Consider the following 72089-nt stretch of genomic DNA (forward strand, 5'->3'; position numbering starts at 1 on the left):
AATAATAATAATAATGATAACAGCTACTAGTAATAAAAAGTGAGACGGAGTTTAAATGAAAAGAAACATAAATGAGTAAAAAAGGAGACGATACTTTCTTTGGCAGTTTTGAGTAACTTTAAGAAATCTCGATGGCTGGGGTACTTAGGTCCAGATTGCTTTTCACGCTTTCTTTCGGATCCACGAGGTTCCTGAAGGAAATCTGCGATGTACTGGGCTACTTCCTGTTTTATCATCCATCTGATAGGTTCAGAACTGGAGATGATGCCCCTTTCAGACTCTAGTTTTGCTCCGGGGATAAGATGGCGGCTTAATGGACCTACAGTATTTCCCTTCTGTGTGCTCTTATCCTAGTACCGTGCCACTTCGTTCCTCCATGGCTGGTCACATCTTTCCGACCTGGGTGTGACTTAGGTAGTCAGTACGCTCTCTTTAGCTGCTGTGAGAGAACTATATCTCTTGCACTGAAACAGCCAAGTTTAGCATCCAGATGCCGGTATTTTTTGAATTATGTATATATTCTGTATGGGGACAGTGATGTACTAAATGGTGAACAAGAGCAGCGGTTAGTACAGTGTGAACCGTTTGGCATTTTCCCCTCATTTAGCTTATCCATTGCAGATGTTTAAGAACCCGTGAGCCTGTATTCAGTGTAAATACATAAAACTGCAACCAATCACTTTTTTAAAAATAGATATTCATTAATTCTATGAACCGGTTTTCGAACATTTTCAGGCTCATCTTCAGATTGTGTACAGGAGGAAGCTACGTAGCTATTTCAAGTATAGTGCTGGGTGCTGGCTCTGTGACAAGAAGCTCGAACATGCTTCTTATCGTTACAGAGCCAGCACCCAGCATTATACTTGAAATAGCTACGTAGCTTCCTGTACACAATCTGAAGATGAGCCTGAAAATGTTCGAAAACCGTTTCATGGAATGAGTAAATAACTACTTCGAAAATGATTCGTTGGAATTTTCTGTATTTACATATTTTTTCCTGACCTTCGGGAAGAAGCAATAGGTCCGCCTTCCAATGGCAGGGGAGTCCCATTTCTCTTGTTACTACGCAATCCAAGGGCAAGTTGGCCGATTACGCAGGGAAGCTGCCTCCTCTACACGCGAGATACTTTGGATAATAAGCTAGCATACCACAGTGTGTGTCGTGCACTTCTTTAGGAACAGGCCGGCCGGAGTGGCCGAGCGGTTCTAGGCACTACAGTCTGGAACCGCGCGACCGCTACGGTCGCAGGTTCGAATCCTACCTCGGGCATGGATGTGTGTGATGTCCTTAGGTTAGTTAGGTTTAAGTAGTTCTAAGTTCTAGGCGACTGATGACCTCATTAGTTAAGTCCCATACTGCTCAGAGCCATTTGAACCATTTTTTTAGGAACACTAATATTGTGACTCAATCCAACCCTCACGTGTGAAAATTCTTTGGCCCAACGACGAAGGCTCTTTTTTCTGTAAAATGCACAATTTTGACGTAGTCCTCTCTTCTAAAACAATGCAGTTTAACCAACGTGTTTGGAGTTAGATTTGTACCTCTGAAGCATGACTGTAAGGATCTACAAAATTCACAATATCGCCACAACTTGGACTCCAAACTTGTTTCGTCAAAGGGCGCACAAACCGATGCACCAGACGGATGCTCCGACGATTCTGCATTTTTACCATCGCCACGGCAGCTTTGTGGGCACGTGCATTGTTCTGGTATGTGATTATTTTTCTTTCAGAAATGAGTCCATTCTTTCGCATTTTACCGCTCAACTGACCAAGATGTATATTTACAAGTGACTGTTTTACCCTCTGCAAGAATTTGTTGTGTCCCGGCCGCCAGTTATGTTCGTTATGCAAAAGACTGTGGTTCAACTGCTAAACAAAGGCAACAGCTTTTCTCGTAGTTCTACAGAACAGAGTAAAAAAAAAAAAAAAAAAAAAAAAAGCACAAGATTCCTGTTTGGCTGCTCTTATAACTGTTGATAATGTGGAACAAGGAAGGTCGCGCAAAGTAGTGCGTGAGGAGGGAGCAGGTGATGGCGATGGCATCTGTTCCCTGCCGAGTACCCCATTTGCGCACAACATTTCTTCTTATTATAATGTAAGAGTGAGTGCTGGTCCTACGACAGCAGAGTTACCTGCATGTAGAGAGGCATTCACGCGTTTTTACGCAGTCTCTCAAGTTCGACTTCGCTCTGTCCAAAAAATAGCATCTGATCTCAGACAACAGTTCTGCAAAGGATATGAGACGCAAGCACAATAACAGACCTCGTGCAGTTCCTCGGCCACACAGAGAGCTTGTTGGACGTCACATATCTTTATTTAAACTAAGGGTTTCTCATTACTCGTTCCGTAAGAATTTGTCCAAACTGTGACGAAAATGCACGAAGTTTTTGTGGTCGAATATTAAATTAATGTGCCCTACAAACAGTTGTGGGAAGTGTTCAGTACTTCTAATCATCATCATCAGTTATCTGCTATATTAGCAGGTCCTTTGCCTCTCCATTTTCTGCGGTCCATTGCTTCCTTTTTAAGACTGCTGTATGTTGTACCGTCCATCATGTCATCCAGTATCTGGAATCTCTTCCTTCCTCGCTTCCTTTTCCCTTCTACATAACCTTCTAAAACTGTTTTTATCAGTCCGTCATTCTTTCTTAATATATGCCCAATCCAATTTCTTTTTCTTCTCTTTATTACATCTAGTAACTGCCTTTTCTCTCCCACTCTTCTCAGTACCTCTTCATTTTTTACTCTGTCCATCCAACTTATTCCTTCCATCTTCCGCCATGTCCAGATCTCAAAAGCCTCCAGCCTTTCTCTGTCTTTTTTCCTCATAGTCCATGTTTCAGCGCCATATAGAAGAACACTCCATACAAGACATTTTATGAGTCTCTTTCTGAGTTCTCTGTCCATACCGCTGCAGAAGATTCTCCTTTTCTTATAAAACGCCTCTTTTGCCATTGCTATCCTTGTTTTAATTTCTGTGGTGCACTTCCAGTCGGTGTCTATCCTGCTTCCAAGATACTTAAAATTTTGCACCTGTTCTAGTTTTTCTCCATTCAGCACAATTTTTAGTTCCTTATTTCCTCCTATTGCCAATACTTTTGTTTTATTTGTGTTAATTTTCATTCCATATTTTTTTCCGTTAGTTGCAATGGTGTTTACCAAATCCTGTAATTCTTTTTCCCCTGTGGCTAGAAGGACCATGTCATCAGCAAATCTCAAGCACCCTACTCTTCTTCCTCCAATTTCTACTCCTTTGTCATCTAATGAGCATTGGTCAATCATATTTTCCAAGTACAGGTTGAAAAGAGTAGGTGATAAACAGCATCCTTGTCTTACTCCTTTCCCTAGTCTGATCCAGTTCGTACTTTCTCCTCTCACTTTAACTGAAACTTTTTGATTAAGGTACAATGAGTTTATAAGTCTTCTGGTTTTCCAGTCCACTCTCTTTTCCCTCATAATAGTCGCCAGCTTGTCCCAAACTACATTGTCAAATGCCTTTTCTAAATCGATGAAGCACATATATAGGTCTCTTCCTTTTTCAATAAACCTTTCTCCTAAGATTCGTAGGAGCCCTATTGCATCTCTGGTGCCCGTATTCCGTCTAAAGCCAAACTGCTCCTCGTCGAGATTCTCCTCTATTACTTTTTCAAGTCTTTTATTAATTATTCTTAACATCACTTTGGCTGCATGTGAAATGAGGCTGATTGTCCTGTGCTCGCTGCATTTCTTGGTTCCTTGTTTTTTCGGCAATGGAATCATTACTGTTGTCAAAAAGTCCTCAGGCCATTCACCACTGTCATATATTTTATTACATAACCTCAATATTTCTCTTATTCCATTATGGTTCAAGCATTTTAGTATTTCTCCCGGTATTGTATCTGTACCTACTGCTTTGCCATTTTTCATTGCAGCAATAGCAGACTTTACTTCTTCTATTATGATGGTCGGTCCTTTCTCTTCATCACTTACACTGTTGTGTGATTCAAGTTCCAGAGTTTCTGGTTTGCTATTTGTGTCATATAGCTCTTTTACATATTCTTCCCATCTCTGGAGGACATCGTCACGATCTTTATACACTACCTCTTCGTCTTTACTCAAAATTTCCATAGTAGCACTTCCTGCTCTGTTTTGTTCCCATGTCATAGTCTTTACTCTGTTGTATAGTAAGTCGTATCTTCCTTTCCTGTCCAGTTCTTCAATTTCATCACATTCCTCTTTTAGCCATTTTTTCCTAGCCTGCTCTGTTTCTCTTCGCAGTTCGTTATTTAACCTTCGGTATATCTTTCTTGCATCTTCAGTGTTCTTGTTTTTCAATTTTCTTCTCTCATCCATCTTGGAAATCATTTCTTGTGTGACCCATGGTTTTTTTGACCTTTTCCCTTTTACATATCCTATATTTTGCTGTCCTGCTTCTAATAGAGGTCTACCATTTGGATATCCTCGGTCTGACGCTTGTTCTACCGGTGACGCTTTAGGGAAGCGGATATCTGCTGCTACCGCCAGTTACAAATTCGAATTTATTGTTCAAAAAGAAGTTCACTTAAGGAAAGTGGAAGCTTTTTAGTAACTAAAAAGACGCCTCGAGCAGAATGCTCGGCAGGGATTACTGACAGTTTCGATTACGTGCTAAACTTCATTGTACCTCAGCTAACAACTAATGTAATATTTTACCCGAGACAGCTATGATTTTTTTTTTTTGTGTTTATTACCTTGCCAGTAGTGAAGCAGTAACGCTTACACATGGTGACGGAGTTGCCAAGAGCAGCAGAACGAAGTGACCTCTTTATTGTTTCATTACTTGAAAAGTAGCCAAAATCTGGAGAGAGATTTAATTTTTATTTCAGATGGAAGCGCTGGTAAGAACAAAAATTTTCTCAGAAGTATTTTCTGTATATGCTAGTGCACAGCCTCAAATTTTCAATAGAACAACTTATTCCTTTCTGATGAGACGTCATTCTTTTTCGTCCGGTGACCAAGATTTGTCCATAATTTCACGTAAGAAACAGAATCAGGTCATTGAAGTACCTGATGACTGGGACACAATCGTTAGCTCTTCTCGAAAACATCCAACATCTTACCGCATCTGAAAAGTAGACCAGACAATGATATTCAACATAAAAGGAGCTGCTGACCTTTACTTCAAACCATCTGTGAAAAAGAAAAGTTATACTGAAAGGGCTGAGGATGTGTAAAATTGAGGCAGCCACGAGCTACATTTTTGTGTGGGGCAGCTATACAGGACCTCGGCCCAAGTTTGCACTTCGAAACAACGTGCAACTTCCACATGAATTAACTTTCAGTCAGATTTACAAAAATGTACTCAAGATTAAGAAGCCGAAAGCTCAAGATCTCATGGTCCCTTTTTCCTTACTTGGTGAGTGACAGCCAAAAGTTTTTCGAGATACTGGTTACCTGTGGAGAGGAATAAGACGGATGTAACTTGGATATGATTCGAACTGACGACAGTAGTGGAGAGGACCAATTAACGTTTCTTTCATCAGTTCTGTGTATTTATAATGTAACTTCCTCCACTGTTCTATAAAAAACTGGTATATCATTATAATTAGTGCACTTACCGAGTCATCCGTTCATACTCCCACTTACATTTTCTGACAAAAACAGCCTTTGTCGATGAGAACTGTAATTTTAAAACATAAATAAATAAATCTTATCTGCTACGCTGAAAGGCAAGTTATATAGCGTCGTAATAATGTTTTAGACGATCCCAAGAAGTCACACAAAAATGTAACGACGGCAAGACTTTATATAACTATTTAGAGCGCTTTTTTGGCTCTCTTTAAAAATGCAAGATTTTGACAAGGTTCGTTTTTGTTACGAAGTCGTCTTTTTTATTGTTTCCACTTGAAAAAGTGACTTACTGAAATAAATACAGGTCCGAGAGATTACCAAAATCTGTATGTGTGCGCACGTGCTGCAATAATTACTGAAAAAATAAACGGTGCTTTTTTACAGTGGAATATTGTCGTTAAATACCGTAATGAGGCTGCTGTTTAGAAGCCAGGCGCTACATATTATGTAGCCAGCCTCAGCCAGACGTTACAGACTGTTGCCAGCCTAAGCCAAAAGACTGGTGAGCGGTGCACTATCGGTTTTCGGGTCGTATAATAATATCGGTGAGGCAACGTGTTTGCTGGACACGGTATAAAATGACGTATTCTCAGTGTGGTGTGTTTGCGGAGGTGTGGTCTTTTTTTCGCGGCGGACCGACGTCGGCCACGCAGAGCGCAGCGCGTTTATTATTTTGCCGCCACAGGCGCTGCGTGCTCCCGCGGTCGAGAGTTCGCGCACGCGCAGTGCGCCCCGCACCGTACCGGGCTCCGGCGCCTTGTTACGGGAATGAACTTCAGCCTGAGGCGCCGAACGCAGCAGCAGAACAGCAGCAGAACGCCGCTAATTGCTTGGCCCGCACCGCCCATCGATTGGTGAAGTCATTCCGCGCCCTGGTCGACCCCCCGGCCAAGCTTACCCCCGCCCCCCCTCCTTTCCACCCCCGTCCCTCCCAAACAATGCTTCAACTACGCGCTTGTTTGCTTCTCCCGACTAACCTTGCCGGAAATCCCAAAGAGCAATTAGAAATTTCCCACCTAGACCAATATTTGTACCCGGCGTTAAATTCGAAAAGGACTGAATTGAGTGTGTGAATACATGAAGAAAGAGAGAGAGAGAGAGAGAGAGACTGAGAACCTTTCATCTGATTTTTTTTTTAATTGTAGAACCTAGTACATTACATGATTACGCGCAATCCCTTTATAAGTTCTTCTCCCAGATTCAATACAAGAAACGTTCTCAACGAACGAGGTTGTAGTCAGTTTTTACCAGATGCGTCGGCCGACGTTGCATTATTATATATGTTAGACTCGCCTACACCATTCGCTACAATACGTAAAGATTCACGAATATAATTGAAACGAAGGTTACGATGAGTTCATTAAGAGGGCAAATCATTATGAGAAAGGTCACCCATCATCATCTGTTTTGATCATTTTATTTGATTTTTCTAAAATCGCACTGAAAGCGTTTTGCGATGATCTCGATTCGATTGTCTTTTTTATAGACTAGTTATTGTTATTTGTGAATATTGGGGTGCATGAAGTTTGATAACGGTTGCTGGAGTGCACATTTGTTTTGTTTTTTCATCGTTAGGATACTAGCGACTATCGTTTGATCACAACGATTTAAAACGAAAATTATTTCAAAATACCTTCCAAAAACAAATTAAAATTTCATCTCTTTTAATGAAATGATTCATTTGTTAATTTAGATCTTACAAACGGAGAAAAGGTATAATAAGATGGAAACACCTAAAGAGTTAAAATGACAGAGTAAAAAATAACCGAACAAGTAACAATGTATATATCTTGACAGGCACATTTCAAAATTTGCAAATCACGCTAGCTCAGAAGAATTTTACGAAGTGCTTTTAGTGGACAAACAAAGGATAATCGAAATGGTTCAAATGGCTCTGAGCACTATGGGACTTAACATCTATGGTCATCAGTCCCCTAGAACTTAGAACTACTTAAACCTAACTAACCTAAGGACAGCACACAACACCCAGCCATCACGAGGCAGAGAAAATCCCTGACCCCGCCGGGAATCGAACCCGGGAACCCGGGCGTGGGAAGCGAGAACGCTACCGCACGACCACGAGATGCGGGCGATAAGCGAAATCCCAAGTAGGATCTGCTACATCGAAGTTACGGTTCGTGACATCGCCAAAATGAGAAATCAAGGTTAAAAATATGTATGTATATGAAATAGAAACACCTTGGTGGCAACCGTCACTAATCACAGTGAAAAACAGTAGACAGTTCAGAGGCAAGCTATTTTTTTACTCTCCTGGAATGCCAGAAGTTCCAAGGACAAACGAAAAGCGTGGACAAAAAAATTAATAAATAATAATAATCATAAAGGAAAGTGGAAGAAATATTATAAGAGGCCCAAGTGTACGAATCTTTCTACGATGCAAACTCTTAGAATATCGATAGCAAAAGAAGACAATATGAACTGAACAGTTTTCGTTGTCGCAGAACAAGAACTCATCCAGTAGTTGTAAAACACACACACACACACACACACACACACACACACACACACACACACAAAACTACAAATAAATTGCCTTGCGATCTACATGCTTCACGTCTAAGTTTTGGTGCCGGAACGTTATAGATCAGTACGAGCTACATATCGGAAACTAGTAGCTTTTACAATTCAAGGCAAAAAAGCTGAATTCTTTACGTGCAGTATACTATATTTGTACTTTTATTTCTTTTTTAAATCTCTATCGGCAAATCACATGCGGATTTCGCAATGCTATAACTAGTTTTGCCCAGTCAGCGCTCGTCGCTAGACCAAAGGCACATTCTGCGAGCGATTTCCGGTATTTTTCACAACGCAAAGGAAACCGCTGGCAGAATATGCCTTTAGTTTGAAGGTGTCTTCTGGCTGGCCGAAGTTGGTTGCGCCATTGTGAGTTGCGTATCTGATTGTGTCGTAAAGATATATAAAAAAAGAAAATAATCTCCTAAGACAATATGTGCACAGTATGTACTTTTAACTGCATTTGTTATATTACAAGTACAGAAAAAAGCTGCACTGTCTTGCATTCTCAATGATTCCGCTTCCTTACATGTGCGCGTTTTGCGTTTAGGTGGTTGGAAGGAAGCGAACACTCGCGATTGTTTAGTCCTATGCCGAAGCTCCGCGAAGTATTCACGGCAGGCAGCGAGATCTGTTTGTTGATATCCGCAGCGAATAACCACCCACCAGTTGAGAGTGAGAGGCTCTCTGACTGTTTGTTTGTAGGAACATCTTCAGCTGGACTGCCCCGGTATACGAAGGACCCCGCAAGCTATAGGTTCCTTTGTGTAGCTGAGGAACCTCAATCAGTATTTTCGGCTAATGCTCTAATATTCTCCGATTGCGGGGTCATACGCCGTGAAACACTGGCTCATTTGGAATCTCCGTACCGGTTGTTTGAAGCAAACTTCTCTTTTATTTTTGTTGGGAACAGCAGTTTCGAGGAGACTGGCATCGCGAGACCACATCCGAGAGCAGTCAGCCTGAGGGCAGAGCAGAGCTGGGGACCGACCCTGACTACCCAACACGTCGCAAGGCAAACTTGACATATAAAGTGTAGTGTATACGTGCACGTCTTGTCAAATAAAACTTCTTTTTTTTTAACTGAATTTAACTTCATTTTTGTACATAGATAAGCGTGGCATACCGGCATCTACTTACGTACTCCGCAAGCGACCACACGGTGCCTGGCGGTGGGTACCTTGTACCACTACTAGTCATTTCCTTTCCTATTCCACTCGCAAGTAGCGCGCGGGAAAAACGACTGTCTATAAGCCGTCGTACGGGACCTAATTTCTCTCATCTTATCTTCGTGGTCCTTTCGCGAAATGTACGTTGGCGGTAGTAGAATCGATCGGCGACAGCCCTCAAATGCCGGTTCTCTTAATTTCTGCAATAGTGCCCCGCGGAAAGAGCATAGTCTTTCTTCCCATTTCAGTTCCCGAAGTATCACCGTTATACTTTCCTGATGATGGAGCCAACCGGTAACAAATCTAACAGCGCACCACGGAATCGGTTCGATATCTTCCTATAATGTAACCTGGTGGGGATCCCAAACACTCTAGCAGCTCTCAAGAATGGGTCACACAGTCGTAGTATATGCCTTTATACACACCTCAAAAAAAATTTGGAATGTCATAGAGTTTTCTTATAGTACAACCACTGAGGCTTGTGCAATACCTTAGTAAGAAAACAAACATAATTCCTTCTCAAAACAAGAAAGATTTTGGTTAGTTACAAAAAATCACTACAAAACAAAGGAGACTCTCTCCTAAGTGTACAACTTAAAAACAAAAACAGCGAAAATCTTTATCTCATGATGATGATTATCAGCGTGGTGGGTATGCCTTCCCCGCACACGGATGAGTTCTTCCTCTCTGCGAGGCATGCTCTTGGGGTATGAGGTCTCACTCCTCAATGACAGCTTCAGTGAGATCCTGAAGATTGTCAGGTTGATTCAGACACTGTGCAATTGCCACCCACAACAAGTTCCATGCGTGCTTAATTACATTCATGTCTGGGAACTGTGCTGGCCAATGCATTCGATTGATGTTGCTTCTTTGAAGATACCGAGACACTGATAGAGTATGGTGTGGTCTTGCATTGTCATCGGCTAGGATGAAATAGACACTGACTTCATGTCTGTAGAGCCTTAAAATCGTTTGTAGGTCCTATTGAGGTATCGGGGCAAGTCATATTGCTGTTGATGGAAATCAGATGGGTCCGCAGTCTAAACATTATTGCCGTCCAGAACATTATACTTCCACCTGAACGTATCGCCGTTCCTGGTGTCGTCTAGCGCTTCTCTAAACCCTAACACATCTAGTGTCCGGCCGCAGACCAATCCTGGACTCGTCAGCAAACATGAGATTACTCCATTTTGCAATGACCCAATGTTGACGCGCAAGAGACCACGTCCTTCGACTGCGCAGGTTCCGTTGATTCAGAGCAAAACTTCTATTTGCTCTTCTGGAATGAAGACCACCCTGGTGCAGTCTTGTACGCAGCACTGCTGACCAACCTGACGTGCTCACTCCATTTCATATCGTTTAACAATGTTACGCCTACATACTTAACCGATGTGACTATATCAAGCAGTACATTACTAATGCTGTATTCGAACTTAAAAGATTGGTTTTCCTACTCATCCCTATTAACTTACATTTTCCTACATTTAGAGGAAGCTACCATTTACCGAACCAACTAGTAATTCGGTCTAAGTCACTTTGTATCCTTCTACAGTCTTACAACGACTACACTTTCCCATACACCACACCGTCATCCGCAAACAGCAGTAAATTGCTGTTCACCCTGTCCGTCAGATCATTTATGTATATAGATAATAAGAGACAGATAGATAATAATATCACACTACAATGGGGCACTCCTCGAGACACCTTTGTCTCTGATGAACACTCACCATCAAGGGCAACACATTGGGTTCATTACTCAAATAGTTTTCGAGTCGTTCACGTATCTGGGAACGTAAACCGTATGCTCGGACCTTCGTGAACAGTCTGCAGTAGGACACCGCGTCACAGGCTTTTCGGAAATCTAGGTGTATGGAATCTTCCATTTCCCCTCCATTCATGATTTGTAGGATGTCATGTGAGAAAAGAGAAAGCGATGCTTTCTAAATCCGTGCTGATTTGTGCCGAGAAGTCTCAAGAAAATGTATTCGGAGTCAATATGTGATCAATAATTCTGCAGCCGACCGATGTTAAGGATACTGGTTTGTAATTATGCGGGACCGGTCTTTTCTTGTATACAGGAGCCATCTACGCTATCATACCGTCGCTTGGGACGTTGCTCTGGGCGAGATATTCGCGATAAATGCTAGCTAAGTAAGGGGCCAATGCCGCAGAGTACGCTCTGCAAAAATAAACTGGAATCCCATCTGTTTTCAACTCTTTCAGTACTTCTCTACGCCGGGCATGCCTATTTTTGTGTCGTCCATGCTGGAGTCTGTGCGACGGTCAAACGACGGTATTTTTGCACGATCCTCTTGCTTGAATGATTTCTTAAACAAATTTAAAGCTTCAGCTTTCTGTTGCCACTCCAGACTGATTGACGAGTGACAGGATAGAAGTCTTCGATCCGCTTAACGATTTTACTTATAACCAATATTTTCTCAGTTTCTCAGCAATATCTTTCACTAACGTGTGAAGAAAGTTGTCATATGCTTCGCACATAGATCTTTTTACAGACGCACGGATTTATCCCAGCCTTTTCCTGTCGTCTTTTGCACGTTATTTTTTGAGCTGAAAGTTCAACGGTCTGTGTTTCCTCAGAATCTTCCGAATTTGTTATTAAAACAGATTGGGTCTTTTCCGTCCTTAATCCACTTACTTGTCTTGTAAGTCTAATCGCTGTAGGAACATGAGGAGTTCAGACTAGCACAACGGCAACGCAAGTCTACCGCTGCAAATGAGATCGGAGGTCGATAATATTTGGGTAGTTGCAAGCAGAGTTTAAATGTGCGGCCTCAGCTGATATTTTTGCATCACAATGACATTCAACGAATAGGTCCGCAATGATCGTCGAATTTCCTTGGCTCGGTGTAAATGGAACTCTTGATAGTGCCTAGTTCGTTTGCCTAGTCCTTGTACAGCAGACAGACAAGACCGTAAAGGAACTTTTGTTTATTAAGCTATTGTTAATTTATATAATAATATATGTTTTGTACTTTGTATCGAGACATAGGGAAGATAGCGTATCATCTTTAATAAGTTTTCTTGTCCTGTTGCTTTGATTTTCACGCTGATGTGGCAATAGTTAGGTTACGTTCGTGGATAGGCAAATGAATAAAAGCAATTTTACCATGTCGTACGCATGCTTGAGGAGGACGAGTGCTTGCTATAGCTATGGTCAAACATCAGTTTTTTTCCCCTGTCGCCGTCTGTTACTTGTGATATGGCTTTGAGAATTATGTAATGTTGATAAATAGATAGACGGAAATAGTCACAACGTCAGGCTTAAAAAAAAATCTCTCGTGGTTGGAAAAACTGGAGGAACGCCACAGCAAACCGCTTACAGCAGGAATTTGGCGAGAACTGCAATGAGCGATTTACTCGTCGCCACCAACGTTTGCAAGATCAGCTTTGAATGAGTCTGGTTAGCAAGTGGACCTGAGAGAAACTAAAGCGACTTCTGGCGGTGCGCAAAGTCGCGTAGTGCGCACGGCTGGCTATGTGGGCAGGTACCTGCCGCTGCCGCCGCCGCCGGCGCCACAGCCACAGAGGGATGTCGCCCGCTGTTTTACCGTGTTTACTCACGCCACGCAGTCAGCTTCGCCAGCTTGCATAATGCACCAGCACTGCCGCAGAACGCACGCAGTTACCACACCTGACGATCTGTGCAGCCTTGTGCTTTGTTGCAAAGGTTGTGCTCTTGGCTAATCATATACCACTGTACGTTGTTGTAGTCGTCAGCCGGAAGAGTGTTTTGACGCAGCTCTCCACGCTAGTTTATCCTAAGCAAACTTCACCTCGGCATAACTTCTACAACGTCTGCCTCGGTAGCTGCAGGGTTAGCAAGGCAGATCGCTAACCGAAGTGCCCGGTTCCGATTCCCAGTCGGGTTTCGAGATTTTTCTCCGCTCGGGGACCGGGTGTTACGTAGCCCTTATCTTCGTAAGGTCGTCACCATGGGTATGCAGTAAACCGATGTATCTCCTGAATTCTCAGACCACAAAACTGTTGTTCGTATTCCCACTGTCGAGATGGCTGTATGGGCAAGAACCGAAAGCGAAAATATGATAAAAACCTCCTGTAACCTACTTCTAGCTCTAACTGCATACTCTTCGCTTCCACATACAGTTTAAACCCGTCTCCCCTTCCAATAACTTGCATCCATTATCAAATTAACTATCCCCTAAGGCATCAAGGTTATTCCTATTAATTAACCAATTCTTCTAGTGACAATCAGCCACACATTTATTTACTGGCCGCTTTTATTCTGTACTTCTTTTTTAGTTATCCGATGGTTCCAACTAATCTTCTGTTTTGTTCTATAGCACTCCATTTCGAAAGTTTCTCTTTTATTGTACATTGTTATACATTGGTGGTGAAAACTTAAGAACGAAAGTAACTTTCGCATGATGTGTTCCTGCGACGTAACATAGCTCGATGAAACTTGGACCATACAAAGAAAGGTTTAACTTTTTTCGGAATATATTCGCTGGATTACGAATTCTTTTAGCATAAACTATATTGGGTACAGCTACACTACCAATCAGTGACACATGAAAATTTGCATTGGACAGGGAACACCCATTTCCCGCTTATCGCAAGCGGTCGCCTTACCACTTAGGCAATCCAAGCGTGTACCCGAGACCCATTCTAATTTCCATATGTCACGTTGTCTACATCCTTATGTCATAATCTAATCTGTTCATCCTTTAATGCGACGAATTTTATTAGTATTCCCACGCCAAGAAGAAAAACTATGTGCAATCTAGACTATCCTCATTATTTTCGTCGTATGCCCTGCCTAATGCTTGTAATACACATTTTCAAATGGTTCAAATGGCTCTGAGCACTATGGGACTTAACTTCTAAGGTCATCAGTCCCCTACAACTTAGAACTACTTAAACCTAACTAATCTAAGGACATCACACACATCCATGCCCGAGCGCAATTGCAGGATCTGTTGGAAGGAGGAAATATTTGGTGAATGGAATGACATACCCTTTCACAGACTTAAATCCCATTGAGCACGAGTGGCGTGCGTTGGGCAGGCGTATGAGACGTCCACACGCTCCAGCTATCATTCGCAAAATTCAAATGGTTCAAATGGCTCTGAGCACTATGCGACTTAACTTCTAAGGTCATCAGTCGCCTAGAACTTAGAACTAATTAAACCTAACTAACCTAAGAATATCACACACATCCATGCCCGAGGCAGGATTCGAACCTGCGACCGTAGTGGTCGCTCGGCTCCGAACTGCAGCGCCTAGAACCGCACGGCCACTCCGGCCGGCTATCATTCGCAGTTGTCAACCGCGCTGGTGGGGGAAATGGAACGCCCTGCACAAGAACTCCTCAACCAAGCCAGTGGCCAGCATTGGAGGACAATGCACAGCATGTGTTAGCGTCCGTAGTGATCACACACCCCATTAAGAAGCATATCATGCAAAAATTGCTTTCTTCCTTAAGTTTTGCACACCACTGTGTCTGTACATGAAACTCCACTCGAAACAGAAACAAGGTGTTTCAGACATATTCATCTTATTTCACAAGACTATGTCTTTTAAAAGCATGAAGGCACAAACTGGGGGTGATTTTAATTCATTTGTCGAAAATAATAGTTTCCATTTGGCGCCAGTTTTGGGTTGCTGGTTCATGTGGAAGCCGGTAGAGGTCTGCCTGTTGCAGCTAGCTCGTTCTTTCATTGCGGAACTTGCGTCGTAAGTGCCAAACGCCGAGTCTTTCCGAAGGCTGTGAATTTAGTACTTCGTACGACAAATATTCAATCAACACGGCTAGAACTGCCGCCAGTACCGACATAGGTGCCTCGCACATACGGTCCTCGTGCACTAGATCGTCCTCACGTTCTAGTCTGTATTTACAGCCTTTATTCTCAGTACGTGTCACCGACTGCCACTGTCCTGGTTTACCAGGCTCTAAAAGCTCATATCTTCCGAACAACACACCATATTTACAAAATAACTGCACCACGACAATCGCAATTTCTGAACAAATTTATATCAAACACTGAACGTTTAAAATATTCTGTGAGTTGCAGCGATTTTCAGCATTTGTATGAAGTAGGGATCTTTGAACACTTAAAGAACTTCTTTATTTTGTGGCGTCACAATAAGGAGGATGTCTTCCATACGGGAAAATCCCCCTCTTTCCAATATTATGTGCTAGAATTGACGTAGCACTTAGTTTCTCGCATAAAAGAAGATATTAATAATACGTATTTAGAATCATCTAATATTGATTTATATAGAAAGGTAGACATTTATGTTTATTATGACAGCTGAGTGTTAATGCTAGCGCTTGTTTCTGTTAGTACCATTTCGTTTATCGTGTAGCTTCGTAAAAGTGATAAAGTACGATAATTAGTGACGGCCATCCGCCAGGTAAACAAACATGTGAATAATGTAAACGAATATACAGGGTGTATCAAAAATAATCACCCGATTTAAAAAAAAAAATCATAACTATTATGTTTTTTGAGGTATGTACGTGAACAACGTACTTTTGGAAAGAACAAACTCTCGAGTTTTACATAGTTCCCGCTACGTAGCAGCAGTGTGCGCCCACATCAGTTCTAGTAAAAATGGCGTCGGGACAACAGAAAGCGTTTTGTGTTCTACGTTTAGCGCAGAGCGGGTCAGTGATAACTGTTCAGCGTGATTTTCGTAGGTTACTGGGTACGGTATGGATCATCCTGCAGCACAGAGCACTAGACGATGACTTGAAAAATTCTGAGAAACAAGTTGTTTGTGTAAAGTGAAACCTCCCCACCGCAATTTTTTATAAGAAAATATAGCAATACTTAATAGAAATGGGGGCCAAGTGTAACCTCCCCACAAAAATTTTAAAAGAAAATAACGATACTAATTAGAAATGCTGATGGACATGGCTCTATGCGTAACCTGCCTACAATCAAATGTACTGACAATGGCAACAAATGTGAAATTCGCAATCTGACTCAATTATAAATCCTTCAAAAAATTAAAGTCCATTCAGTGACAAGAAAATTCAATTAAACCGAAATATCGGTCTTTGGCCCTGTGTAAAAACAATCAGAATTAAAGTCTTACCTCAGAATAAATGGATGTCACATATCTGCTCTTGTTGTTGCGCACCACTTGGAGGAACTACATTGCAAATAATAATATTCTCCTTTTTTTTTTGTAATTCTAGTGAAATTTTTCTTCAAAAAGAAGTGGAATGAAATGGGAAGTGCAACGAGATCTTTAGTTCAAAAAAAATTAAACTTTTGAGAAAATGCTTTTGAAATAAAAAATTATTATTGGGAGACTTGTTGGAGAATAATTACAATAAATAAAATTTTTCATTATCTAATGATTATATTAATTAACAGTATACCTTATTCCTCATCTTGACCATTGTTGCCGACCGCCTACATCACACAACCGCACTGGGCTGCTACTACTGACCGACCGCTCTGCATGACGACTACAGACTGAGTACTGCTCTCAACTAGACAGAGCTACAGACTCGCAACGACTGACTGACTGCTACTCTGCATAGCGACAACTAACTCGCAAAGACTACTACTGACTGAGAACCGCTCGCAACACTCGCGCGGTCAAGCGCATACTCTCTGGTCACAGATGCTACAATGCCTCGCCATCGCTGCTGCGTTACATACGTGTTTCATAACCCTCCACTCGGGGGGCAAAAATTTGGCAGCGATGGTGAGTCATTTGGACTTGCCAAGCGCGGCAAAATTTTTCTTTAATTAACAAAATCCTACCACTTACAGAATATTTAAATGTTGTGCACACGCACTAAGTACAAAATATATCAGACAAGGACAAAATGTGAATACTAAACATAGTAGCAAAACAGAAAAAAGTATATACAAACTTTTTGACAGATAAAGTGCACAGGCACTGAAAAAATTCTTTAGCATATGCAGAACAAATAAACAGACTGGCAAGAATAATTAGATGTAGTACATAAAGTAAATGTTGTGCACACGCACTAAGTACAAAATATATCAGACAAAGACAAAATGTGAGTACAAAACATAGTAGCAAATCAGAAAAGTATATACAAATTATTTGACAGATAACAAAGTGCACAGGCACTGAAAAAATTCTTTAGCATATGCAGAACAAATAAACAGACTGGCAAGAATAATTAGATGTAGTACATAAAGTAAATGTTGTGCACATGCACTAAGTACAAAATATATCAGACAAAGACAAAATGTGAGTACAAAACATAGTAGCAAATCAGAAAAGTATATACAAATTATTTGACAGATAACAAAGTGCACAGGCACTGAAAAAATTCTTTAGCATATGCAGAACAAATAAACAGACTGGCAAGAATAATTAGATGTAGTACATAAAGTAAATGTTGTGCACACGCACTAAGTACAAAATATATCAGACAAAGACAAAATGTGAGTACAAAACATAGTAGCAAATCAGAAAAGTATATACAAATTATTTGACAGATAACAAAGTGCACAGGCACTGAAAAAATTCTTTAGCATATTCAGAACAAATAAACAGACTGGCAAAAAATATTATGTTGACAAGTGTACATGCACTGAAAAATGTCTTTAGCATTTTCACAACAAATAAACATAATGGCAAAAAAAAAAAATTCATGTTCAAAGTGCACATGCACTGAAAAATGTCTTTAGTATTTTCACAACAAATAAACATAATGGCAAACATCATGTCGACCAGTGACATAAGTGTACTCACACTGGAGTTTAGCGAATCGAAAAATGTATAACCTATGAACATAAATGATGTTACCAAAAAAAAAATTTTTTCTTTATGTGACAAGAATCAGGATAGGAAAGGGAAGGATTGCATCATGGTTGTAGCACTTTAGATTGCACACAGCTGCTCTGAAAGTCCATATCTTTCCACAGTAGTACAACACCAAGTGACACAACTTGAAGTTCTTTTCCCATCAGAATTTATCAGTGTAGCCAAGACACTGAACTGTCGTAGTAATGTTCCATGTTTTCATTTTGGCAGTACATTAGGTACACCAAACAGTGGGACCATAATAATGTCTTCATCGCTCATGGTGGTGGACAGCATGTCGTGTCAACACCACACTCTTACAAGGCACACCAACGTAGAATTAGTGCAAAACCAAATATAGTGCTCCATGATCACTGGGATAAACAGGACAAATGGACATTGCAGTAATTCAGGGTAGTCAGCTTATGAGGTGAAGGACATCAAGTCACATAATATTGACAATTACAGTCTTCATTGATAGTTCGTGGCATTCATAGCCCAGTTATTGAACATTTCTGTACCAAGTATGTAGTATTACAGAAAAATGTTCATTAATTGTTTTACATAGAATCAGTAGCCTTCTTTTCCTGGTTACAAAATATTATGAAATAATCGCATTCTTTTCAGTTACAGAGTATAATTAAGAATCATTAACCTTCTCCTAATTACAGTTAATTAATCATTTGTCATTAATTAATCATTTGTCTAATTACAGTTAATTAATCATTTGTATAATTACAGTTAATTAATCATTTGTCGTTAATTAATCATTTGTCTAATTACAGTCAATTAATTAATCATTTGTAGCCTTAATTAATTACAAAGCATTATTAAACAGTACCATAGTTAATTAATTATGTGTCATTCCAATCTATTAAGAATCATTAGTCTTTTCCTAATTACAAAGCATTATGAAACAGTCACATTTATTTCCAATTACAAAGTATGAACATTGAAAACAAGAGTTAATTAATGGCATAATTAATAACAATTTCGTTGATTGACATTAATTATTGGCACTCAGTGGCCATCAAGTATTGAATAGAATAAAACATAGTTCATCATTCAGTATTATTCAGATCATTACAAAGTCATTATTAAAAATCAGTTAATTACAGTCAAATCATTAGTAATCACAGGCATTACAATAAACAGTGGCAGTTATTAGCTAGTGACAAAGCATTATTTTGAATATAGTCTCATTAAGAGGTCATTACTCGAGTGACATGCTATTCAGAGTTGATCAGTATTATTCAGAATTATCATAAACTAGTGACATTATACATTTTTTTTTTGGTAGCAATGCATTGCGTTGGGATCGATAATTAATTGCTGACGCATAATACTTTTTGCTTTTGACCTATTGCTGCAAATGAGGACAGGTAACGTCATTCGTCATGAGTCAGCTGTAGCAAGATTATGTAACAAGGCAGTACATGTGATCACATTTATAAATGATAAACACAAATGGGTAAAAAATATAAAAATGCAAGTACTAGAACAGGTATAATAAGTAACAGGTTTAGTAAGTGTCATGAAAAACTTCTCCTGGAAAAAATACAAAAACGGATTATTGACCTGAAAGAAGAAACGCACACTATGCTGAAAAGTAGTGAACTTCGAATTAACAAGTAGTGAAATGTGTATAAAATGCGTTCCATAGCTGTCCTTTCCAAAACTTTCCGTCATCCTACTATGCAATGTAACACCTGCTGTCAAAGCAAACCGCAACAAATACTTAAATAACTACGTGGCATAAAGAAAAAAAAACTTCATTATCCATATCATCATAACTTCACCATAATCATCACCTGTAGAGAAAAACTTCATTATTCATAATACCATTTCCTTCATCATTATTCATCAGTATTCACTATCATCTGCAAAAAATCACTTCATTACTCATTACCTAACTATTCCTTATCTCTAGCATATTTCATCACTAAAACTAAGATGTGTAGTTCTCTCTGACAGCCTGCATCAATCACCTTGTATTCTGAAAGAAAAAATTAGTTAAGACTGCTATTCTGTGATGAGTATAGTATATTCTTGTTAATGTTTGTTAATCCTGATCCATTTACTCTTCCTCATAAAGTTATTGCATCTCCTTTCGTTTATCCCTAGCTGAAATTCCCATTTATGCTAATTTTATTTTTTAGAATCATCATTCCTTTCTGAAATTCATGAACAAAGATTAATGTCTTGCATTTAAATCATATACCCACTAAATAATGACTGGTTTATGGTGACACAATTAACCATACAGCATAACATGACAGAAAACGTAATATGTCCAAGACATTGACAGTGTTCGGATGCGAAAAAATGTACACAGAATAATACAATGCAGTAGCAAAAAAATGTGAAACAGTCACGATGTTGAGATGTCATAAGGCAAAAAAAAAAAAATGTCAAAGTCGACTGGTGTGTGTTATATCTTAACTATTTCATAGTGCATACAAACAAAACTGGAGTACAGTCATATACACAAAAAAATGGAAAATGTGCACGGTCTGATGTGTAACGACAAGAAAAGCGACCTGCTAACCTTACCTTGCCGGGCACTTGCCAAGAAAAAAAATACGATAATCATCAATAAGTAGTCACATAAATATAATTGCATAAATAGTCGTAAATGTGTAAATTCATCTGGAAAAATATGCACGGTCTGATGTGTAACGACAAGAAAAGCGACCTGCTAACCTTACCTTGCCGGGCACTTGCCAAGAAAAAAAATACGATAATCATCAATAAGTAGTCACATAAATATAATTGCAGAAATAGTCGTAAATGTGTAAATTCATCTGGAAAAATATGCACGGTCTGATGTGTAACGACAAGAAGAGCGACCTGCTAACCTTACCTTGCCGGGCACTTGCCAAGAAAAAAATACGATAATCATCAATAATTAGTCAGGTGAATTAATTGCATTAGTAAATGGCATCATAGTGTGTTGAATCATACAGTGGTTTCACTCAATAAACGGTTTAATGTTTGAGATATGGTGATTGCCTTTCGATTTTCTGGTTCTCAAAGTTTCGACGTGTACAACATTGGGGTGAGGGATACTGCGAATCCGATACGGACCTGCGTATAGAAGTTCACATTTACTGCACTTACCTTTTAATTTGCTGGATAAATAGTGTGTACGTACTAATATCTTCTGTCCAACGTGAAAGTCGCGGCGTGTACAAACCTGTTTTTGCTGTCTTCTCCGGCGCTCTGCGGCACGTTTGATGTTGTTCAGCGCAATGTCAATTATTTCGTGGTGTCGTAGGCGACGATTTTTGGGGAATTCTATTAATTCTTTAATTTTGTTCGGTGGTTCAACGTTTTTCAGTATAACAGTCGGAGATAGCATAGTGGATTCATTTGGAATGGAATTAATTACATCTTGGAATGAGAGTATGTGTGTATCCCAATCAATATGTCTTTTGTGGCAGTATATTCTGCACAGCTTACCAATTTCCTTCATTAATCTTTCACAAGGGTTCGAAGAAGCGTGGTACTTGGATATATAGATCGGAGAAATGTTTCTAGCTCGTAACATGCGTGTCCATACACTACTACGAAATTGAGATCCATTATCAGAAATTACTTTCATTACATGCCCTACATGAAATAGAAAATGTTTTACAAATGCTTTCGAAACAGTTGTAGCAGTAGCTTTGCGTAACGGAGTGAAAGTAACAAATTTTGAAGTGAGTTCAACAGCGACAAAGATGTAGCAAAAACATGGTAGTGAGGTCGGACATGTTCTTTTGTGTTCCGATTCTACTTTGTTACTATCCGTAATAGTTTGCACGTGTCAAAATTAATCATTTGCTGAAAAACATTTGTTTGTGTTTTGTGAGTGTCGTAAATTGGTAGTGACAGCAGAAGACAACACAGCTGACGGACAGAAGCATTAGCTCGCGCAGCTGACCAAAGCATGTGAAAGAAAAAAAAAGAATACTATATCTCGTAATGACGACGAAATGAAATTTTCAAATGCAACTTGTTGAATGTACATGACGCTGAAATTTGCTTTGCAGAAGTTGGTTGCGATGTCTTGCTGATTGTTGCCGAGAGAACGCGATAGTGCGTCTGCTATAACATTTTGCGTGCCGGGAATGTGAACTATTGTAAAATTAAATTCCTGTAAATACAGTTTCCATCTACTTAACCTGTCGTGAGTAAATTTAGCTGAAAGCAAAAATTGTATTTCTCTGTGGTCTGTGTAGACGGTGGTATGTCTGCCATAAAGAAAGTGCCGAAATCTCGTAAAAGCCCATACAACACAATGTTTGAAGTTCTGTAACGGAGTAATTTCGTTCAGCAGGTGACAAAATGCGACTTGCAAATGCGATGTTTTTAATTACTGTAGAGCCATCTTCTTCAATTTCCTGGAAAATGTGTACGCCTAAAGCGGTGTTAGAACTGTCGGTGGCAATGGAAAAATTTCTAGTAAGATCTGGGTGCGATAAAAGTGGTGCATTCAACAGAGCATGTTTCAAATAACATTCTCGTGAGCAAAATTCTGCGTGTCAAAAGTAATGTTTGCGTTACTGTAATATGCAATCTGTGCTGTATCTGGTTAAAAACTATCGTACGTATTATTATTTACGGGAGAATGTTGTGGCATATCCACTATATGAACTGCTTTGTTATTTCTTACTGACGTGTTACGCTATGGATGACACCTATTGTCTGTTCCATTCATGATTATTGTTGTTGCTGATGTTGTTGCTGCTCATAAGATCGACTGTTATTAAATGTACGCTGAAAATTGTGCTCATCATTTTTTTTTTTTACGTCTGTCATGATAGTAATTTCTATACGGCGCATTGCGATACGAGTTGAAATAGTGTGTTATCTGTACGTAGTTATTTCTTTGCTGCCATGCGTTACTATTTGTTGGAGCTGGGACTATACGTGCACGCGGCGAAACATTAAAGTTTGGTTGACCTTGTAGACTGCATTGTTGGTTAGGTATGCTAAGCGGTTGACTTTCATGCTATTGTGGTGGAAAACGTCTATTGTTACCAAAAAATGCGTTTGCTGTTACTGCTAATTTTACACATACTGATGATTACGATTTTATCTGTTATTAAAGTTACGGCGGTAGTTGTCATTACGGGAGTGCCTACTGAAAATTGTCACATTCGGTAAAAGATTTGTCGTATCCGGTTTTCATTACATACGTTTCTTAATACTAGGTAGAGCAATAGTTAAAGAGCAGTTTGGATAGATATAAAGGATAGTAGAAGAAAAGGCAGCAGTGCAGAAAACTAAAGATGAAACAGCACTACTACAGCTCGGGGCCCTATGCTCGCTACGGCACATATTCATTAAAGCGTAATGAATCCCCTGAGGTCATTTACGCACTGCAAATAAATTTTGGCTTTTGTGTTATAGGCAATGGCGGTACAAATTCAGAAATAAATTGCTGTCTGCATGCTAATTCTAGTTTCTTCATTATAGGCAATGCTGTTGTAAATATAAAAATAAATTGTCGCATCTGGTTCAAAGCTAGTTTTTTCATTACACGCAATAGCGGTGAAAGCATAAAAACAAATTGTCGTATACAGCGCAAATCGTGTATCTGTGTTCTGTCATTATTAACTTCCTTTGATTTTCTTACAGATAATATTTTCTCGTAACCAACGTCCTCGTCACTGAATTTAAGAGCACGTTCGGGTTTGTGTGTGAATCTGTTTGTCTGTGTCATTTCGGATTTCAAGTTGCGTAGCTTTTCAGATTTTAATTCGCGGAGTCTCTGTAAATTGTTCACATTATACACGCTGCGTGACTCTGATAAATGCTCGCAACGTGGCGGATTCTGTGACGTATTGGTGACTGAAATAATTGTTAATTCTGTTACTTTAATACTTTCGTCAATCTGGTTATTGTGTCGTTCACTTTTCTCGTCAACTTCCGTATTCCGAGTGTATGAAACTTCCACTGACTCTAAATTAACTTCGTCGCGAATCTGTACTTCGTTTTTAGGACATTCTTCAGTGACTGCATTAATTTCGTGTATCAGTGTTTCGTTTGCTGAACATTGTTCAGTGACTGCAATAATCTCGTCTTTATGTGATTCGGTTGTGCCTACACGTGTGCTACTGAATTCTTGTGCAACAGTGCCAACCTTTTCATTACTGTTATTAGCACAAGTCTTAGTATCATCACGTAGTTGTTCCTTACTGTCCTGACATTGCACGGTAACAGCTGTAATCTGCTCACTAACTTGTTTGTTCTGTTCTTTACGGTCGTCTTGTTTTTGTGCAGTGATTGTTTCCATAACCTGACGTTTGACTTGTCGTTTTACTTTGTTTTGATCTTGAATAAATCTGCGGAAACGCGTATTACTGTTCTGTATGTGCTGATTAAAGCGCTCGTTAATCTGAGTGTTTTGCTGTTCGAATTTCGCATCTATCTTTGCGTCCATAGTGCGCGAAAGTTCTACCGTCATTGCTTTAAACTCGTCCCGTAATTGTGCAGCTTTTTCAGAGCATTGTTTAGCGACTCCGCTAATTTCGTCTCTGAGTGTATTTGTTGCGGCTGTTTGCATTTCCCTTAATTCTTGCGCAATCGACTTTATTTCTTCGCTATTTTTTTGTGAACAAGCCTCAATTTCCACGCGCAACTGTTCCTTAGTGTCATGGCACTGCGCGGCAACGTCTCTAATTTGTTCACTAAGCTGTCTGTTATCTTCCCTAAGTTGTTTGAAATTTTCACTCTGTTGTTTGATATCTTTACTACTGTTGTCTTGGTTTTCCATTATTTGGTTAATTCGTTGCAGCAATAGTGTCATAATTTGATCCGAACCAAAATTAGCATTTCTATTCTCAGTACTGTTTAATGATGTACCTGCAGTTGTCGCACTTTGTGTGACCATTTGGTCATTTTGCAACTTACAAAAAGGATTATCAGTCCGATGTACACTGTCACTCACTATTTCGGAATTAAATAAATCCGTCCTACTTTGTGTGATCTGTTCATATTCATTAGACAAATTTGTCTGTTCGTTACTTGGGTTTTCCAAATCGGGTGTGTTAAGCTCTGCAGCGCTCATTACAATAGAGCATTCTGCGTCATCAATTGTTGTCAAGTTAACAGACGAGGCAATTGAGTTCGTTTGTTCATCATTAAGGTGAAAGTCATCATTAGTGGTTGGAATGCACTGATTGTTAGTGAACGCAGGATTGTCATCATTACGTTGCGTATCACAATTACTATCGGTCACGTTGTTTAAGTCGGTAATTTCATTCACAATACTTCGCGATACACTATTCACAGTCTTTCGCGGCATTTTTACAATAGTCAAAATTTTTCACAAAACAAATCAACACAGTGCAAAAGCAACACACAAATACAACAAAGCAGCAAATTGCCGTTGACCTGTAGAAAGAAAGTCACAATATTATTAAAAGCGTTGCGCCAAATCCTAATTATCTAAGCAAATAAGAGCAGATATCTGACTGTCGCTCAAAAGACTCTCAACGAAATACGATCCTGGACTGGGTGTCGCCAAGTGTAACCTCCCCACCGCAATTTTTTAAAGAAAATATAGCAATACTTAATAGAAATGGGGGCCAAGTGTAACCTCCCCACAAAAATTTTAAAAGAAAATAACGATACTAATTAGAAATGCTGATGGACATGGCTCTATGCGTAACCTGCCTACAATCAAATGTACTGACAATGGCAACAAATGTGAAATTCGCAATCTGACGCAATTATAAATCCTTCAAAAAATTAAAGTCCATTCAGTGACAAGAAAATTCAATTAAACCGAAATATCGGTCTTTGGCCCTGTGTAAAAACAATCAGAATTAAAGTCTTACCTCAGAATAAATGGATGTCACATATCTGCTCTTGTTGTTGCGCACCACTTGGAGGAACTACATTGCAAATAATAATATTCTCCTTTTTTTTTTGTAATTCTAGTGAAATTTTTCTTCAAAAAGAAGTGGAATGAAATGGGAAGTGCAACGAGATCTTTAGTTCAAAAAAAATTAAACTTTTGAGAAAATGCTTTTGAAATAAAAAATTATTATTGGGAGACTTGTTGGAGAATAATTACAATAAATAAAATTTTTCATTATCTAATGATTATATTAATTAACAGTATACCTTATTCCTCATCTTGACCATTGTTGCCGACCGCCTACATCACACAACCGCACTGGGCTGCTACTACTGACCGACCGCTCTGCATGACGACTACAGACTGAGTACTGCTCTCAACTAGACAGAGCTACAGACTCGCAACGACTGACTGACTGCTACTCTGCATAGCGACAACTAACTCGCAAAGACTACTATTGACTGAGAACCGCTCGCAACACTCGCGCGGTCAAGCGCATACTCTCTGGTCACAGATGCTACAATGCCTCGCCATCGCTGCTGCGTTACATACGTGTTTCAAAAGGCAAATCGCCAGGGCGTCCCCGAGTGTCTGACACAGACGTCGAACGCATCCGCCGTAGTTCCACAAGGAGTCCGCAGAAAAAACCGTTCGCCGTGCAGCTCGACAGCTGAACATGCCCCTGATGTCCGTCTGGCGTGTGGTGCATCGACGTTAACACATGAAACCGTGCAAAATTCAGCTATTGCAAGCTCTTCGTGAATCTGACACACAACAACGTGTGGAGTTCTGAAATTACGTTCTTGACAAGATGAAGGATGACAGTTTTCTTCCAAGCGTAGTGTTTAATGACGTAGCAACATTCCATTTAAACGGAAAGGTGAACCGTCATAATGTGGGACTGTGAGGTACGGAACAATCACATGAAGTAGTACAACATGAGAGGGACTCTCCAAAATTTAATGCGTTTTATGCAGTTTCATGCGAAAAGGTGTATGGTTCATTTTTGTTTGCCGAGAACACTGTTACAGGGAGCACATATCTCGATATGCTTGAGAACTTTTTCCCCACAGTTGGAGACTGATTCGAATGACTTCATTCAAGAACATGGTGGGGCACCGCCACACTGGCATCTGGAAGTGCGGGAATTCTTAAATCAAAGGATTAATGAACGATGGATCGGTCACAGTGGGCCAAATGGTTCAGCCTTACATTACTGGTCCCAAAGATCACCGGACCTAACTGTATGTGATTATTCCTTGTGGAGATTTATAAAAGACTCTGTTTATGTGCCTCCGTTACCAACAACAAATAACAATGAATCGCATATCAGCAGCTGTGGAAGCTGTAACTCAAGTCATGCCCACTGGAGTGTGGGAACAATTTGAAGAACACTGCCTTGACTTCTTGACTTACGTCGAGCACCTCAAGGGGAGAGAGAGAGAGAGAGAGAGAGAGAGAGAGAGAGAGAGAGAGAGAGCATATGGCATCGTTGGCCGGGAGACCCCATCCGGGGAAGTTCGGCCGCCAAGTGCAAGTCTCATTTCAGTCGACGCCTCGACGCCACACTGGGCGACCTGCCGGTCAAGAGGATGAAATGATGATGATGACAACACAACACCCGGTCCCCGAGCGGAGAAAATCTCCAGTCCGGCCGAGAATTGAACCCGGGCCCACTTGCATGGGAGGAGAGCACGCTACCACCTTTATTTATTTATTTTTTTTATCTCATTTTGTTCTATATTGTTCGTTGAACTTGTTTGGGGTGGACGTTCGATGACACCCGGCCAGATTCTCCTTTGATCCGTTCACTAATTTTTTTTTTTTTTTTTTTTTTTTTTTTTTTATTACAGAGTGTAGCTAACCCTCTGATCGAACACGCTGAGCTACCGTGCCGGCGCTTCCACCCAGCTAAGCAGGCGGACTCAGGGGGTGCATTTTGAACATATATGAAAAGGTACGAAAAAAACTTTTTGAGTTTCCGATTCATCAAAAAACAAGATTCACTGTATGCGTTTTTTTTTCAGAAACATAGACGCGCCAAATCGTATGATTGCTTTTGATACAACCTGTATTTATAGTTTTCACCAAGATCTATATGCTGACACCTCTGTATCGTATCAGTTGTATTAAGAGAACTACTTTTGAAGTGTCGCAGCGAATTTTTTTTTATTGTTTGTACCTATGGAAGCGATTACTTTGAGAGTACTATTAATCACAGCTCTGTCTTTAATTTGCAGTTTCACGACTAATGTGAATATTAAAAAACGCCAAATTTACAATCATCTCTTCACGCTTGGACAGCTTACGTGGTTCATACCAATTAGGTTTTCCCATCCCCAGCCTGTAGTTCTTCTGGAGCAACATTAGGTACCCCGTCCTGAAGAACGTGTATCTCTCGGCAAGCCGTTTGGCATCCGGTGCGGGGCGTCCCACCCCTCGTACTGTAAGTAAAGCACCACGAGGCCGCTAGCTGTCGTTCTGCTGACGTACTGCCCAGGTATACCAACATGCCGACTGACTAGCATTTCTCCTCGTTACGTCACAGTCCCTCACTGTCGTATTCTGTATTTTCACAAAGGAGAATGTGCAATGATCTTCGTTTTTGGACGGAAATGCTACGGATAGTTATTCCACGCCTCTGGATAGCCTATGCGCCCCGTTATTTATTCATAACCGTCATTTGTGCTCTCATCCATCGTAAGACATACCAGAGTAGTGTAGTATGATATGCAGATTACAATATCTGAAGTGTTGTAACGTACTTAAATTCTTCCACAAAGTAATGCGACGTTCGCGGTACAACTCACACGAAGACATTTAGATTTAAATCCACATTTTTATCTATGCGCTGTGAATTACTTTAAAGTCGAAAGGTTAATGTTTATTTTCATTCCATCCATTCACGTATACGACTTTTGTGCGAGCTGTTATTAGTCTACTTTTATCTTAATGGTTCCTAACAAAGCGATTTATCGGCGACGGAAGAATATTAGCAGCAATCTTCCAGAAAGTTGAGACTTTCTAATAGTTCTGCACTCGATGTACCATGTTATTCTGACCTGGTAAAGATCCCACATATGCGAGCAGTACTTCAGTTTTACTGTACACAGGTTTTGTAGAGAGACTTATGTCGACATAGGGTAGTTTCGGAGTATCTTTATCAATGGACCGAAGCCTGCAATTTGCTCTACCTGCAACTTAGTCAGCGTCATTAATCCACCGCGTATCACAGCACATTATTACTCGTAGGTATTTGTAAGACAATTCTGATTCCAGCTGTTTTTAATTAATCTTGTGGTCTCAATTTGTTTCAAATATTTCGTGAGGTTCATAACTTTATATGTATCTGAGTTAACAGATGGTCATTTGCTATATAATGAGGAACTGACTCGATATTATTACATGTGTTAATCGGGTAATATTTCCTGACACAAATATGCGCGCTCTGCTAACAGTATGTAGTTGCATGTAACACTATCCTCTCAGTCAGTAATGCTTAAAAAGGACGGTATTAGCTGTGTTACACACTGCACTGGAGAACACCAGCTACTGCTTAACAATCTGTAAATGACTCTTTATCTGCCCTGTCAAATTTTCGACCCGGTTTTTAGTCTAATTAGATATCCCATATGAACTTATGTTTCAAGCGTCGGTGCAGCACTGAATCGAACGCTTTTGATAAGTCTAGAAATATCGAATCCACCACTTAGGGTATCTTACATGGAATGGCTAGACAGGATTTTAATGATCCGTGCTTCCGAAATTAACCCCGATTGTTGCGGTGATCATTTTATCTGAGTATATGTTTTCAAGTTCTGCTACCAATGAAATAAATAATACAGGAAGATACATTGCTTTTCGACCGAAACAATTAAACCCCAACAGACAGACAGATCGCAAATAACAGCGTGAGACATTTGACAACGGCTGGGATGCAACTGAAGACAAGAACCCACTAGCTAGTGGTCAGGAACCGTAGACTACTGCGCTACCTCCTCTTCTTAGTCCGCACAGACGAAAATTTTTCATTATCTCTATATGGATAACTGAACATGTAAAAATTTCAAGCACTTAGTCACGTTAATAATTCAGAATATGACACGAACTCAAAAAATTAAAACCAGATCGCAATGGCTCAGCAAGCATTTTACAGGAAAAAGCATTTACTATGTGAGACACTGAACAGACATCTGTGTAAAAGAAAAGTGGACATTAAGGAAGGAAGACGGGAAAAGGCTGCAGACCGTTCGAGAACTGGGTATGTAGGAGGTTGGATAAGATGGAGTCAGGATTGAAAAGATATGGAGAAGAGTTGATAAAAAACGACAGATATCACAGGAAATCTGAAAAATAAAAAAAGAATTGGTTAGAACACTGTCTAAGATGGTAATTGTTACTGATAGATACTTTAGAGGAGACGATGAAAGGAAAAAGAAAAAGAGGATACCAGTTCTTAGACAATGTGAAACTGCACAACATGTAATGACAAAAAGGACTGCATAAGGCAGAGCAGGATGGCGGAAGGAACAGTAATACAAAAAAAAAAAAAAATTAAAAAAAATTGTACCACTACAGCAACAAGGCATTTACAAACTAGGTAGCGACAAGGGGACTGTGGAGAGAGGTATGCTCAAAGTTTTATACTCTAGGAGCGAAGTCGCATTCACCCCTCACTGTAGTGCAGTTTGTTTTCTTCTAATAGAGAAACATGGGCGTCACGGCAGACTTCTATTGAGGTCGCAGTTAGTGGAGCGTGAAATCGCTACTGAAGTTTGTCGACCATTCGGCCACCGTTCAACAAACACGTACGTCGTTGCCGGATTTACGAGCAGCAGTAAAATTTGCCGGACGCTTGCTGCGTATGTGCGCTGTTTTTCTTCTCAAGTGTTATAAGTGAAATGTGTTCGCGTAGAAACTTACCACTTGTGGTATGATCCTTGCGAATTAACCGCTTTGGATATTCAGATATTGTCAACAATAATTATAAGTGATAATCTGTCCGACACTCATACGCCAGGTGTCCTGTGACCATCTTCCCCCCCCCCCCACCCCCCCCCCCCCCATCCCTGAAAGATGGCCTTAATGGCCTTCACTGTGACACCAACATGAAACTGAAGCGGCTGCGACGTTATGGTAACGGAAACAGAAGACATAACTCTTCACTAACGCGGACACTATATCGAAAAACTTTTGTTTCAATTATTAATTTACACCAGCAGTTACTGTTGTTGCAGTGAGCACACTGTTTCTCTTCGCTAGTCCCTGTGTAACTATTACAATACCTACTTGAACCGCAAGGACGCGCAAAATTCGACGAACTATTCGTGACCAGTGAACCATCGTAAAATCGAAAACATGGTCAAAGTAACAAACATGGAAAAATTTCAGTTTTTAATTACCTTCGTTTCAAAAGTTACCTATCTACATCTACATCTACATTGATACTCCGCAAGCCACCCAACGGTGTGTGGCGGAGGGCACTTTACGTGCCACTGTCATTACCTCCCTTTCCTGTTCCAGTCGCGTATGGTTCGCGGGAAGAACGACTGTCTGAAAGCCTCCGTGCGCGCTCTAATCTCTCTAATTTTACATTCGTGATCTCCTCGGGAAGTATAAGTAGGGGGAAGCAATATATTCGATACCTCATCCAGAAACGCACCCTCTCGAAACCTGGCGAGCAAGCTACACCGCGATGCAGAGCGCCTCTCTTGCAGAGTCTGCCACTTGAGTTTATTAAACATCTCCGTAACGCTATCACGGTTACCAAATAACCCAGTGACGAAACGCGCCGCTCTTCTTTGGATCTTCTCTATCTCCTCCGTCAACCCGACCTGGTACGGATCCCACACTGATGAGCAATACTCAAGTATAGGTCGAACGAGTGTTTTGTAAGCCACCTCCTTTGTTGATGGACTACATTTTCTAAGCACTCTCCCAATGAATCTCAACCTGGTACCCGCCTTACCAACAATTAGTTTTATATGATCATTCCACTTCAAATCGTTCCGTACGCATACTCCCAGATATTTTACAGAAGTAACTGCTACCAGTGTTTGTTCCGCTATCATATAATCATACAATAAAGGATCCTTCTTTCTATGTATTCGCAATACATTACATTTGTCTATGTTAAGGGTCAGTTGCCACTCCCTGCACCAAGTGCCTATCCGCTGCAGATCTTCCTGTATTTCGCTGCAATTTTCTAATGCAGCAACTTCTCTGTATACTACAGCATCATCCGCGAAAAGCCGCATGGAACTTCCGACACTATCTACTAAGTCATTTATATATATTGTGAAAAGCAATGGTCCCATAACACTCCCCTGTGGCACGCCAGAGGTTACTTTAACGTCTGTAGACGTCTCTCCATTGATAACAACATGCTGTGTTCTGTTTGCTAAAAACTCTTCAATCCAGCCACACAGCTGGTCTGATATTCCGTAGGCTCTTACTTTGTTTATCAGGCGACAGTGCGGAACTGTATCGAACGCCTTCCGGAAGTCAAGAAAAATAGCATCTACCTGGGAGCCTGTATCTAATATTTTCTGGGTCTCATGAACAAATAAGGCGAGTTGGGTCTCACACGATCGCTGTTTCCGGAATCCATGTTGATTCCTACATAGTAGATTCTGGGTTTCCAGAAATGACATGATACGCTAGCAAAAAACATGTTCTAAAATTCTACAAGAGATCGACGTAAGAGATATAGGTCTATAGTTTTGCGCATCTGCTCGACGACCCTTCTTGAAGACTGGGACTATCTGTGCTCTTTTCCAATCATTTGGAACCCTCCGTTCCTCTAGAGACTTGCGGTACACGGCTGTTAGAAGGGGGGCAAGTTCTTTCGCGTACTCTGTGTAGAATCGAATTGGTATCCCGTCAGGTCCAGTGGACTTTCCTCTATTGAGTGATTCCAGTTGCTTTTCTATTCCTTGGACACTTATTTCGATGTCAGCCATTTTTTCGTTTGAGCGAGGATTTAGAGAAGGGACTGCAGTGCGGTCTTCCTCTGTGAAACAGCTTTGGAAAAAGGTGTTTAGTATTTCAGCTTTACGCGTGTCATCCTCTGTTTCAATGCCATCATCATCCCGTAGTGTCTGGATATGCTGTTTCGAGCCACTTACTGATTTAACGTAAGACCAGAACTTCCTAGGATTTTCTGTCAAGTCGGTACATAGAATTTTACTTTCGAATTCAATGAACGCTTCACGCATAGCCCTCCTTACGCTAACTTTGACATCGTTTAGCTTCAGTTTGTCTGAGAGGTTTTGGCTGCGTTTAAACTTGGAGTGGAGCTCTCTTTGCTTTCGCAGTAGTTTCCTAACTTTGTTGTTGTACCACGGTGGGTTTTTCCCGTCCCTCACAGTTTTACTCGGCACGTACCTGTCTAAAACGCATTTTACGATTGCCTTGAACTTTTTCCATAAACACTCAACATTGTCAGTGTCGGAACAGAAATTTTCGTTTTGATCTGTTAGGTAGTCTGAAATCTGCCTTCTATTACTCTTGCTAAACAGATAAACCTTCCTCCCTTTTTTTATATTCCTATTAACTTCTATATTCAGGGATGCTGCAACGGCCTTATGATCACTGATTCCCTGTTCTGTACATACAGATTCGAAAAGTTCGGGTCTGTTTGTTATCAGTAGGTCCAAGATGTTATCTCCACGAGTCGGTTCTCTGTTTAATTGCTCGAGGTAATTTTCGGATAGTGCACTCAGTATAATGTCACTCGATGCTCTGTCCCTACCACCCGTCCTAAACATCTGAGTGTCCCAGTCTATATCTGGTAAATTGAAATCTCCACCTAAGACTATAACATGCTGAGAAAATTTATGTGAAATGTATTCCAAATTTTCTCTCAGTTGTTCTGCCACTAATGCTGCTGAGTCGGGAGGTCGGTAAAAGGAGCCAATTATTAACCTAGTTCGGTTGTTTAGTGTAACCTCAACCCATAATAATTCACAGGAACTATCCACTTCTACTTCACTACAGGATAAACTACTACTAACAGCGATGAACACTCCACCACCGGTTGCATGCAATCTATCCTTTCTAAACACCGTGTGTACCTTTGTAAAAATTTCGGCAGAATTTATCTCTGGCTTAAGCCAGCTTTCTGTACCTATAACGATTTCAGCTTCGGTGCTTTCTATCAGCGCTTGAAGTTCCGGTACTTTACCAACGCAGCTTCGACAGTTGACAATTACAATACCGATTGCTGCTTGGTCCCCGCATGTCCTGACTTTGCCCCGCACCCGTTGAGGCTGTTGCCCTTTCTGTACTTGCCCAAGGCCATCTAACCTAAAAAACCGCCCAGCCCACGCCACACAACCCCTGCTACCCGTGTAGCCGCTTGTTGCGTGTAGTGGACTCCTGACCTATCCAGCGGAACCCGAAACCCCACCACCCTATGGCGCAAGTCGAGGAATCTGCAGCCCACACGGTCGCAGAACCGTCTCAGCCTCTGATTCAGACCCTCCACTCGGCTCTGTACCAAAGGTCCGCAGTCAGTCCTGTCGACGATGCTGCAGATGGTGAGCTCTGCTTTCATCCCGCTAGCGAGACTGGCAGTCTTCACCAAATCAGATAGCCGCCGGAAGCCAGAGAGGATTTCCTCCGATCCATAGCGACACACATCATTGGTGCCGACATGAGCGACCACCTGCAGATGGGTGCACCCTGTACCCTTCATGGCATCCGGAAGGACCCTTTCCACATCTGGAATGACTCCCCCCGGTATGCACACGGAGTGCACATTGGTTTTCTTCCCCTCTCTTGCTGCCATTTCCCTAAGGGGCCCCATTACGCGCCTGACGTTGGAGCTCCCAACTACCAGTAAGCCCACCCTCTGCGACTGCCCGGATCTTGCAGACTGAGGGGCAACCTCTGGAACAGGACAAGCAGCCATGTCAGGCCGAAGATCAGTATCAGCCTGAGACAGAGCCTGAAACCGGTTCGTCAGACAAACTGGAGAGGCTTTCCGTTCAGCCCTCCGGAATGTCTTTCGCCCCCTGCCACACCTTGAAACGACCTCCCACTCTACCACAGGTGAGGGATCAGCCTCAATGCGGGCAACCACAGTCGTAGTCCGATCAGGGGATGCGTGGGACGAGCTGGCCGTCCCCGACAAACCCCCATCCCGACCCCCACAGTGATGCCCATTGGCAACAGCCTCAAGCTGTGTGACCGAAGCCAACACTGCCTGAAGCTGGGAGCGAAGGGATGCCAACTCAGCCTGCATCCGAACACAGCAGTTGCAGTTCCTACTGTGAATGAGTGTTATGAGAATAAATTAATTTCTGAGTTGTATGTGACGCGCTCATAAGAGGACCGTACGAACTTCCCCTCATCGATGTGATTCTTATTGACAGAGTGTGTAGGGCCCGACTTGGACTTCAACATGTATAAATAGGAAGACGCAACTCTCAACCGTTTTCGAGAAAATAGAGTTTGGAAATTTTTCGTGTGCTTATATATTTTGCATGGGCACCGATACCCAAGAATCCCGCAGCCGAACGATTACGCACTTAGATTCAAAAGCGCGAGCTGTCTGAATCTAATCTCTCTGCCGGTACTACACTAAAGCGACAAAGAAACTGATATAGGCATGCGTATTCAAATACAGAGATATGTAAACAGGCAGAATACGGCGCTGCAGTCGGCAGCGTCTATATGAGACATCACGTGTCTGGCGCAGTTGTTAGCTCGGTTACTGAAACCACAATGGCCGTTGTCAAGATTTAAGTGAGTTTGAACGAGGTATTATAGTCTGCGCACGAGCGATGGGACACAGTATCTTCGAGGTAGCGATGAAGTGGGGATTTTCCCGTACGACCATTTCATGAACGTACCGTGAATATCAGGAATCCGGTAAAACATCAAATCTCCGATATCGCTGCGGCAGGAAAATGATCCTGAAGTGAATGATTCAACGTGACAGATGTGTAACCCTTCCGCAGATTGTTGCAGATTTCAATGCTGGGCCAACAAAAAGTATCAGCGTGCGAACCATTTAACGAAACATCTTCGAAGACCCACTCGTGTAACCTTGATGACTGCACGACACAAAGATTTACGCCTCGCCTGGACCCGTCAACACCGACATTGGACAGTTGATGACTGGAAACACGTTGCCTGGTCGGACGAGTCTCGTTCCAAATTGTATTGCGTGGATGGACGTACACGGGTATGGCGTAAGAAACGTGTTTATACACTACTGGCCATTAAAACTGCTACACCATGAAGATAACGTGCTACAGACGCGAAATTTAATCGACAGGAAGAAGATGCTGTGATATGCAAATGATTAGCTTTTCAGAGCATTCACACAAGGTTGGCGCCGGTGGCGACACCTACAACGTGCTGACATGAGGAAAGTTTCCAACCGATTTCTTGTACACAAACAGCAGTTTACCGGCGTTGCCTGGTGAAACGATGTTGTGATGCCTCGTTTAAGGACGAGAAATGCGTACCATCACGTTTCCGACTTTGATAAAGGTCGGATTTTAGCCTATCGCGATTGCGGTTTATCGTATCGCGACATAGATGCTCGCGTTGGTCGAGATCCAATGACTGTTAGCATAATATGGAATCGGTGGATTCAGGAGGGTAATACGGAACGCCGTGCTGGCCTCGTATCACTAGCAGTCGAGATGACAGGCATCTTATCCGCATGGCTGTAACGGATCGTGCAGCCACGTCTCGATCCCTGAGTCAACAGATGGGGACGTTTGCAAGACAACAACCATCTGCACGAACAGTTCGACGACGTTTGCCGCAGCATTGACTATCATCTCGGAGACCATGGCTGCAGTTACCCTTGACACTGCTTCACAGACAGGAGCGCCTGCGATGGTGTACTCAACGACGAACCTGGGTGCACGAATGACAAAACGTCATTTTTTGGGATGAATCCAGGTTCTGTTTACAGCAACATGATGATCGGATCCGTGTTTAGCGACATTGCGGTGAACGCACGTTGGAAGCGTGTATTCATCATCGCCATACTGGCTCATCACCCGGCGTGATGGTATGTGGTGCCATTGGTTACACGTCTCGGTCACCTCTTGTCCGCACTGACGGCACATTGAACAGTAGATGTTACGTTGCAGATGTGTTACGACCCGTGGCTCTACCCTACATTTCAGCAGGATAATGCACGACCACATGTTGCAGGTTCTGTACGGGCAATCCTGGATACAGAAAATGTTCGACAGCTGCCCTGGCCAGCACATTCTCCAGATCTCTCACCAAGTGAAAACGTCTGGTCAATGGTGGCCGAGCAACTGGCTCGTCAGAATACGCCAGTCACTACTCTTGATGAACAGTGGTGTCGTGTTGAAGCTGCATGGGCAGCTGTACCTGTATACGCCATCCAAGCTCTGTTTGACTCAATGCCCAGGCGTATCAAGGCCGTTATTACGGCCAGAGGTGGTTGTTCTGGGTACTGATTTCTCAGGATCTATGGACTCAAATTGCGTGAAAATTTAATCACATCTCAGTTCTAGTATAATATATTTGTCCAATGAATACCCGTTTATCATCTGCATTTTTTCTTGGTGTAGCAATTTGAATGGCCAGTAGTGTATGTTTGTATGTTGGCAGCGCTAGAGACTGCGTTAATATCACTGACATCAGCGCTCTGCGCTCTCGCTAAGAGACTCTGTGGCTGGTCGAACTCGCAGTAGGAATTTAATAGTTAGCAGTGATGGAGGTTAGAAGCAGTGTTAGCGCGAGCGGACGGTTTGGACGTGTGTCCTTCATGGAGATTTAATATTGGTTGGACATGGATTGTAAAATGATGATTGATGTATTTGTTAATGCTTGGATAATGAAATTATTGACGATTATATAATTTTTGGAACTGTATGTCATATGGTTAAGGTAACATCTGCTAAATACATTGTTTGCTCTGCAACAAAATATTTCCTTTCCTAACCACATGCCTATTAGTAGCTAGAGCCTATAGTAGTTAGAATCTTTTTTATTTAGTTGGCTGTAGTTGCTGCTTGCCGTATCTGCTGTAGTTCATATCATGAAGATTGTCTGTGAGGTAAGTGAGTTATGAAAAAGTGTAAGTTACTGTTAGGATTTCTTCTAATTCAGGGCCATTCTTTTGTGTTAATTATTTCAAGTTAGATTGCGTTGGGCTTGTATAATGCGGGCAATAAATGAATAGGATAAGTTTGAGTTGTATTTTCCAGGGAAAATTCTGTGGGTCAGTGTTGAAATGATAAAAAAGAAGTAACGGGACAAGGTTCAGTTACATTCAGCAGTTTAAGTAATAACGTAGAAGTTTCAACGGAGACAACCTTATGAATCCACTAACGCTGCGTATCAGTAAGGGGACTCCTCAAGCTGATGGAGGCTCTGCAGTGGTGAGGAGCGGTGCAGTTGAAGTGATATGGGACACCTGATACATCTAGATACGACTCAGACAGGTGACACGTACGTAAGAATCCTGTTTGATCACCAGCATCCACCCATGTCCATTGTGGATTCCGGCGAACTTGGACAATTCCACCAGGACAATGTGACACTCCACACATCCAGAATTGCTACAGTGGCTCCAGGAACACTTTTTCTGAGATAAAGCACTTCGGCTGGCCCCCAGACATGTACATTATTGAGCATATCTGGAATGCAGCATATCTGGGATGCCTTGCAACGTGCTGTTCAAAAGATATCTCCACCCCCTGGTACCCTTACGATTTATGGACAGCCCTGGAGGATTCACGGTGACAGTTCTCTCCAATACTACTTCAGACATTAGTCTGAGTCCATGCCACGTCGTGTTGCGGCACTTCTGCGTGCTCGTGGGGGCCCTACACGATATTAGACAGGTGTACCAGTTTCTTTGGCTCTTCGAAGTAGTTCTTTGTGTGTTATCTACATCAATAACCGGTGCTATGCTTCGATATTTGTGGTACGCTGCGAAATTGTGTTACAACCGAGAACCGTTTATGAATGTAAACAAAGTTTTTTTCGATAGAAACACCGAAAAAACCATGGACATGCAAAAATTCGGCGTTTATTACCTCTGATGTATGTCGCGATAGTTATTGGTTTTCATGTTCCTACGATCAATATCTTCCTGATTCATACAGAGCTGCATAGGTTGCACATTGTATTTGTCACAAATGTAGATACAATAATATAAATAAAATGACTACACCGATTAGATTGAAAATTCTCCTGTATTATTTTTCATTTCCAATCTCCTTAATACAAAAATTCTCCTTTTTTCATATTAGAAGTTAGAAAAATAGTAAATGATTATTTAATATAAATGATTATTTAATATTAATATTTGATACTTTGCACGGTCGTAATACATCTGTTGCTAGAATTACGTGGGAATAAAAAAAATTACCAGCAGTGAGATTCGACCCGGAGACCACGCGTTTATGAAGCCAAGCGCCTACTCGCTCGGCTGCAGAGTCCATAACACCAGCGGCCCTATAAAGCATGCAGCATAAGCGTGCCTTTAATTTTCAAACTGTATTTTCTCAAAAACGGTTGAGAGTTGCGTCTGCCTATTTACATGTGTTAAAGTACTAGTCGTGACCTACACACGCTGTCAGTTTGAAACAAATCGGTGAGGGGGAGTTCATACGGTCTCCTTGTCATAGCACAAAGAACGAAACTTTCGCACATAAATGCAAGTGAAATTCTGTAATACGATTGACATCGCTGTTTTCATAACGAAATGAAACAAGAGTCTTGACAAGTGAAAACGGGTCACCTTAAGCTCGTATGTGTCAGATTTTAAGTGTTGTAATAGCCGATCGGGGTTGTAATGAGAAACAGTGAGAAAATAAATAAACTCTAAAACTGTAACCCAGGGAGGAAGAAAAAGCAAAAACGGTTTGATAGTGTCATAGGAATGACCGAAGACCAATTATTATCGATTATTTTCACAGCCGTGAAGAATCAGAAGAGAGGTACAGGCGTTGGACAAAAATATGAAAACGCAAAAACACAACACATTACGCACCTAATACTGTACAGGAATACTGTTGGCATTCATAACAGCTCCTGGGACTGGATAAATATAGGCCCTGCACAGTTTTGAGGGGATTTTCCTGCAAGACAGGTACGATGATGGAAGTGGATAGTGATCGCCCACTCTTCTCGCCAAAGTAAACCACGAGAGCTTACCAATGAGATCTGATGACTGTTGGGAGACGTGACGGTTCATCCTCTTGCTCATAAAACCAGTGCTGGACGATGTGAGCTGTGTGGACAGGATCTCGGGGGTCTTGGAACACAGCATAGCCACTGGGGAACAAGGATTGTATCACGAGAGGGACCTGATCAGCAAAAATTGTCACATACTCCTTGCCAATGATGCGACCTTGCAGAATACACATGGGACTCATGTAATACAACGATACTATTGTCCAAGTCAACGAAACCCCGCCATTTTTCACTCATGAGACTTTAACTGGGCCACAAGTTGCAAACAGTGTGAAACAAGACTCATCTGAACAAATGTGCAGTTGTAGGGGAAGGAGTAGAAGAAAAGGTTACAGGAGAATATGGGCTTGGGACAAGGAACGGAGGAGCAGAAAGACTAATTGAGTTCTGTAACACGTTTCAGCCAGTCATAGCGAATACTCTGTTCAAGAATCACAAAAGGAGGCGGTATACTTGGAAAAGGCCGGGTGATACGAGAAGATTTCAGTTGATACATCATGGTCAGACAGAGATTCCGAAATCAGATACTGGATTGTAAGGTGTACCCAGGAGCAGCTACAGACTCAGATCACAATATAGTAGTGATGAAGAGTAGGCTGAAGTTTAAGACATTAGTCAGGAAGAATCAATAAGCAAAGAAGTGGGATACGGAAGTACTAGGGAATGACGATATACGCTTTAAGTTCTCTAAGGCTATAGATACAGCAATAAGGAATAGCTCAGTAGGCAGTACAATTGAAGAGGAATGGACATCTCTAAACAGGGCCATCACAGAAGTTCGAAAGGAAAACATAGGTACTAAGAAGTTAACTGCAAAGAAACCATGGGTAACAGAAGAAATACTTCAATTGATCGATGAAAGGAAGAAGTACAAAAATGTTCCGGGAAACTCAGGAGTACAGAAATACAAGTCGCTGAGGAATGAAATAAATAGGAAGTGCAGGGAAGCTAAGACGAAATGGGTGCAGGAAAACTGTGAAGACATCGAAAAAGAAATGACTGTCGGAAGAACAGACTCGTCGTACAGAAAAGTCAAAACAAACTACGGTGACATTAAAAGCAAGGGTGATAACATTAAGAGGCAACGGGAATTCCACTGTTAAATGCAGAGGAGAGAGCGGGCAAGTGGAAAGAATACATTGAAAGCCTCTATGAGGGGGAAGATTTGTCTGATGTGATAGATGAAGAAACAGGAGTCGATTTAGAAGAGATAGGTGATCCAGTATTACAATCAGAATTTAAAAGAGCTTTGGAGGACTTAAGATCAAATAAGGCAGAAGGGATAGATAAGATTCAATCAGAATTTCTAAAATTATTGGGGAAAGTGGCAACAAACCGACTATTCACTTTGGTGTGTAGAATGTATGAGTTTCGCGACATACCATCTGAATTTCGGAAAACCATCATCCACACAATTCCAAAGATGATAAGTGGTGACAAGTCGAGAATTATCGCACAATCACCTTAACAGCTCATGCATCCAAGTTGCTTACAAGAGTAATATACAGAAGAATGGAAAAGAAAATTGAGGATGTGCTGGATGACGATCAATTTGGCTTAAGGGAAGGTAAAGGCACGAGAGAGGCAATTCTGACGTTGCGGTTAATATTGGAAGCAAGACTAAAGAAAAATCAAGACATGTTCATATGATTTGTCGACCTGGGAAAAGGGTCCCACAATGTAAAATGGTGCAAGATGTTCGAAATTCTGAAAAAAGTATGGGTAAGCTTTAGGGAGAGACGGGTCATACACAATATGTACAACAGCCAAGAGGGAATAATAAAAGTGAACGACCAAATATTAAAAGGGTGTAAGACAAGGATGAAGCCTTTTGCCCCTACTGTTCAATCTGTACATCGAGGAAGCAATTATGGGAATAAAAGAAAGTTTCAGAAGTGGAATTAAAATTCAAGGTGAAAGGATATCAGTGATACGATTCGCTGATGACGTTGCTATCTTGAGTGAAAGTGAAGAAGAATTACACGACCTGTTGAACGGAATGAACAGTCTAATGAGTACACAGCATGGATTGAGAGTAAATCGAAGAAAGGCGAAGTTAATGAGAAGTAGTAGAAATGAGAACAGCGAGAAACTTAATATCAGGATTGTTGAAGTTAAGGAATTCGGCTACCTAGGCAGTGAAATAATCAATGACAGACGGAGCAAGAAGGACATCAAAAGCAGACTAGCAATGGCAAAAATGGCATTCCTGGCCAAGAGAAGTCTACTAATATCAAATATCGGTCTTAATTTGAGGAAGAAATCTCTGAGAATGTACGTCTGTAGTACAGCATTGTATGGTAGTGAAACATGGACTGTGGGAAAACCGGAACAGAAGAGAATCGAAGTATTTGAGATGTGGTGCTGCAGACGAATGTTGAAACTTAGGTGGTCTGAGAAGGTAAGAAATGAGGTGGTTCTGCGCAGAATCTGAGAAGAAAGGAACATGTGGAAAACACTGATAAGGAGAAGGGACAGGATGATAGGACATCTGTTAAGACATGACGGAATGACTTCCATGGTACTAGAGGCAGCTATAGAAGACAAAAACTGTAGAGGAAGACAGAGATTGGAATACATCCAGCAAATAATTGAGGACGTAGGTTGCAAGTGCTACTCTGAGATGAAGAGATTAGCACAGGAGAGGAATTCGTGGCGGGCCGCATCAAGCCAGTCAGAAGACTGACGACAAATAAAAAAAGATAAAAAATTATTTACGTGAACATTGTTGAATCGCAAGCTTCTGTACAACTCCTGGTGTGTGTGTGCAGCACATTTTTCTTTTCCCCGTCATTTCCTTTCCCCTACCGTTTCCAGCAGTCGAATCGCTTGTGCGAAGCACGCCTCGAGTGAGGCTTCGAATGGTATCACCACCAGAGGGACTTCTCAAACTCTCTGTCAAATATCTTTCTTATTATAATTCCGGCACCGCTATTTTGTATCCCCATGTCGCCATGCCGGGTCATAAGTCTTTGGGACCTGATTGTAACACACCCTGTTGGTTCCCCACAGCCATTCTCTAATAGCGCTGACATCGACGCTTAATGTCCCTTATTTCCGTTCAGGAAACGGCAGACCAACATGTCCTCCAGAATGAGAACGCTCTAGTTACATCTCGGCAGATGGACCTCATTTAGGGCTACACGGCGCCGTCGTACGACGAGGCACCGGAGCCCTGGCCGCTAAAATTAGTATAAGTCTATCACCGCCGCCTACGAAGCATTTCCTGGAGGAGTTGAATTTTTAAGGTGTATTGCTAAATTACAAACATCATTCAGTACGATTCGTTTGGAACAGAGAAAATTTTGTGCGCACTCTCTCTCTCTCTCTCTCTCTCTCTCTCTCTCTCTCTCTCACACACACACACACACACACATCCTCTAAGACATTAACAGAAATAATCGTGTTGGACCAGTTACAAGCGTAACGAGCAGAGGCATGACGATGTGATGTTGGTTTACCAACGTAAATGTACAACAAGCATCGTACAGACTTCCAAGATGGGGGACGGCAAAGGCCAGATGGAAAGACCAAAACAGATGAAATAAACAGTTCATACCAGCTCGGAAGGTCTAATGTCGAAGCAGACTTGTCATATGCGGTCAGTTATCTTTCCGTACTTTCACGTCGTAGGATAGCGCTACTGTAATGTTGAACGGAAGGTGATCGTCGCTTAGCTTCCTCATTTAAAGGTAAATTTCGTCATCAGGAAACGGATATCCTGTTCACTCACAGCATCAATTTTTGACTGTTGATGGTCGCTGTATTTGCCTCTCATAGCGCACTTTTCGAGTTGAAGATTTGTGTCCACCTGCGCACCATTGCTTCAAACAATGCTGCCTCACCGTAAAACTCACTCAGCTGACGGTGAATGTCAACTCGGAACGTCTATCACATAAAGAAAGGTAAATCTGTTAGTCAGTCTTAGAATGTCACATACGGCGAATGTTTCATGCCAAACATTATCATTCGCACACCGAGGGAGGTGGCGCAGTGGTTACCACACTGAACCCGCATTATGGGGCGAATGGAGTACGAGCTCCCGTCTTCCAAATGTAGATTTTCCGTCATACCCATGAAGCAGATAATGGAACTTTCTGAGTGCTTCTTTGGAAAAGTGCACTGCGGATCTCCTTCTCTAGTCTTATCCAATCAGAATTTCCACACTGTCTAAAGTAACTTGTCCATGGGACACTAAAGCCTATCTTTTCTTTTTACCATTGGCACATAACTCAAAATTATATGGAAATAGGTCGTATTGGTACCAGAAAGCATTTTTTAGATACATGCACAAAATGGCAAACGCTCCATAGTGATGAGATCAATAATAAAAAATGAAGTAAAGGGTCTCATCGATGAGATGGTCATGGGGATGGCCCAATAACTCCGGCAGAGGAGGTTGGGATCAACCGTTGACTTTTCAAACGCACCATCCTGGCCTCACTTCATTTAGGAAAAACTCGGAATTATTGAATTAGGGACCCGTGTTTTAACCACACATACTGGGTAGTGCGCCACCAATATGTCTGCGCAATAGATCAGATCTGGTTGAGGCAAGTGGTATACCGTCAAAATGATAGAAGAAAGCGAAAGTCTACCAATCTGTTTTGCGGACCGAAGGGAGGATCAGGTCCAAACTGTTCGCTGCACTTAACGATTATTAGAGAATTACTGTACGCAGACCAGTACTGAACTGGATCGTTAAATGCTCAAGCAGCTGGTCGTACGTAGCTGAAGGGCTAAGGTGACCGTGTAAGGCACTGTCAGATTATGCAATCACAGTTCGACTTAAGCTGTTCAAACTGAACTTTCGTGACCGCCTGGCTGTCTCCACTCCTTGGTCACCACCTACAATGTATCAGGTGACACAAACACATTGTTGATGTTAGTTAAGGCGTGGAATGCCTCTTTATTCCTTAAACTAAAAGATGGAGTTCATTCAAATTGCACTGAGCACTATGGGACTTAACTTCTGAGGTCATCAGTCCCCTAGAACTTAGAACTACTTAAACCTAACTAACCTAAGGACATCACACACATCCACACCCGAGGCAGGATACGAATCTGCGACCGTAGTGGTCGCGCGGTCCCAGACTGTAGCGCCTAGAACCACTCGGCCAGGAAACATGGAGTGATTAGCGGTGTGCGCTGGACGTTCATAACAAGAAAGGCAAAGCTCCACGTTGCGGCCCTGATGTGTAAAACGGGACCGACCGATTGCCGTGTCTTCCTCTGCTGTTGGTGTCATCGGATGTAGTATGGAGAGACATGGCGTCCGCACACCCGTTCTCCCGGCCGTTGTTGGCTTCCTTGCACGTGGAGCCGCTTCTTCTCGTTCAAGTAGCTTCTCAACTGGCATCACGAGGCTATGTGCACCCCGGTCGTTCTCCCACCAAGGAGGAATCCCTTGCAGTACCAGAAATCGAACCCGGCACCTCCTCATAGCAGCCAGATCACTGAGCTGCGGAGGTGTACCCTGCACCTCCATGGTGTTCTGCTATTCTGATTGCCAACAGCCAGTGATTATGATGATGTTTTAGAAAATGAAGTGCAGCCCACAGTACATAAGTTCTTCCCTAAAAGTCCTGTCTTACAGAACGACAATGCTCCAGTCACATTGGTAGTGTTGTTGAGTTGGAAGTGTTGTTGAGACGTGATGTGACGAATTTTCAGACGGCTTTAACATACACTACTGGCCATTAAAATTGCTACACCATGAAGATATCGTGCTACAGACGCGAAATTTAACCGACAGGAAGAAGATGCTGTGATATGCAAATGATTAGCTTTTCAGAGCATTCACCCAAGGTTGGCGTCGGTCTCGACACCTACAACGTGCTGACATGAGGAAAGTTCCCAACCGATTTCTCATGCACAAACAGCAGTTGACCGGTGTTGCCTGGTGAAACGTTGTTCTGATGCCTTGTGTAAGGAGGAGGAATCACGTTTCCGACTTTGACAAAGGTCGGATTGTAGCCTATCGCGATTGCGGTTTATCGTATCGCGACATTGCTGCTCGCGTTGGTCGAGATCCAATGACTGTTAGCAGAATAAGGAATCGGTGGGTTCAAGAGGGTAATACGGAACGCCGTGCTGGATCCCAACGGTCTCGTATCAATAGCAGTCGAGTTGACAGGCATCTTATCCGCATGGCTGTAATGCATCGTGCAGCCACGTCTCGATCCATGAGTCAACAGAAGGGCATGTTGCAAGACAACAACCATCTGCACGAACAGTTCGACGACGCTTGCAGCAGCATTGACTGTCAGCTCGGAGACCATGGCAGCGGTTACCCTTGACGCTGCATCACAGACTGGAGCGCTTGCGATGGTGTACTCAACGACGAACCCGGGTGCACGAATGGCAAAACGTCATTTTTTACGATGAATCCGGGTTCTGTTTACAGCATCACGACGGTCGCATCCGTGTTTGGCGACATCGCGGTGAAAGCACGTTGGAAGCGTGTATTCGTCTTCGCCATACTGGCGTATCACCCGGCGTGATGTATGGGGTGCCGTTGGTTACACGTCTCAGTCACTGCTTGTTCGCATTGACGGCACTTTGAACAGTGGACGTTACATTTCAGAAGTGTTACGACCCGTGGCTCTACCCTTCATTCGATCCAAACGAAACCCTTCATTTCAGCAGGATAATGCACGACCGTATGTTGCAGGTCCTGTACGGGCCTTTCTGGATACAGGAAATGTTCGACTGCTGCCCTGGCCAGCACATTCTCCAGATCTCCTACCAATTGAAAACGTCTGGTCAATGGTGGCCGAGCAACTGGCTGGTCACAATACGCCAGTCACTACTCTTGATGAACTGTAGTATCGTGTTGAAGCTGCATGGGCAGCTGTACCTGTACACGCCATCCAAGCTCTGTTTGATTCAATGCCCAGGCGTATCAAGGCCGTTATTACTGCCAGAGGTGGTTGTTCTGGGTACTGATTTCTCAGGATCTATGCACCCAAATTGTGTGAAAATGTAATCACATGTCAGTTCTGGTATAATATATTTGTCCAATGAATACCCGTTTATCATCTGCATTTCTTCTTGGTGTAGCAATTTTAATGGCCGTAGTGTATATTTCGGCATCCGACTTCAAAGTTATCTAAGATTTAAGATAAACTGTAGAACAGTAGAACCAGCTGATTTTTCCTCCATATCATTACTATTGGACCTAAGAATTTCATTGCCTGACATGTTGTACAGTTTTCCACTAGAGCCGGCCGGTGTGGCCGTGCGATTCTAGGCGCTTCAGTCTGGAACCACGTGACCGCTACGGTTGCAAGTTCGAATCCTGCCTCGGGCATGGATGTGTGTGATGTCCTTAGGTTAGTTAGGTTTAAGTAGTTCCAAGTTCAAGGGGACTGATGACCACAGATGTTAAGTCCCATAGCGCTCAGAGCACTGGGACTAGAAAATGTTGACAAGATGTATGCTCTCATTCAAAGATCTTTCTGGACGGTGATATAAACCTGGTCCACATCCATGGTAACCACGCTTATTGTTTTATTATTTTGCCAGCCACCTGTAGAGAGTAGTGGTTAAGCACAGTGATAAAAGTAATTTTAACTCCAGCGAAATCCGTTAACTCAGGGGTTATGACGAGACCCCGGGGAAGCGTGTGTACCTATCAGCGCAATTACTTCACGAGCAAGAAAAATAGGGAGAGTGCATACGATTTAGCGAACTGTCAACGAAAACGATATCAGAGACGGAGCACAAGGTGAGATTAACACGGATGTGGATGCAGTTTTTGCAAAACGAACCATCCCAGTATTTGCCTTAATGGATTTAGAGAAACAACAGCCAACATAAGCCTGGGTGAGCAACCAGGTATCTGAAACGGTACCTCCCGAAATCAAGTCTCGCAAACCAATTCTGACCTCACAAAAATGGCAAGGAAAATAACTTTCTAGTTGACATATACCAATCTTGTTATGAGGAGACACAAGATTCGCCAAGATGTGGTTACAATTCCATACAATCTACAAATGTAAGGTGATAGTAATAACGCTTGGAGGAGACGGTAGCAGTTGTACCGAAGCCCCTTATATTTTATAATATTTAGTAAGAAATTGGAACTCAAGAATGGTCCCTGACCCGCTACAGTCATACATTAAACGGCATGTCGCCTTCTCTATCGTGCGGCGCAGATTTTGCACATGGTCAGAAAATTTTAATGCACATCAGAGAAGCTCTGAAAGGTTTTCTCTTGTTTATTTGTAATTCATACAGTTGAACTTCATTTAATTTTGCTTTGAAATCGTTTCCGAGCGACTGTATCGTAATTTCAGCTTTAAAGAGTAAAATGTTCTCTAAATTTGTTTACAAATGAAATGGCTTGCACGCAGAACACAGAAGTATCTACCAGTCATTCTGTAGCGCACACCCGCAGTGGAACACGACGGGCTGTAATGAGTTACGAGATGGTAGGTAGTTTTTGGTTGAGAGTGGCAGCTGGTTTTCGCGCCACTCAGACACTTGACAGGCGGGAGCTGGCTAGCGCACTTCTTTCTGTCACATTCACAAGTGTCTGTTCGTGACGTCATGTCCGCCAATGCAGGTCGGACAATGGACTGGACAACTTTGTACATGTTTGCATATGCGTAGCATAAACCATAAAACTTAGAAGTTGCGCTCCACCAAATCTACGGTTCTATAGTTTTGGTACCGTAAATAAATGGTGTAGTAAATGATAGGATTACCGGTAACATTTGTAGCATTGGAAGGAAAATAAACAAATTAATGTGGAAGACAAGAACTTCGAGTCTATGAGTTTTATTTCATTCATTTTTTTGCTTCTCTGATTGTTTATTGGAATCTAGTAAAACATTGATTGCATACGTAAACAAAGCGATCGCCGTGAGGTAAAGCCCGGTATGTATACAACACGTCTAACGTGCACGTAACGCGGGTACGATCTTAAACTGACCAAGACTACTAGGAGAATTACCGTAGTCTACATTTACTTATGATAGTTTGCGGTAGCCTACGGAAGTTTTACAACTCTAAGCCGAGCACGGTACACCAACTTCGAGAGCAGAACAAGACGATTTAGGTGATGCATAGATAGATTACTCAAATTATGTATTTAATTAGTTATTGAGCCAAGAATGTATAAGCAATGAACTTTCCCAATATCTTCAATAACAATTGTAATAAGAAGAAAGCTGCATTCAGACATAAGCTTGTATGGAGAGTGACAATTATTAGAATTATCAGAAACAAGAGGAAAATTGTCACTACACCTGTTGTTAGAAGGACTAAGTGAATATTTGTTGGGGTGGTAGCGGATACTGTCACGCTAGGTGAAGTTAAGTTTCATCCACAGCAGCTTTACTTCTAGACGGTTGTTACGTTAGGGGACCCTTTGAATACTTCCACATTATCTTGCAAATGCTTTTCCAATTTCAATAATCACGTTAATATACATTTGATACTCTTTAATAGTGAGTATTCGCCTGGAACCTCTCTTAATTGTTACTTTCTCATACAACAGAAACTTTTTAAGCACCGCATATCACAAGCACTTTTACTCTACACATTGATGGAGCTGTTGCTGCCATAGTGTAGCTCCCACAGCTGGTAATATGATATTGTACGAGGACTATTCATAATTAAGATCTGATCGGTCGCGAAATGGAACAACAGCGAAAACCCGATGAAGTTTTACACAGATTTGTTAGACAGTGTCTCCCGTTGATCGCGTCATGTCGCTCTTTTCAGTTATGTGTGCACAGTGAGCACGTAAAGATGCCTAGAAAATAGTGTCTCCCGCCAAGAATGAATGCCTGCTGAGAGATTTCGCCTAATTTCATGCAGACCATAACGTAACTGTTATGCATTTCCTTCTTCATGAAATTCTCGGTAACACACTGCAGGGGCAATGAAGACGCTCCCGCAGCATTTTCTATGACAAATATTTGATCACCCATCATACAGCCTGGACTTCACTCCCTCGCTCTCGCTGATTTTCATCTCTGCTCAGTCCGCCCCGATAGCTGAGTGGCCAGCGTGATGAACTGCCGTCCTATTGGCCCGGGTTCGATTCCCGGTTGGGTTGGGGATTTTATCCACTCAGGGACTGGGTGTTGAGTTGTCTTCATCATCATTTCATCCCCATTAAAGTTTCAGCGGCGACTATGAAGAGAAGTAGCTGGAGGGTGTAGGTAACTGATGCAAACAAAAACATTTTTGATTCCACTGTGGTTTCCATTTTGCGATCGATCGGTCTTCAATAAACGAACAGCCCTCGCACTTATTTAATTGGTATTGATGAACCCTTCAAATGGCTCAAATGGCTCTAAGCACTATGGGACTTAACATCTGAGGTCATCAGTCCCCTAGACTTAGAACTACTGAAACCCAACTAACCTAAGGACATCACACACAGCCATGCCCGAGGCAGGATTCGAACCTGCGACCGTAGCAGCAGCGCGGTTCCGGACTGAAGTGCCTAGAACAGCTCGGCCACAGCGGTCGGCGATGAACCCTTGACATCAAGCAAAACACCCAATGCGTTGACAGAAGTTTTCAGCTGTCAGCTGTTTCAAGATACCTACGCTATTAAACTGATTTGTTTCCATGGATGTCAAAATGTATGGGTGTGCCGTGTCGTCCAGATCTAGCACCAATCTTTCTAACGGTAGTGTTGTTGCTAGCAAATGTGGAGAGCACTACTTGGTATCTGTAGTGCTCTGAAGCTATATTGTACTCTTTGTGGTAGCAACGCTGCTTTTTCCCGCAATGAAACACGATGTCGATGTATCACATAAATATTCATTCTGTTGAAGCGCTTAGATGATTTTGTAAGTGTATCAGGAAAAGTAATAAACTCTTCGTCATCCAACTATATCTTTTTATTGTTAGTGAGCATTTTGGTTAATGGAATCGCGAATGTCATCTACGTCAACAAAGAGGCAGGGGCGGAGCCAATCGGATTCTGAGTGGCTAAAAATCTTTGACACTTCTTGAGTCTAGCAGTGTTAATTTGTTCGTTAAGTTAGTGTGGTGGACCATTATACAACATGGGAAAAGCTGGCTTTTATTTTGGTGGTACAAAGTTAGCGAACGTTATGCGCAATGATTCACCAAGATACCCTACCGCTGCTACTCCTCAGGGCTACGCAATAGACTCGTGCTACAAGCGAAACACGAATAACGCCGCCAGTAGCCCTGCCGTATGTTACGCATTGCTGGGGATGCAGCGACTGCAATAGCGTCCCCATAGATTCCGTCGACTACCGACTTGTAAAGAGATTGCGTTTGCTGGGACTCCGTATTCGTCTCAGAGAGTAGCAATTCCAACTCCACAAAATTGCAGTGCGTATAACACGTACTGAATTACAGACGCCCCGCGACCTGTTTTTAGTTTGAACGTCAGAAAACTGCAAACGATTTGCTTTGCTTCCTCATATCAGGGATATGTACAAGAATCCGTGTCGCACTTCTGTTTATTTGTCACATCAGTATTGCTGACACTTTGTAGGGAAGAAGTGAGCCTTGCGGCAAGCATTCAGAACGCTGATGTGTGACGTAAGAAGCCGGAAAATAGCCGAAGAACGTTAAGAAACAGAGAAAACGGAAAATCGTTACGACCAACTTCCAATTGGCTTATTATCAAGAGTTCAGTGTATGATTTCTCCAAGGAAGCTGTTCAAAATGTCAGCTACACGATGTGATCAAAAGTATTCGGACACCTGGCTGAAAATGACTTGCAAGTTCGTGGCGCCCTCCATCGGTAGTGCTGAAATTCAATATGGTGTTGGCCGATCATTAGCCGTGATGACAGCTTGCACTCTCGCAGGCATACGGTCAATGAGGTGCTGGAATGTTTCTTGGGGAATGGTAGGCCATTCTTCACGGAGTGCTGCACTGAGGAGAGGTATCGATGTCGGTCGGTGAGGCCTGGCACGAAGTCGGCGTTCCAAAACATCCCAAAGCTGTTCTACTGAATTCAGGCCAGGACTCTGTGCAGGCCAGTCCATTACAAGGATGTTGTCGTGTAACCACTCCACCATAGGCCGTGCATTATGAACAGGTGCTCGATAGTGTTGAACGATGCAATCGCCATCCCCGAATTGCCCTTCAACACCGGGAAGCAAGAAGGTGTTTATAACATCAATATAGGCCTGTGCTGTTATAGTGCAACAACGGGTGCAAGCACCATCCATGAAAAACACGACCACACCATAACAGCAACGCCACCGAATTTAACTGTTGGTACTATACACGCTGGCAGATGACGTTCACCGGGCTTCGCTATAGCCACACACAGCCATCGGATCGCCACATTGTGTACCGAGATTCGTTACTCCACACAACGTTTTTCCACTGTTCAGTCGTCCAATGTTTCCGCTCGTTATACCAAGCCAGGCGTCGTTTGGCATTTACCGGTATGATGTGTGGCTTATGAGCAGCCGTTCGACCACGAAATCCAAGTTTCCTCACCTCCCGCCTAACTGTGATAGTACTTGCAGTGGATCCTGATGCAGTTTGGAATTCCTGTGTGATGGTCTAGATAGTTGTCTGCCTATTACACGTCACGACCCTCTTCAGTTGTCGACGGTCTCTGTCAGTCAGCAGACGAGGTCGGCCTGTACGCTTTTGTGCTGTACGTGTCCCTTCACGTTCCCGCTTCACTATCGCATCGGAAACAGTGGACCTAGGGACGTTTAGGAATGTGGAAATCTCGCGTACAGACGTATGACCCAATCACCTGACCACGTTCGAAGTCCGTGAGTTTCACGAACGCCCCATTCTGCTCTCTGACGATGTCCAATGACTACTGAGGTCGCTGATATGGAGTACCTGGCAATAGGTTGCAGCACAATGAACTAATATGAAAAACATATGGTTTTGGGTGTGTCTGGAATCTTTTGATCACATAATGTAACATGAAACGCACACAGCACGGGGTGCTTCATATACTGATGCACTCGCTTTAATACCATACACAAAGACATACGCAGATTTATCTGGGTTTGTTTAGCACGAGCTTTGTATCATCTGTACATATTAAAGATTAAAATCACCGCTCAGCTTTGCTGTCGTGTTTATGAAGACTAATCTCAGGAACTGCAGTAGTGATGTTGATAAAGTTTTCTATAACAGACTAATTCCGACAGGTCGTCCGGCTGTAGACACCGGGTAGTTTTAACTAAGGTGCAGCTACTCACGAAACTCCACTGTGTGCTGTAGCTATCTTATGGCGGCGAAACTTGGTAGACATGATAATACATTAATGCGGAACTTACTTACGCTGGAAAGAATGCGTTACAATTTTGGCCACTAGGGGCAAATCTGGCGCTATACACTATTTGTATGACGGTATGACATCCAAACTTTTTGACAAGTCACAACGTGAGTGAACGGTATGGCTATCGAGAAGAGAGACCACGCGCTGCTAGTGAAACTGTTTTATCTCAGCGGCAGTCATTAGGGCTACCCTGAGAGAGTATCGCCGTCTGAGAGGTCTGAGGAGAGGCCCGATGTCATTAAATGGCTTAAAGAAGATGGTAATAAAATTCGAAAAGAAGAGGCGGCTGTTGTAGCACCTGGAACAGAAAGACTTCCTACCCTGATGGACGATATTGACGAAGCTGCCGTTGCCGTAACTGTCCATGCAGCAGATGCATCGGCTTGTGCTAGGTGCTCGTGCAGTGTCACGAGAATTGTCCATCTCATACTCAACAGTAAAGAAAGATCCAGACGGAGCTGCGACTGGATCCTCATCCGCAGAAAAAAAATGGTTCAAATGGCTCTGAGCACTATGGGACTTAACATCTATGGTCACCAGTCCCCTATAACTTAGAACTACTTAAACCTAACTAACCTAAGGACATCACACAACACCCAGTCATCACGAAGCAGAGAAAATCCCTAACCCCGCCGGGAATCGAACCCGGGAACCCGGGCTCATCCGCAGAAACGTTCTGAATTTGCTCTTCGGTTTCTGGCACGGATCGAAGCTGATAATATTTGGTCGGGCAATGTTCTATGGAGTGAGATGGCACATTTTACACTACAGGATGCAACAAATAAAGTGGTCAATTTGGGGTGCTGTTAAACCACGTGTTGTGCAGGATGAGCCATTGCATTCGCCGTATGTGACTGTGTGCTAGGGATTCACAAGTACCTTTATTCTTTGAAGAGAATACACCCAGGGAGCCTCTCAGATGTACTGTGATGTCTAAGCGTTACCTAGATCTCCTTGTACAGCATGTGATTTCTGCTTTGGAAGGGCGCCGCTGTGTGGGAACCACTGTTTTCATGCAAGATGGGAACACCTCATGATGGATCTGCTTAATGGAACCTTCCACAAACGTGTTATCTCTAGAGGTTTTCCAAGTGTATCACCTGCAAGATCACCTGATCAAAAAGAACGCGTTCGCCAGGGACACATTCGATCTCTACCTGACCTGAAGGCCAGTATAAGAAACATGTTGTTCAGGTTCCACCGGGACTGCTGCGAGCAACTGTTGATCACGTCGATTTACGGATGCAAGATCTCGTCGTGATCTCCGGTGCTCATGGTGAAGAAGTTGTGTAAGCGGTGGAAATAATAAAATCAACATTACGCCTTTCTCACCTGTCTTAACTTACCTGCACGTGTCCCGTTCCTAATCCATTACATACGGAAGCATATCCAAACCACTTCCTTATATTCATAGCGCCAGATTTGCATCCGGTAGCCATAATTGGAGCTATTTTTTTTTCTGCGTAAATCGGTTTCGCATTCACGCTTTAGAATCCCTACCAAGTTTCGTTTGCATACGATAATTTCACCCCACACTTGACCTGTGAGTAGCTGTAATTCTGACGAACCAGTTCTTATTCTTTATCCGTGCGAAACCGGGGCGGGTCCGTAGTTCGATTCCAATTGATCGCTGCCTACGCACGAGGTAAGATCATAGCCGCGGTAGAGGTTGTCAGTTCCCGTTAGAATGTCAACTACTGACAGTCCGCTATCGTGGCACTATTGGTGTATGTAGCCAACAGGGATTATAGGAGAAGACGTATTTCTTTATTTCTGTCTATGATCACAAACTTGTTAGGACCTTACTACCGGTTTCGTTCAGGAATGACTAACTTTAGATCTGTTTTAAAACATGTCCTAATATAAGGAAGACATAGTGGCAGCGTTGAAAGATAAACGCATAAGCTTAGCATTCTTGCACATATTAGGCCACAGTGTCGGAGGAGTCAACTTGTTAAGAGCACTACTGTTCGTAATAGTCAGCTTGTTATGAACAGTAGCGCTGTTAAAAAGTTGACTCCACCAACACTGTGGCCTAGTAGCCTAGTATTTGCCATATTTTAAATAAGTGAGACAGTGCTAAGTTGACTGTGTTTATCTTTCGATGATGTGGCTTCGCTTCGTTATATTAGAACATGCAAAAACATGCATTAAAACAGATCTGAAGACGGTCTTTGCTGACTGGAACCGGTAGTTAAGAACCTAACAGTTCAGCACTTTCTGAACGACTTTTCTATTCAAACTTCCTGGCAGATTAAAACTATGTGCCGGACCGAGACTCGAACTCGGGACCTTTGCCTTTCGAGTGCAAGTGCTCTATCACCGGAGCTACACAAGCACGACTCACGCCCCGTCCTCACAGATTTACTTCCACCAGTACCTCGTCTCCTACTTTACAGAAGCTCTCCTGCGAATATTGCAGAACTAGCACACCTGGAAGAAAGGATATTGCGGAGACATGGCTTAGCCACAGCCTGGGGGATGTTTCCAGAATGAGATTTTCACTCTGCAGCGGAGTGTGCGCTGATATGAAACTTCCTGACGGATTAAAACTGTGTGCCGGACCGAGACTCGAACTCGGGATCTTTGCCTTTCGCGAGTCTAGTGCTCTGCCAGGAAGTTTCATATCAGCGCACACTCCGCTGCAGAATGAAAATCTCATTTTGGACTTTGCTATTCGTAAGCATGTCTCAGCTTATGAATCATAGAAGTGCAGTCACGTGTTGACTTCTGACCGCCTCCGAAGGCCGCCGGTCGCAAGACACAAACGCTCTGTGGCATCGGCATTCAGCTAGCTAGGGAGTGCTTCATTCCTAACTTCTCTGTGGGCTCCACTGCCGAAATGATTAACTCACGTTTTTCTAGCGCGTCCCCTCTCGGCACTGGCAGGGCTGGCTGGTGATCTAGTAAACCTCCCAATTGCAACCCACGCGAGAAGTAAACTTACTTTTAGTTCACGAAGAAGTACGTCTTATGATTTAACATCGCCTAAAGACGCCAACATCTTGGCTGTCCGGACCAGACTCATTCTGCAACTAAACAGAAGCATGCGTGTGAATAAGTCTCTGAAAAAAAATAAAAATAAAAATAGTGTCAAGTTATTTGAAAAACTGTTGAGGAACCGGCAAAACGAGAAAAGGTGAACACAGAAGTGTTGCCACTTATATGATGGCTAGTGCGACCCTTTACTGATGCTGTAGCCGCTATCCCGCTGTTGGCAGGCGCCCGATAAGATAAGGGTGGACAAGCGAGTGGAGGGGGGTAGGGGAGGGGAGTCAGGGGAGGGGAAGACGGAGGGACAGGTGCAGCGGCGGCCTGGAGCGCCGCCAGCCCCTCCATCCACGGCTTCCTGCGGCCGCTGGCAGCGTCTCCAGATGCTGCAACTGCTACTACCGCCCACAGGCCACGAGGACGCCGATGGTTTGCAGCGTCAGCGCTGTCTCCATTCCCATAATCTGAATCATCTTGGAATTGCTGACGTTCTACTTTTCCCCCCTAGATGCACTTCAACAAGAAACGGAAGAACCTAGTACAGCACGTCTGAAAACGGGCCTCGAAATCAATTGCATTACGAGTAACATAATTTGACTTATAAAAAACCGAAACAAAACTACCACAAATAAACAAAGAAGTCATAGAACAGGCTGATACCTTTTTGCATGATGGTGTGTAAAACTTAAGTACGAATGTAACTTTCGCATAAGGTCACTATAAAGGAAAATAGCTCGACGAAACTTGGACCATACATAGAAAGAACTTTTGCAGTTTATTAAAGAAGGTAACTGAAAGAAATACGCCATCAGACGAACGGAAATGACCCTTTATGCAAAGATAATAATTACATTGAAGTCATCGCGACTAGCCGGCCGGAGTGGCCGAGCGGTTCTAGGCGCTACAGTCTGGAACCGCGCGACCGCTACGGTCGTAGGTTCGAATCCTGCCTCGGGCATGGGTGTGTGTGATGTCCTTAGGTTAGTTAGGTTTAAGTAGTTCTAAGTTCTAGGGAACTGATGAGCTCCGCAGTTAAGTCCCATAGTGCTCAGAACCATTTGAACCATTTTTTCATCGCGATTAATAATCGTATCCTGGAAATTACAACCGGAGGGCATTGTTGTTAAAAGGGTGTGTGAGCACGGATGGCAGCACATTCCCAAGCAGTGCTTGCGGTAGGCCGTTCCATTACTCCACAAGCGCGGTGGACAACAATTGGATGGTCGTCGGTGCATGCAGAAGTGGTCTAAAACTTCTGCCCAACGCATCCCACACTTGTTCGTTGGGATTTAAGTCGCGGGAATGGGTATGCCAGTAACTGCGGAATATCCTCTCTTTCCGAGAGCCCCTCCATCTCTGCTATTCCATGTGCTCGTGCAGTTTTCACACATAAAAATGAAGTCCAGACCGAATTCACTCTTCAAAAGACGCACATAGGGGAGGAGTACAGTGTCATAATAACGTTGACCAGTGAGTGTACCATTTTCAAAGATTTGGACGTCAGTACACTCATGCACACAACATAACATCTGGACCACCAAAACGATCATGTTCGACAATGTCGGTCGTACCGTCACGTGGGGAGAGGTGGGAACACCTGGTGCACCTAATGACATTGTCGAACATTATTATTTTGGTGGTACAGGAGTTAACGGTGTGGAGAAGCATAATGATCCATGAGCGGTTTCAACTCGCTACCCACTCGCCCATATTCGACTTTTCTGTGATTTAGTGAGTGAATCACGCTGGGCATTCCCAGTCCATGCTTTCACAACCCGAACTTCTGATTCACATGTAATGATTTGTCATTTCCGGTATATTGTAGCTTAATCTTCCTTACGTTCATGAATCACACTTCCCGTTTTCTGACGGGCTTTCAGACATTACTAATCGCGAGCCTGTGTAAGACTCGTTAGATGATTCAACACTTAAATCTGTGGCCCTTCTCAGTTTGAAAATCGACAGATTTAAATAAAACTTCCCGTCATAATTTATTTCGGGAAGTATATGAGTGTATTACGTTGATAATTCAGTCTGAAATTATTTAAAACGCATGTCGACTCTTTCGACCAAATCAGCAATTAGCGATTAAATTGGGTAGAAACTGTAACACATTACACAAATAATTTCGCAATGTTACAGTGTCACATTATTCTGCGTTCGAGTCTCTGCAGTATAATGGTGGGCATTCACAGAAACTTTATTTTGGGATTGTTGTGCTGTTGAATTTTAAAAATACTCTACCGAGAGTATGTACAGAAACAAACTTCGATATTATTTAGGTTACTTGCGTGTCATAGGATCCATTAGATTGGGAAAATACAGTCCGACATATCCACTTTGCAAAAGTACGTACACCCAGTGTAACGACGTGCCCTCATCTTCCTTCCTTTCTTACAGTGCCAAAAGTTCAGATTAAATGCTATTTTAACATGGATTGACTTGGGAATATCCCAAATGTGCACCTACAGCGATTTACCTTTCTTATTGTGCTATCACTAGGATTTTTATATCACATTACCTCTGTGTATCCAGTGTTGCGTTAACGGCTTCTTTATTGTTTTCAGCATACTGTGAACTTAAGATTTGTTTTGTATCGGAATCTATCCTTTGTTGTGCCTATGTAATTTCGTACCCGGGTACGACTGAAACTAATGTAGCTATACGTTGAATAGTGGAAACAAACTGTAGTAACTTTTCCAGCGTTGAGATGACTTTATGGACGTTTACCGAAAGCCAATATATTAAAGAGAGAGAGAGAGAGAGAGAAAAGAAAAGAAAGAAAATAAACAAACACTGAGAGACACTTCGTCACACCGCGGTATTTTTACATGTCGGTTTTTCTGGTCGAACGATCTATTTGTGCATAAAATGGATGCTATCACAGTGAGTCTCTCACAGCCCAAGTGATCTACAAAGTAAACTCTACTGAAAGCCCAGGAGCTGGCGAAAAGCCTACAACGGCTCTAAAGCTGTCTAATGGAACAATATAAACTTCTGAGACGTTTTACAGCAATTGGTTGCAGGTCCCACTTCAATCAACCGCTATTTATACAACAGTTACAGTGTTCAGCGTTCCGAATGGACAAAATAAACAGACGATTATTTCGCTAATGAGATATCGCGCGACACAAATTGATCTGGTTAATAACGGTCGAAACTATTTACTTGATGCCCTTTCTAATTAGCCACTTGTCAACGTAGCAAAGCTCCAAAGCTAACTAAAGCATAGACGGGAAGATACTTTAGTCAACAGTAAAAAAATATCCATTACAGCGGACCATCTTTTTAACCGCCCGGGTTCCCGCGTTAGATTCCCGGCGGGGTCAGAGATTTTCTCTACCTCGTGATGACTGGGTGTTGTGTGATGTCCTTAGGTTCGTTAGGTTTAAGTAGTTCTAAGTTCTAGGGGACTGGTGACCATAGATGTTAAGTCCCATAGTGCTCAGAGCCATTTTTTTTTAACCGCAGCAGCGAAAATGCCTTCACTCTGGAATAGCGTTCCACAACAAATCACGGAAAAAACCAGAGAGGTAACAATACGGCTGCTAGTTCGTGTCCGGACGCGGTCGCAAATAAGATTTTGACACAGATCTCGTTGTGATTTCCTGTTGTGAGATAAAGCTAATCGCAGAACGCAGCCTAGGCTTTATGTCAAGGAGTTACTCGATTCGGCAGGTGTAAAGCGAAACGGTTGACGTGTCGCTTGCCTTATAACACAGAGTTTAAAACTATAGAACGGAAGGACATAAATTATACTTTTCTTTAATGCTCTTCTATTTATTACCGAGTGACCGTAATCGGTAACGGTTACTGGCAAACTTGAAGCGTAATAGACAGTCAGTTACAGTTTGTTGTGATCTGTATAGTAAAGATGAAAAACATTAAGACTTATCTGAGAGCACCACAGGGAGTCTTTGCATCTCACTTATCTCAGTAGCTTTAATATTTTTCGTGGAATCATGTTACTGTATCATCACCGCAAATGTCGGTTTTCCCTTTTTACCAGTTCCAAAATTACTTCTGCCGCTGTGAATACAGGCATATGGAAAGAATCGAGTGCGAGACTAATCCTTGACGATTGCAATTGATGTTATCACCAAGTTAAGAGCTTGGATTGTAGTCGAGATCTTCGATTGCAATCGATTTGCACTACCCTCTGTAAGAGATAAGTAAAGTGAAATGGAACAGAAATCCCTCTACAATGTATTTTAACGACACTGGTTTGTCACGTATCGCTAAACGACAATATAAGAGTTTTATGTTGTATTATCGGAAACACTCTGAGTGGAAGAGCACGACCTGTGAATTCTGGCATTTTAGCTCATATTTCTCCCAGTTTCTGGAATGCATTGCAATTTCTTGCGTTCGAGGCCAGTAACGCTTAATAAGAATTGTTAAATGTTGCCACATTTCTCCTGAACACTCGAGTACACCTAGCATATCACGGTTGTCTCTCATTACCTCAAAAACAACATACCTTCATGAAAAGATGCCTCATCATTACCAAATATCTTCGACTTAACATAAGGTGAGAGTGGAAGTTAAGAAACTGGGCCATCCCTGCTTTACCACTAACCACGCAATGCGCATTAAACTGTGTGCACTTTGTATTGCAATGAGCGTCATCACGTACGAAGTACATGCATGCCCCGAGGGATGGAATTCAAATTCACGCAAACTATTTGTCACCTTCTTCAAAAAATAGTGAATGTCTGTTACAATGTTACAGCTACTGAGTACTGACAGTTGCGATAGTACAATGTGTACCCTATTTTTATCAGCGTTCAACAGATTGTTTTTAATCACACACTGGTAAGGAATTCTCCGGATCTCTTCATCGCACATTTGGTGAACGTCGCTACGAACTCTGCGTGTATTCTTCGTAAATCTGCCTCTGCCATTTTGTTTTTGACGTAGCCAATGTGGCGCTTTTATTGGCTTTCGGGAGATGAAAAGGACGTGAAGTGCTGCACGGGATTATACTATTTCAAGAGGCCGTCTCGACCGCTCGAGATTTTTCCAATACAAAATGGTGTACTTTCCTCCCTTCCTCCCTCCCTCCATCTAACCAGTACCACAGCAACCAATAACTGCGATAAAAGCGTATTAGCAAGCGTTTTACAGTGCAATTAAAATCACTGCGAACTTCGCATTGCTTTCTACTCCGTTTATACTACTGCTCATTCAAAGCAACGTAGCCGGCCGCGGTGGCCGAGTGGTTCTAGTCGACTGCTACGGTCGCAGGGCCGAATCCTGCCTCGGGCATGAATGTGTGTGATGTCCTTAGGTTAGTTAGGTTTAAGTAGTTCTAAGTTCTAGGGGAATGATGACCTCAGATGTTAAGTCCCATAGTGCTCAGAGCCATTTGAACCATTTGAAAGCAACGTAACTGAGACCGTCAGATACACACGTTTGTCACGTCAGGTACGTACTATACGAGGTACGGCAGTGCCTAGCTAGCACCTTTAAGATAATATGTTCACAAGAAATGTTGATCAAACAGGATACTATTAGCACGTTTTTAGCTAATGCATACATGACCTGCAGTTATTTTCGTGAAGAAACTTCACTATTTTCCTCTATGTTTACTTGTATAAATTTTGAGTATTCCGCCTTGAAAAACACTTTTTTTACCGAATTATGTTCCGATGGTTTTACACCATCATCAGTGAGTTTCTCTTTATTCTACTTAACTAGACATGACGCTGATCACGTGCTGACTGTCTTGTGACCGTAGCTGGTATTTTAACTATTTGCCGTTCGCCTTTTTTGTGAGTGGTAGTGATTTTCACGATGTCATAACACTAAAAACAAAATTTTGCAAGAAACACTGTTTCGTATTTACGATACATTCGTCTGTTCCGTCTTTATCGAAACGTGTATTATACGGCTAAAGAGAGAAAAACAAGATGATTTGTTTTGTTCAAGTCAGAAACCTCAAAATGTATTTACATACCAATTAAATGGAAGTTCGATAACTTAATTTAACATCTTGCATGACAAACACATGAAAGTTCTGAGAGATTTTCCTAAAAAAGAAAGCACGAAAGAACATCAAAGTATTATTTTAAATGAAGAAGACCCATGTAGAATGTTGAAAAAATTACAGAGCAAAGAGCAGATATTAAGTTGGAGTGAAAATAGCTCTACGACTGGAATTTGAAGTCATTTAGTCTATATTACGGAAACATAGTACATATCAAGTAGTTGACTGGCTCCCCAACTATAGCTAATTGGGACGTTTTCATTAGTGAAAAAATGGTTGTAGCGCAGATGAGCAGATGTTTATTTTCCTAAAACCGCCATCAGCCCTGTGTTCCGTTGTCTCACTGGCTGTCCAAGCGTAGCGTTGTGGTACTGATAGAGAATTCCATATCATTAAATATTTCGTAGTACAAATTATGACCAGCTGCTGAAAATACGTGAATGTTATCTTCAAGCGAAACTGCTTTCATTGCGGAGCCTCATTTTAGGATTCTCTCTCTCACTCTTCCATTAACCCAATTCTCTCTCCTCTGTTAATCCAACTTGATCGTAGTCCCAAGCTGACGAGAAATAACCGATACAATGAGGGTTTTCTGAGCTACGACTGCGGGTTAGTTACTTTTCTTTGCATTCTTCCTATGAATCATTGCCTGGCATCGTATCTTTCTACAACTTGTTTTATGTGGCCGCCTCGCACGCATACTTCTAGTCTTTCACGGTTGTTGCATTTTCTAGCGCTTGGTCGTCAATGGTGCAACAGAACAACAATGCTTCATTCCTGCTATTTATGCGCGTACGTTGCATGTGGTTATGATAATACGCCAGAGTTTTAGGGTTCGATCTACATCTACAGGGATACTCCGCAAATCACACTTAAGTGAGTGGCAGAGGGTTCATCGAACCACCTTCACAATAATTATCTATTATTCCAATCTCGAACAGCGCGCGGAAAAGACGAACATCTATAACTTTCCGTGTGAGCTCTGATTTCCCTTTTTTTTATTATGATGGTCGTTTCTCCTTATGTAGGTAGGCGTCAACAAAAAATTTTCGCATTCGGAGGAGAAAGTTGGTGATCTGAAGTTTCGTGAGAAGATTCCGACGCAACGAAAAATGTCTTTGTTTTAATTATGTCCACCTCAAATCCTGTATTATATCAGTGACACTTTCTGCCCTATTTCGCAATGACACAAAACCTGCTGCTCTTTTTTGAACTTTCTCGATGTTGCCTGTTAATCCTACATGGTAGGGATCCCAGACCGCACAGCAGTAATCCAAAAGAAGACGGGCAAGTGTAGTGTACGCAGTCTCTTTAGTAGTCCTGTTACATTTTCTCAGTGTTCCGGCAATAAATCGTAGTCTTTGGTTTGCTTTATCCACAACATTATGTATGGGATCGTTCCAACTTAAGTAATTCGTAATTGTAATCCCGAAGTATTTGTGTGATCTATTGTGTAACCTAAATTCAGTGGATTCCTTTTGATACTCATGTGGGTGACTTCATACTTTCTGTTGTTTAGAGTCAATTGCCACTTTTCGCACCTTACAGATATCTTGCATAAATCTTTTTGCAATTTGTTTTTGATCGTATGAGGCGTTTATAAGACAGTAAATGAAAGTATTATGTCCAAACAATCACAGATTTTCTCCTAAATCCTATAGATAAGGAACAGGAAAGGGCTAGAAATCACGTCTGTTTTACTCGATGAGTTTCGGTCAGTTTCTACGAACTGTGACCTCTCTGACAGGAAATCACGAATCCAGACACATAACTGAGACGCTATTTCATAAGCACGCAATTTCACTACAAGCCGCTCGTGTGGTTCAGCCATCTGGAAATCTAGAAATACGGAATCAATTTGAAATTCCTTGTTAGTAACACTCAGCTCTTCGTGTAAGTAAAGAGCTAGTTGTGTTTCACAAGAATAATGTTTTCGAAATCCGTGTTGACTATGTGTGAGGTAATTCATACTGTTGGAACACAACATTTGTTCCAAAAACCTGCTGTATATCGATGTTAATGATGTGGGCCTATAATTTAGTGGATTACTCCTACCACCTTTCTTGAATATTGGTAGATCTAACGAATATGTGACACTTAAATTCAGTGCACAATATGTGAGTTTGCGAAAGTTCTGGAACAATATAGACCACGAAATGTTTACACTACCAATGTGCTGATTGAAAGTTTCTCTCTGTTACTTATTTCAGTGTTCAACAATTGTTATTTGGTATCTCTCGAAGAAATTAAATAATATCAACCTTTACAGTAGCTGCGGATGTGTTAAAACCTTAAACAGATGTAAGCGGTACCTTTCGATTGTGTTTTTTCTTTTGCTGTGACTAGTTTGTATTTCCTTCAGAATTAATGGAAAATATTATCTTTTCTCAACGGACATGGGAAATCTATTCTCAAACAGTTGTTTCCACGCTAGGTTGCAAGTAACTGTTCATTCTATACAGTATAGACTGAAATGACATATTTTTGAAGCGGTTTAAAATAGTAAATCTTTCTTGATTTCAGATCTGATTTGTTCGTTGGGTGCAGAAGGACCTAAAATTGCTGCCCAATTTGTCCGTCCAAGTGGAAATGGTGTTATTTTCAGGAGAAGTACGCAGAGTATAAATCCATTGTTGTGGTCCAAAGGCCATTTGGTTCTGTTTACAAGAGATGAGCATCAGACGCCAAGAGGACTAAAGCATGTCCTAGAGAGCTTCTGGACACTGGCAACATTCTGAAGCGACATGCTGCGGGTCGGTGTGTCTGAAGAACAAGGCGAGAGTTTCCGCCAAGCGTTCCAGCGAAGTCCAAATCAATTCAACAACTGAAATAAGACACGTAAACTGTGTCCAATTAGAAGACTCGTGATAACTGCAGTGCAACTTCCGACAATTGCCCAAGATCAGGATTAATTCTGATTCTGTGACGTAAGAACAGCGTTCGCAGAAAATATAGCACCCTGTTGAAACTAACAAGGAATTTAACTCTGGCATACTGTAAAAGTTTCCGCCTGCTTCGCCCTCCAGCTCGTTCGTTTCAGCGAGAAAACTGGGAAGAAGACTTTGCCGCATGTCGCAGAATAACGAACCTTCTCTGACAAGGACACATCCGCACATAAGCAAGGACAAACGGGCCTGCAATATCCGTTGGTGAACAACATTTCGGCAGGGTAAGAAATGTCGCCAAGCAGCAACACACTAGCAGCTGCGCAGCACGCACAGAACTGGCTTCGTTCTAGCAGTGGGGAAATACAGCTTTACGCCTTCAGAAGTCCGTACAGTGGCAAGCGTAGGTTGCGGCTGTCCAATCTCGCTCATCTTCAACAAATGGCGAATGCTTCACACGTTGACGATCGCACGTATTTCATGGGCAAGACGTCTTGCTGTTTGTTAATTGCTTGTATGCCGATTATGGAACCACTGTTTGTTAATTGCTTGTATGCCGATTATGGAACCAAACTAGGACGTCATCAATCACTTTTTCACTGAACACATCATACTGTTATTCACTTGACGATGTCTTCAGATTTTAAAGACATCTGACTCACCGTGTTCGTCTTAACAATTGTTGACTGTAATCTGAGTCAACTGTGCAGAGCTTGCTTGCGTGATTCATCTGACTATGTTATGAGAGGAAGATGTTTTGCCGCACGTGAATGTTTTTGGATTAAAAATTAAGTACCAAAAGAGGATGTTTTACTGTTTTCATTCTTATTACTCCGTCCGAGGCACCTTGTGTGATTCTACTGCGTGAAGTGATTAACAAAAAAATCCTTTTTTGGAAAATGTTGCATTTTTGAAATTATTAGTTGAAAAAGCTGACATATAGACTATATGTGTTTATCTTTTTGCTATGGGTACCTATTGAATATGGGGAGCGTTAACGAGGATAGCGGACGTTAGTGCAGGATTAGCGACAACTGAAGGAGGCATTGTTATACCCGCACGTGTACACGGAAACAAAAGAAAAAGTACCATCAGCCGGCTTCAATTTGTCTTAAAAATTACAGTAGAATATTCACAAGTCGCGTTTCTCATTCTGAACTATGGAACTGTTTTATCGATTAGTTATCAGACAACTCACTGCACTGTATATTACAGAGGCACTAGAAGTTTAGTGGCAACAACATCACTATCTTCTCTGTTCCGTTAACCGGTGCTAAAAAGATAAATGGATATAAGTAAAGGAAAGGAAAGGAAAGGAAAGGAAAGGAAAGGAAAGGAAAGGAAAGGAAAGGAAAATGACAGCTGGAGGCTGCTCTTCGGCGAAATGTGAGTTTGTAATAACTACAAGCAGATAAGTCCATTACTCATTAAAAGCCCCACAAATGTGCCAAAATGTACCAATGTAAGAATGGCCTACTCGATATCCAAAGCCAGCGATTTGAACACGGAAGGGCATAAAAGACTCGCTTAATGGCATACCAAGCTATTTTGGGAAGCTGGTGTGGAGACTGTTCCTTATGGACTGGGACTCGATTACGATATAGCAAAGAATCTATTCCACAGTCTCGTTGGGTTGCCCGCCACTGACATTATGAACGCTTTTTGCAAATGAAACTTCTCGTGATATCAACTCGCTTGCAGCGGTGGTTCCGTTTTCGTTACATTCAGGTTGATGTCTGGGTGACTTTAGGCCAAAAGATAGTATTGGGCTTATTTCCTATTCCAAAAATCTCTCCCTCCGTACCGAAAGAAGCCATTGATCTCTTGAACTCACGACTCGTAAATAGTTCCCTTTGTTGTTGTTGTTGTTGTTGTTGTTGTCGTCTTCAGTCCTGAGACTGGTTTGGTGCAGCTCTCCATGCTACTCTATCCTGTGCAAGCTTCTTCATCTCCCAGTACTTACTGCAACCTACATCCTTCTGAATCTGCTTAGTGTATTCATCTTTTGGTTTCCCTCTACGATTTTTACCCACCACGCTGCCCTCCAATGCTAAATTTGTGATCCCTTGATGCCTCAGAACATGTCGTACCAACCGGTCCCTTCTTCTAGTCAAGTTGTGCCACAAACTCCTCTTCTCCCCAATTCTATTCAATACCTCCTCATTAGTTATGTGATCTACCCATCTAATCTTCAGCATTCTTCTGGAGCACCACATTTCGAAAGCTTCTATTCTCTTCTTGTCCAAACTATTTATGGTCCATGTTTCGCTTCCATACATGGCTACACTCCATACAAATACTTTCAGAAACGACTTCCTGAACTTAAATCTATACTCGATGTTAACAAATTTGTCTTCTTCAGAAACGCTTTCCTTGCCATTGCCAGTCTACATTTTATATCCTCTCTACTTCGACCAGCATCAGTTATTTTGCGCCCCAAATAGCAAAACTCCTTTACTGCTTTAGGTGTCTCATTTCCTAATCTAATTCCCTCAGCATCACCCGACTTAATTCGACTACATTCCATGATCCTCGTTTTGCTTTTGTTGATGTTCATCTTATATCCTCCTTTCAAGACACTATCCATTCCGATCAATTGCTCTTCCAAGACCTTTGCTGTCTCTGACAGAATTACAATGTCATCGGCGAACCTCAAAGTTTTTATTTCTTCTCCATGGATTTTAATACCTACTCCGAATTTTTCTTTTGTTTCCTTTACTGCTTGCTCAGTATACAGATTGAATAACATCGGGGACAGGCTACAACCCTGTCTCACTCCCTTCCCAACCGCTGCTTCCCTTTCATGCCCCTCGACTCTTATAACTGCCGTCTGGTTTCTGTACAAATTGTAAATAGCCTTTCGCTCCCTGTATTTTACCCCTGCCATCTTTAGAATTTGAAAGAGAGTATCCCAGAGTGTTCCCTTTAGTTCACTTTTTTCACGAATTGTCGGTAGCATTCAATTTATTACAGCTACCCAAGAGGTTCAAAATGGTTCAAATGGCTCTGAGCACTATGGGACTTAACATCTATGGTCATCAGTCCCCTAGAACTTAGAACTACTTAAACCTAACTAACCTAAGGACAGCACACAACACCCAGCCATCACGAGGCAGAGAAAATCCCTGACCCCGCCGGGAATCGAACCCGGGAACCCGGGCGTGGGAAGCGAGAACGCTACCGCACGACCACGAGATGCGGGCAGCTATCCAAGAGTATTACAGATTTTGTTTATCTATATTTTTATTAGTTTTGTAAGATATCATTTTCAATATGGGGTTACACTGTCTCGGATTTCACCAATTTTCATATTATCTACAAAATTTACGCGGACTTATGTACGTGAGCAATACCACTAATTATAGTGGTTGACTGGCTTATTACTATTTTTACAGCTATTTGCTGCACCAAGCATTGGTGTTACTGAGGTTTCACAGAGTTTGTCGTCACCTCATTCGTGTTATCGTCTCGCTAGCGTGGAGAGCACTCCGTTACTCATGATAGTTTAGGTGTGCTGACATTTACTAAGCCACATATTGCTGACTAGTGAGAAACCAGGCGTTGCCCAGGTAATTATTTATAACTGTGCCCGAGACTTCGTACATGTGGAATTTATTTTTGACTCAGAGCTTCTTTGTATGCAACGTTTGAAGTGGTTTGATAGAGGACATAAACGAAGAGTTTGTTTGCTTCACTAACACGGGAGGGAGCCACGTAGATCTTGCCATGCAAAAAGCAGCCGACACCAAGGCTCATGCCCGCAACACGCAGCATATGGTCGTGTGCTTTGGGCATGGTCATGGTATAACATAAGCTTTCCGGTAATTTTATATATTTAAAGCGAAATGACAAAATTTTAGAAATAAGCAGTCTTCAGGGTACAAAAACTCGTTCGCTTGCGCCACTTCCCATCAAAATTTTCACTTCTATGATGTTACTTTGGACAGAAGTAACTTTAAACCTTTGTGAGTGGAGGGTTCTGAAGAGCGAGATAATGTATGGTGCTCTCTGTCAGTGTTATGTCGCGCTTCGCTTTCGATAGGAGTTTCCAAGGAGCGTGTTAATGCCTAATGTTCATGAGTCGCAGGAGTCTTGCCTCACGATTTTCATTGGATTCTGGGGACTACATAACTGTTATGGTGTATTCAGAAAGACTCGACCGTTTCCTAGGAATTTCACTCTTAAAGAAAACAAAACAAAATGTAATGATAGGCACCAAAATGACAAAGCAAACTTAATAAATTCGTTTTTACTAGCAAAGAATATAAATAAGACGTATTGAAAGAAGAAAAGCAATGTCGTTAAGTTCTTAATACACAAATTAAAATCAGTAAATCCATGTATCCTAGTCAAACTGGAAATTTGTGGTAAGGTCTTATGGGACCAAACTGCTGAGGTCATCGATCACTAAGCCTACACACTACTTAATCTAACTTAAACTGACGTACGCTATGGACAACACACACACCCATACCCGAGGGAGGACTCGAACCTCCGACGGGGGCAGCCGCACGGACCATGACAAGGTGCCCTAGACGGCGCGGCTAACCAGCGCGACCATGTATCCTAGACAAGCAAATTCAATGTTAGTTTGTATTCGTAAAGGTAAGATTGTGGTGGTTAAATCTGTCACTGAGGTAAACTTCCAAAAATACATCTGTTACTACGTTAACGCCGTCTATTGATTTTTTGGTGTACTACCCAGTGGTGATTAAACTTCTGAACTACTAAGCTGACCAAATGGTTTTGCATAAATCTTTAAATTACGACCTCTTTCTTTTCGTTTTCTAATTTTGATGAAATGAAGCCTATAGCCTATGTTTCCCAAGCTACACCCAAAGAACCTGTGAAAATCCGATTAAGGTTCGTGTAATAGTCTTGGAGATTAACGTGTTCAAACATACAAATAGATACGACGGTTTTACAGCTTTATTTTTAGTACAGATGACAGATATAGATAGACTGTGCATACCCTAGGGTAAGGCTGTCACAGTCGTTTCTATGAGAGGATCTAAATAGAACATATACCGCTCTTTGGCTGTTAAGAAATGTTTGAAACATAATATAATATCATTTAAGGTAAGTGACGAGATGTCTACAAAGGCGTCTCAGTGCAAGAAATACGATACCTGCATCTAATTGTGTGTGTATTGTTAAGGATTCCTTAGATGAAAGGGAGCAGTGAATTAAACACGACGGCCACTTCTTTATTAACCTCAAGCACCAAAGCGCACAATTCAGCACGATTGATTAGCAGATCTGTAATTTCGAGAGTCGATCTTCCGACGCTTCTCAACGCGGGAGTAGCTTTGGCTCTTCTCCAGTAACGTGTAACGCACTGCTACTTCATCCTCTGTGGTATGTAACAGCTAGAGTGAGGCCAGTTTTCGATGTAGAACGTAACGTATAAATCATTATCTTCTAGTAACTGTGTCATCTTCAGATTCGAATAGCTTTTCAGTCTGACATTTCAACGACTTCCTTCTTAGTGCTGGCATGACGAGAGGCTATAGGAACTACTACAATAGTGCCCCGTCCTCTGGCGAAAGAACTCTGAGAAAGGAAATACAAATTTTCGCTTTTTTTGTTTTGTTTTTTTGCTGCCTTGATGTACTACGTTTGAGTACCATTGCAGTAGTCTGAAAATCTTTTCAGTTGAAAAACAAAGACCATCTTTGCCAAAATATTTCTTACACTGTAATCTACACTAAGGAATAAAGTTCATGCGTTTGTAAATAATCAGCATTTCGTGAGTGATACTCATTTAGGGTGAGACGCCGAGTCATGCTCTGGAATAAAATGAAAGTGCCGACGTGTCTACCGACGTCCAGCAATCTTCTGGGCGTCTCGTTCTCATCTAAGATCATACTCAAAAGGGCTAAAATTGGGTTTCGATTACCGAGGGTTAATACGGCAAATTTCAGGAGGGTAGAGATCGCGAACATTTCAATAGACTAAGTATTCCAAATTACCTTGGGACTGCTTCAGAGACGGATTAATCACAACGTTGACACAGGAAGGCGGTATTTTTCCACTTGGCTTTATTCACTTAGACTACTACCTCGGTTCGAGTGTTCAGCTCTATAAAAAGCACACTGTATAACCGTCACGAAACGGGGACGCATTTTGGTGAACGTAGCTCTACATCAAGATAAATATCTACAGAACAAGGTGCCATACATTAAAAGATGTCGGCTTATTCACATGCGCTTGTATTCGCTTTGGTTTACAAATTGTACTGTTCTTGGTGGTTTGACAGTCTGTGGACGGGAAAGTTTGCGAAGGTATAACGCAGACTGAGAACAGATTAACAGATTCAGAGACCTATGCATTGGTATACCCAAGAAAAGCTAATAATAATAATAACTAAAATAATAAAATTAAAATTATTAAAAAGATATGGTATAGCAAACTGGTTAATTCGAAAATTTAAAAAAACTTTCACTTATTGCAGAAACGGTTTAAATGGTTTTTCCACTCATTCACTGCGGAAACTACGAAGGAATTACTACTTTGGCTCTAGTTAGTCGTAATCAGAATGCGACTAAAATGGTATATATGCGGCCGGCCGGTGTGGCCGAGCAGTTCTAGGCGCTTCAGTCTGGAACCGCGCGACCGCTACGGTCGCAGGTGCGAACCCTGCCTCGGGCATGGACGTGTGTGATGTCCTTAGGTTAGTTACGTTTAAGTAGTTCTACTTTCTAGGGGACTGATGACCTCAGATGTTAAGTCCCATAGTGCTCAGAGTCATTTGAACCATTTTTTTGATATACATGCTGTTTTGTCGTCCAGTTGTTAGTCGATTAGTGTATCTGACCCATTT

Source organism: Schistocerca serialis, chromosome 2 (genome assembly GCF_023864345.2).
Source record: "Schistocerca serialis cubense isolate TAMUIC-IGC-003099 chromosome 2, iqSchSeri2.2, whole genome shotgun sequence".
NCBI lineage: Eukaryota > Metazoa > Arthropoda > Insecta > Orthoptera > Acrididae > Schistocerca > Schistocerca serialis.